Source organism: Saccoglossus kowalevskii, chromosome 14 (assembly GCF_978046115.1).
Source record: "Saccoglossus kowalevskii chromosome 14, keSacKowa6.1, whole genome shotgun sequence".
NCBI lineage: Eukaryota > Metazoa > Hemichordata > Enteropneusta > Harrimaniidae > Saccoglossus > Saccoglossus kowalevskii.
Genome location: NC_140654.1, coordinates 1,215,231 through 1,287,319, shown reverse-complemented (window position 1 = coordinate 1,287,319; position 72,089 = coordinate 1,215,231). Strand labels below are relative to the sequence as shown.

The 72,089-nt window shown below is 39.1% G+C and overlaps 1 protein-coding gene across 1 annotated transcript; it reads left to right on the top strand.

Moving 5' to 3' along the window:
* The first annotated feature begins 42,941 nt into the window (after window positions 1-42,941).
* On the top strand, window positions 42,942-65,642 carry LOC100370038 (2-aminomuconic semialdehyde dehydrogenase-like). The gene is made up of 9 exons (XM_085507760.1): window positions 42,942-43,166; window positions 43,722-43,922; window positions 52,922-53,133; window positions 54,323-54,489; window positions 60,674-60,849; window positions 62,036-62,210; window positions 63,246-63,359; window positions 63,814-63,909; window positions 64,382-65,642. Exons 1-9 carry the CDS (start codon window positions 42,979-42,981, stop codon window positions 64,526-64,528), a joined length of 1,476 nt encoding a protein of 491 aa, XP_085363886.1. The 5' UTR covers window positions 42,942-42,978; the 3' UTR covers window positions 64,529-65,642.
* The last annotated feature ends 6,447 nt before the right edge of the window (window positions 65,643-72,089 follow it).

Sequence of the window (72,089 nt, the reverse complement as noted above, 5' to 3'; positions counted from 1 at the left end):
TGCTCTCTTAGCATAATTAAATAAACTATGCGTTTGCCGGCAGCTTTAATTTAGTACTCAGTTCGCATCACCAAGCCAGCCACAGACGTCGTGTTTTTCTCTGCTTGCGTCTTCCTTCACCATCTGTACCCATATTTATCGCTAAATGTCAACCAACTACGTTGAATTCACAATCCGCAGTGTGTTCCCGATACCTATTACGTACCAGCCATCTAGAAACTACATTTGTCGGAATCGGATCCACTACTTGCCAGAGTACTTGACTGTAGCGTCGCATGCGGTGTTATTTATGTCAAATCACTGAGCCACGACCAGTACACGAAAACAACATACTCGACCAGTTTTACTCATCTACGAACAATTGATCAATATTACTAGCTATGGATGACTTGGCACAATCAGACATGTTCTCCAGGGACGTAGACCTTACACCACCGAGAACAATGGAAACCGAAGGCAACTCTGACGTAACTCCCGAAATACAACAATGGGCAGTGAACAACGACACCACCTCCTTCACTCTTGCAAAACTAGCCAGTGGTGGATTCACCAACTTGAAATCTGTCAGACTTATCGAGCTCGGCGATATTGATGTGATGGGAATTGAACCGCGGGCACAGCGTCACATCTTGATCAATGCCATTAAAAACATCAAACACGCACAGTGTGGTGCATTTCCTGTTAATCCGAGATGTCAACAAGCACAGACTTCGCAGATGAAAACAACATGGCTGCTCCTACAAGGACGAAATATTTCCTGTATCAACTACTTTCAGACTCCTCTGACCAAAATTCATGACCGCTACACCAACTGTTGAACACTCGACCCGGGACTCGACCACAGTCAACCCCTCAGATAAACAATTTAATGGCAGACCTCCAATTCTATCTTCCGAGAATAAGAAAATTATCAATGGTTTGGAGCTAATGTATGAGTTAGTCCAAGGGGGTTCTTTTCACTCAAATTCGTTGCTAAATTATATGGCATATACTGGCAAAATTTCCCAACTTGCACATCGGTTCACATGGAGCTCGGTGCTTTTATATGATCATCAGTATAGACAACTCCAGGCTATACATAACTTCCCTTGGGGTAGTGAAATCCCACATATTGCTACCGTCAGTTTAAAGGAAAAAGTGCTATTTGCCCCACATTCTAACAAAACTATGGACAATGTAAGTGGAAAATTCAAATCTGCTAATACTACTCACTCCAACTCTGTAAATCGTACACCAGCTCTAGTTGACAGTCAATCAGGTAGACCGATATGCCTGGGATTTAATTGAGGTAATTACAAATTTTGTACTTCATGCACGTACATATGCACATGTTTGCTTAGAAACTTCTTGTCGCAAGGCACATCACCAAACTACCCATGCCACACCTTCACTGGTTTTAAAAAACTAATTACGGAGTTGCCACCAACCCCTAAACCACCCCCACCAGATTTCGCCCTCAATTACAAAATATGCCAATATGAACTGCAAAATGACCCTGATGCTGAATTTCTCCTCGCAGGCATCAAAAATAGATTTCACATAACTACTGATCGCCCTGCATATACATAAAATTATCGCTCTGCTACAGGTGTAGCACGTCAGAAAGTAGAGTCCCAACTACTTTCAGAAATTGTGGAGGGTTACTACTTACCACCCCACTCAAACCAACTATAGTTAGCACACTAGGTGTTATCCCTGAACCTAACTCTGAAGATGTTAATCTGGTACATGACTGCAGTCAACCAATAGGCAGCACAGTCTATGATTATGCCTCTCATGAACATTATCGATACAAAACAATTGATGACGCAACAAGATTAAATTCACATGGCAATTATCTAGCTAAGGTTGACCTCAAGTCAGCCTATAGCTCCATGAAAATTCATCCCTTTAACTACCAAGCCACAGATACTGAATGGACGTTTGTGGGGGACAGCCAACCAACCTGCCTCTATGATAGACGTCTCCCATTTGGTGCAAAATCCATCTTCCATAAGCTAACCCAAAGTGAGTGACGTATGATGGTTCGCCATGGTTATGATGCCATGGTAGTCTATCTTGATACCTTTCTCATCATTGCTGAAAGCTATGTCACATGCAGAATGGCCCTGAACACACTCATCAGCCCACTTCGCCAATTAGGTTTCCACATTGCTTGGGGTAAGGTTATGGGACCCACTCTAAAGCTTACGTTTCTTGGTATTGAAATAAATACCACTACGCTAACATTTCGCCTGCGGGTGCAAAAACTAAATGAATTGCAAGAGCTGCTGCTCAAGTTTTTGAAGAGAAAACGCGCCAATCGCCGCCAGCTGGAGTCCCTTGCGGGTAAACTTGCATGGGCATGCAGAGTCATAAAAGGAGGTAGAACTTTCCTTCGCCGCATTTTAGACCATCTAAACAAATTGCACTGCCCTTTGCATAATGTCATTTTGTCTAATGAATTCGCTGCTGACATTCAATGGTGGTTAAACTGCCTCCCTCTTTTTAACGGCTCAACGTATTATAGCTATTCCATTCCTTTATTTTTTTGGTTTCCAATAGCCTTACTCATTTGGATGCCCCTACACATGGTAAAACAGAGCTTGATGGGAAAATAAATCGTTTGTGCAGATAAACAAGCTTGAAAATCTTTGCTCTGACTTCATCAACGTTTTCTAGGAATTTATGTTTTTCAAAATACAAGGTCTTTAACAAAAAATGAAGTATACTTATTGTCGTCGGATTAACACCAAATTCTCACAGCTTTAAGGTGACAGTGAGAGGAACTTGAATGTGTCCAGACAAACTATTTCATGGATTATTTACAAATGTGGTGTGGTTTGAGTCACCAACATACCTGCATTATTATTTTTTTTTACAAAAAAGTTATTTTTCACTTTTGATTAAGTAACACACCGTAGCATGCAGACACGGGCATGGCAAACACACCTTTGAAAAGCTTGAAGTCTTGCGATTCCAAAAATATATACTTTCCTGGATCTTTTTGTAGTCATTTAGTCACAATTAGAAGATGAAAATAAGTATGCAAATACTAGTCCCGCTACCTTAAGCATAACTGTGACTGATCGACACAAGAACACGTTACACTCTGCTATAGAAATGTGTCCGAATTCACGGGAAGAAACTTTTGATTAACAGATGGATTTAGTGACAATCTTATATACGAAGTTATTGATTGTGTATAGGCTTATTGTCAGGGAAATGTTGTAATTGATATCATTTATGAAATGTTTGACCAGGATGAATGTTTGGTCTACAAAGATCATGACACTGATGAGGAAACTGATTACTACTCATTTCAAGGCTCGTGAAACAAATTTGCGTTACCTGGTTTTGACGGACTATATATCTGAGGTTAGAAAGTGGAGGTACTTTTGCAGCCAGTCAAACATTATAAGGCTTAACAATTAAATCATTACAATTAAATCTACAACGAAGCGGCAGGCGTGCCAGGATAACGTATCCTTTTAAAGATGAGCTAAAATAAATTCTTGGAGGTAAAGATGCCATAAACCTTCCACTCAAAAGTTATTTTTGTGAACAACTGTGACATGTAAGTAAGGTAAAAGGTTTTCACATCACTTTTGTGTGAATCTCCAGTACAAGGAAACTCCACGAGTCATGCCCTTTGTTAGAGAATATGGACAAGTATTATCATTGTATGATATATTTTAATTTTCTGATTAGATATGACATGCACCTAATTTACATTGGTTTAGTAACTGACGACATTCATGATGACCAAATAAATGTTATGAGTTTGATAGATTACGGTTTATGTGTGTTTAATATAATGTAAATAATTTCTGGTCATAAATCATATGGCAATGTTCATTGGTTTATTATTGTACAAATATGAAGCTATAGTTCCATGTTAACATAAATAATGACCTTTAGTGTGTTACAGTATTGTATTTTATTTACTCAGAGCATTTTTTTCAAAAACGACGAAGGTACTTCAAGTGAAAAAGTTACCAGTATTTGTTAATACAATAGAAATAGGCCTGATAACTTTTTGGGTCAATTATTTTATTCCACATATTATTTATTTGTACAAATAACAGACGGAACCTATGTGAAGCGAAAGTACAGCAAAGTCTTTGTTCAAAACCTTACAACAAATGAGGATGAAACTTGATCCGATGAAGCAGAGATCAACTAACAAATCATTTTACTATGATGATAGATGAAATGAAAACTAACTGGCAAGTAGCAGCGCAGTCACACCACCTGTCCGTCCCACCTCGCCTTTCATCACTAAACAGGTTGTCGGTGGCAACTCCTGAATCACACAATTTTCCACAAGTAGTATATCTATTCGACGTGTTGCTACACTACGCCAAATCAACTTGAACGCTGTCAGCTGCACATCACGTATCCTCCACATTAGGTCAGCATCCCAGTACTTTACAAAGGCAAACAATATGTTTTGAATTCAAAAAAAAAAATCACCCAAAGTTTCATTGTTCTCTGAATCCTAATCCTAACCAATCAGTGAAAGTAATGTGAACTTAATGACACCACGGTGTGCCTGTTGATCAAGCATTGTGTTCTATGAATCCTAGTTAACCAATCAGTGAAAGTAACATGAACTTGATGGAACCAGTTTTATTATTTCAAATAGAACAGGTGCATTTGTAAGTCAGAATTTTCGGGGGGGGGTATTTCAACAAGGGACCTCATAGTCGAAATAGCGCTGCTATTATAATAATAGACGTAATAAACAAATTACACAGTATCAACAAATGTGAGATTTACAGTTACAATAATCAGAAAATATTTCTTGAAACGAACAAATCTGAAAGATTATGACCAGGTGCAAGATGCTTGCGAAGAAGACATTGAAAACAAATATCCCCCAAACAGTAAATCAGCTCGAATTACCTACGTAGTAAATTAGAAAGCTTTGGCAGTTGTGGCTCCCATGACAAATTGACATCTCATGATGTACACGTTAGCCGTTAGCCGACTGATTTAAACTGACTTGGACCCTAACAGTAGTTCATATAACTTTATTATTCTGCATGTTGTCATACAATAGAGCAATTCTGTCGTCAATTTAACGAAGGCAAAGCAAACTGACATAACTCAATACATCTGTTACTTTTGTTTGTGATTTTTTGGTGAAAGATTATAACCCAGATCTTGCGTAATGAAAACGAAAGACGAATTCGCGGCACTGCAACAGTATTCACGAAAGAACAACTTGGAACTTTCAGGCATGACCAAAGTCGATAACACATGTAGTGGAGGTCGTTGGTGTCACCATCCCATCCAGCGAAATAATATATCACGTCAACTAAACTGAAAAAGCACATCCGTCCACCGACCATAAGTCAAATGCATGAGGTGCAGAACAAGAAATCATATCTACAATTCCACAGGAAAAGGAAACTCGTGGCATTAGTTTTGAACAAGCAGCACCCAATGTACATCAACAAAAAACTAATCACGTAAATCCAAGGAGTGAAAGTTTATATGGTCAATAATTGGAAAAAAAGAACATTGAAGATCGTGCCGTTCATAACCAGACTAGTTGATGTCCAGTGTATAATGTAATCATGCATTTCATCATTCGATCTCTACTATGCTGAATTAATGTTTTTTTTTAAATATTACAAAATCCCCAAAATAAAAGGTTTTGTTACTGTAACAGAAACGTGGTTGCATTCTATTTAATTTTGTTTCCCTCTACAACATGTCATCATATAATATAGTTATAAGGATTGGCAACACTCACAGGGTGAAGGTATTGTATTATCTATAAACAGCTCTTTTTAACAGTTGTCGGCAAATATTGCATTCGTCTCTGCGATTTTAACATAGAACACATTTAATATAGTGCTGTGGCTATTCTGATATATGGGCTCAGAAAAGGGAGTAACCCCTCCCAAGGGTATACCAATTCACAACCAGAAACCTGCACTAAGGTACTAACATATTTGAAGACGTGCATATATCACTGCAAGTGGATAAGTCAACCAAGCTGATGGTGACATTGAAATTTATCGGGCGTACGATTTGGTCTTTGACTGCCTAAATGTATTGATAATATATTTTTGACATCCCATGCGGTAGGGGGGGAGGGTCAGAGAGAGAAAACGGGTGACAGAAACTGTATTCTTATGGTCTGGCGGTTATATGATGAAGTCACAGAGACATTTGTAGATCTCGCTTGCAGCCCATTTCAGTGATTTGAAGAAGATAATTATAATTTTCAGAAGCTTGAAAGACAGCCTTCTCACATATAGATTATATACACTAGAAAGGTTCATTTCTGTTTGAAAGGTTGGGGTTTGGATAAACTTCTTCCCACTCAGTTGAATTTAGCTTTATGTTAATATAGATACGGATATACCAAATGAATACATTACAGGATGTTTTACTTCAACATGTTCGGTGTACATTTTACCAGGCTGAAGACAGTCACAGCAAATTCTCCCTTCAACACCAGATCATGCAGGAAAGTAATCAAATGCTCCTGTAGGGGAGACACCTCTTTTCAAATACAATGAAGAGAAGAATTGTAGAGTAAAGAGTAAAGAGAAACTGTTCGATCTGTAAATATGGGTTGACTATGTCCACTTCGCAAATGCTCCTGTGAATATTTCAAAATGTTTTTGTAATAAATAATATAATGCATGTTTTATGTCTATTGTTTGGAAAGGTCATACAGTTGTCTGTGATAATATTATAATGTGAACATAATCAGGTCGTGCACTCTTTGACCTATATTTTGTCACCTATTGCACCCTTGTGTGATTATTAGAACTATAGTTCTGGTGCTAAATGCAGTGAGGTGGCCATTTTGATATTTGAAGTCGGTCATTTTGGAAATGGGATTTCCCGGAGGGCTCCTGATTGTCATGACATAAAAAAACACTCATGGAAAATATAGTGTGCTTTTATCTATCCTGTAACATTAATTATGTTAAGCCACCTGACTTCAAGACCACTTCAAGGCACAACCTAACCACACTTTCTCATATAGAAACACAAACATCAACGTAAACAAGAGTTTAATACGTAACAATTATAATAACCCTTAGTGTGTAACCCCAAGTAGCTAAAAGCTCGCCACAAAAAAACAACAACAAAAAACAGTTATGTTACAATACATTCCTGGTCAAACGCTGGCAGTGTTCTATGTAACTAATATTTAGAATAGCCCAGACAGTTTTACTTTCAAATATGTATAAATAAATAAATTAATGATGCATTGAGTAGGTATGCATCTAAAACACGGAGCAATGTCCACGTAATGTCGGAGGTCAAGTCACTTTTTACTCACAGTATATTGTAGATTGTATAATGGTTTTTAGTTAAACCTGGTCCTTGTTGTTGATTCTCTAATTACACAACTGTGAGACTTTCTGTAAACTTGAATATTTGGGCATCAAACACTATACATATGCAGGATCGCCTTCCCAAAGTCAACCTTGCACGTATTCGGAAATTCCTTTGGTCATTTCTCAATTGCGAAATCCTCGGTCTGCTAGGCTACTTGGCATGCAGGGTTATAATCTCCATTCGTTAATTTATCTTCTGACTCATCCAAAAGTGTAAAGAAATTCTACAGTCATGAAATTATGCAATAGCCCTGCACGTTTTTTTTTCAACTTCAATGTGTCACTGGTTAGGGGATATTTTCCAGGGCACGGTATGATTCTACTACTGGTTGCTTGGAAAAAGCACCCCAACAAAATGATAAAACTCAAGGTAAAAATGGTTGTAAATACTGACTGTATCCTGAAACTATAACTATTATATTCTGATCACTTGCCTTTATATTCTGATCAAACTTTATCATATTCTGATCAAATGTTATTATATTCTGATCAAACGTTATTATATTCTGATCAAACGTTATTATATTCTGATCAAACGTTATTATATTCTGATCAAACGTTATTATATTCTGATCAAATGTTATTATATTCTGATCACACGTTATTATGTGCTGATCAAACGTTATTATATTCTGATCAAATGTTATTATATTCTGATCAAACGTTATTGTATTCTGATCAAACGTTATTATGTGCTGATCAAATGTTATTATATTCTGATCAAATGTTATTATGTGCTGATTAAACATTCATTTTAAACTGTACAAAACAAATTATGATTATTCTTCTGAATTATATCCCAGAATGCATGCATGCATGTTATGTGTTAAGTGGACGTATTGGAAATCTAGAATCATGAATTCGGAAATGTCAACCGTTTTGGAACATCTGAACCTTAGAAATCTGAGTGAGTGTTTTGAAAGAGAAAGAATTTCTTCTGATTTAGTTTGTAAACTTACGACAGTGGATTTAGAAAAACTAGGAGTTCAGAGCAGAAGTGACATGATGTCCATACGCATGGCTTACATCACCCATGGTGGAACTGCACCAGTTAAAATTTATTCTGACAGCAGCAGAGTTCCTGAATTTTTCATCCCATATATAGTATTGGAAAGTTTTATTGATCAACGATTTACAGTTAAGGAAATATCATCAATTCTATCTGTTTCTGAGAGTACCATTTACAGGAGAATGCGTACGTATGGTCTAAGCAAAGTAGATTTTTCTGATATAACGAATGAAGATTTGGATGCACATGTACAAAAGCTAACAACTGATTTTTCTTATTAAGGGGGAAAATTGTTGAAAGAACTGTTATATGGAATGGAAATAAAAGTTCAGCGAACAAAATTACGCAATAGCATCCAACGGGTTGACTCTGAAGGTGTTAATGCAAGGAGAAGAGGGCGTTTACAAAGACGCATATACAATGCCATGGGCCCTAACCACTTGTGGCATGTTGACACAAACCACAAATTAATACGCTGGCACATGATCATATTTGGATGCATTGATGGTTTCAGTAGACTACCCATTACATTAGCATGCACAGACAACAACCAAGCTTCAACACTGTTTAAATGTTTCATGTCAGGTGTTGAAAACTATGGGCTGCCTAGCCGTGTCAGATCAGATATGGGCTTGGAAAATGTTCATATAGCTGATTACATGATTTCAAAAAGAGGGGAAAATCGTGGGAGCATGATAATTGGAAGGAGTGTTCACAACCAGCGTATTGAACGCCTGTGGGGGATGTGTATGAAGGAATGCTCAGCCTTTACTCTCAAATATTTTACTTCCTGGAAGAAAATAACCTCCTCGATCCACTTGATGAGCATCATATCGCTGCACTTCATTATGTTTACATGAAAAAAATAAACCAGAAGCTTGAATCTTGGAGAATGGCATGGAGTCGTCATAGAATGCGCACAACTCACTCTTCACCCTTTCGCATCTGGATGTCAGGACAATGGCAAAACCCTATAGGAATAGAAGTCACAGACCTTGAAGGATATGGTGTTGAAGGTGTTCTTGATGATATGGAAGATGGAGAATATGATCAAAGACCCATTATCACACGTGATATGTATGCACTCAGTCAACCATGCATCGATGAACTCTACATATAGCAAATGACTGGCATTCAGACAACTATGGGATTGATATTTATACTCAAGCAGCAGAAATAGTTAAGTCACATTCAGGGTAGTGCTTTTTTATTCTAAATCGGCAAACATCAATAAAACTACAGCTCAAATTTTAACAAAAATAGTTTTATGATTATGAAAGAATCTGCTTTGCAATATCAAAATACTGAATCAGTGAAGCTTTCTATTGTCAGGCAACCAATCGCTAGATATCAATGACTTTTCAAATAAATGATACAGTACAGAATTTGTTACCTGTTGTGCCATCTTGTTCTTCCCATATGAAAATGTGATGGCTATTGAAAATTAGTTGTCATATTACAGAATGGACCATTTACAGAATTTTAAATTCACATGAATCCAACATTCTGGAAAGCACATTAATTTGACTGCATACATTATCATGTTAGTATCATTTACTTTGATGTCATTTGCAGTGTATTTAGCAGATGAGATGCATTATATAGCACATAGTATAAAAGATAACATATGTAGTTTTTATTATAGGTGCACAGTGTATTAGTTTTTACCAGGTGCACAGAGTATCAGTTATTACCAGGTGCACAGTGTATTAGTTATTACCAGGTGCACAGAGTATCAGTTATTACCAGGTGCACAGTGTATCAGTTATTACCAGGTGCACAGTGTATCAGTTATTACCAGGTGCACAGTGTATCAGTTATTACCAGGTGCACATTGTATCAGTTATTACCAGGTGCCCAGTGTATCAGTTATTACCAGGTGCCCAGTGTATCAGTTATTACCAGGTGCACAGTGTATCAGTTATTACCAGGTGAACAGTGTATCAGTTATTACCAGGTGCCCAGTGTATCAGTTATTACCAGGTGCACAGTGTATCAGTTATTACCAGGTGAACAGTGTATCAGTTATTACCAGGTGCCCAGTGTATCAGTTATTACCAGGTGCACAGTGTAACAGTTATTACCAGGTGCCCAGTGTATCAGTTATTACCAGGTGCAGAGTATCAGTTATTACCAGGTGAACAGTGTATCAGTTATTACCATGTGCCCAGTGTATCAGTTATTACCAGGTGCACAGTGTATCAGTTATTACCATGTGCACAGTGTATCAGTTATTACCAGGTGCACAGTGTAACAGTTATTACCAGGTGCACAGTGTATCAGTTATTACCAGGTGCACAGAGTATCAGTTATTACCAGGTGAACAGTGTATCAGTCATTACCAGGTGCCCAGTGTATCAGTCATTACCAGGTGCCCAGTGTATCAGTTATTACCATGTGCCCAGTGTATCAGTTATTACCAAGTGCACAGAGTATCAGTTATTACCAGATGCACAGTGTATCAGTTATTACCATGTGCACAGTGTATCAGTTATTACCAGGTGCACAGTGTATCAGTTATTACCAGGTGCACAGTGTATTAGTTATTACCAGGTGCACAGAGTATCAGTTATTACCAGGTGCACAGTGTATCAGTTATTACCAGGTGCACAGTGTATCAGTTATTACCAGGTGCACAGTGTATCAGTTATTACCAGGTCCACATTGTATCAGTTATTACCAGGTGCCCAGTGTATCAGTTATTACCAGGTGCACAGTGTATCAGTTATTACCAGGTGAACAGTGTATCAGTTATTACCAGGTGCCCAGTGTATCAGTTATTACCAGGTGCACAGTGTATCAGTTATTACCAGGTGAACAGTGTATCAGTTATTACCAGGTGCCCAGTGTATCAGTTATTACCAGGTGCACAGTGTAACAGTTATTACCAGGTGCCCAGTGTATCAGTTATTACCAGGTGCAGAGTATCAGTTATTACCAGGTGAACAGTGTATCAGTTATTACCATGTGCCCAGTTATTACCAGGTGCACAGTGTATCAGTTATTACCATGTGCACAGTGTATCAGTTATTACCAGATGCACAGTGTAACAGTTATTACCAGGTGCACAGCGTATCAGTTATTACCAGGTGCACAGAGTATCAGTTATTACCAGGTGAACAGTGTATCAGTCATTACCAGGTGCCCAGTGTATCAGTCATTACCAAGTGCCCAGTGTATCAGTTATTACCATGTGCCCAGTGTATCAGTTATTACCAAGTGCACAGAGTATCAGTTATTACCAGGTGCACAGAGTATCAGTTATTACCAGGTGCACAGAGTATCAGTTATTACCAGGTGCACAGAGTATCAGTTATTACCAGGTGCACAGTGTATCAGTTATTACCAGGTGCCCAGTGTATCAGTTATTACCAGGTGCCCAGTGTATCAGTTATTACCATGTGCCCAGTGTATCAGTTATTAGCAGGTGCACAGAGTATCAGTTATTACCAGGTGCCCAGTGTATCAGTTATTACCAGGTGCCCAGTGTATCAGTTATTACCAGGTGCACAGAGTATCAGTTATTACCAGGTGCCCAGTGTATCAGTTATTACCAGGTGCACAGAGTATCAGTTATTACCAGGTGCACAGTGTATCAGTTATTACCAGGTGCACAGTGTATCAGTTATTACCAGGTGAACAGTGTATCAGTTATTACCAGGTGCCCAGTGTATCAGTTATTACCAGGTGCACAGTGTATCAGTTATTACCAGGTGCCCAGTGTATCAGTTATTACCAGGTGCCCAGTGTGTCAGTTATTACCAGGTGCAGAGTATCAGTTATTACCAGGTGAACAGTGTATCAGTTATTACCATGTGCCCAGTGTATTAGTTTTTACCAGGTGCCCAGTGTATCAGTTATTACCAGGTGCACAGTGTAACAGTTATTACCAGGTGCCCAGTGTGTCAGTTATTACCAGGTGCAGAGTATCAGTTATTACCAGGTGAACAGTGTATCAGTTATTACCATGTGCCCAGTGTATTAGTTTTTACCAGGTGCACAGAGTATCAGTTATTACCCAGGTGCACAGTGTATTAGTTATTACCAGGTGCACAGAGTATCAGTTATTACCAGGTGCACAGTGTATCAGTTATTACCAGGTGCACAGTGTATCAGTTATTACCAGGTGCACAGTGTATCAGTTATTACCAGGTGCACATTGTATCAGTTATTACCAGGTGCCCAGTGTATCAGTTATTACCAGGTGCCCAGTGTATCAGTTATTACCAGGTGCACAGTGTATCAGTTATTACCAGGTGAACAGTGTATCAGTTATTACCAGGTGCCCAGTGTATCAGTTATTACCAGGTGCCCAGTGTATCAGTTATTACCAGGTGCACAGTGTATCAGTTATTACCAGGTGAACAGTGTATCAGTTATTACCAGGTGCCCAGTGTATCAGTTATTACCAGGTGCACAGTGTAACAGTTATTACCAGGTGCCCAGTGTATCAGTTATTACCAGGTGCAGAGTATCAGTTATTACCAGGTGAACAGTGTATCAGTTATTACCATGTGCCCAGTGTATCAGTTATTACCAGGTGCACAGTGTATCAGTTATTACCATGTGCACAGTGTATCAGTTATTACCAGGTGCACAGTGTAACAGTTATTACCAGGTGCACAGTGTATCAGTTATTACCAGGTGCACAGAGTATCAGTTATTACCAGGTGAACAGTGTATCAGTCATTACCAGGTGCCCAGTGTATCAGTTATTACCATGTGCCCAGTGTATCAGTTATTACCAAGTGCACAGAGTATCAGTTATTACCAGGTGCACAGAGTATCAGTTATTACCAGGTGCACAGAGTATCAGTTATTACCAGGTGCACAGAGTATCAGTTATTACCAGGTGCACAGTGTATCAGTTATTACCAGGTGCCCAGTGTATCAGTTATTACCAGGTGCCCAGTGTATCAGTTATTACCATGTGCCCAGTGTATCAGTTATTAGCAGGTGCACAGAGTATCAGTTATTACCAGGGGCCCAGTGTATCAGTTATTACCAGGTGCCCAGTGTATCAGTTATTACCAGGTGCACAGAGTATCAGTTATTACCAGGTGCCCAGTGTATCAGTTATTACCAGGTGCACAGAGTATCAGTTATTACCAGGTGCACAGTGTATCAGTTATTACCAGGTGAACAGTGTATCAGTTATTACCAGGTGCCCAGTGTATCAGTTATTACCAGGTGCACAGTGTATCAGTTATTACCAGGTGCCCAGTGTATCAGTTATTACCAGGTGCACAGTGTAACAGTTATTACCAGGTGCCCAGTGTATCAGTTATTACCAGGTGCAGAGTATCAGTTATTACCAGGTGAACAGTGTATCAGTTATTACCATGTGCCCAGTGTATCAGTTATTACCAGGTGCACAGTGTATCAGTTATTACCATGTGCACAGTGTATCAGTTATTACCAGGTGCACAGTGTATCAGTTATTACCAGGTGCACAGAGTATCAGTTATTACCAGGTGAACAGTGTATCAGTTATTACCATGTGCCCAGTGTATCAGTTATTACCAGATGCACAGTGTATCAGTTATTACCATGTGCACAGTGTATCAGTTATTACCAGGTGCCCAGTGTATCAGTTATTACCAGGTGCACAGAGTATCAGTTATTACCATGTGCCCAGTGTATCAGTTATTACCAGATGCACAGTGTATCAGTTATTACCATGTGCACAGTGTATCAGTTATTACCAGGTGCACAGTGTATCAGTTATTACCAGGTGCCCAGTGTATCAGTTATTACCAGGTGCACAGAGTATCAGTTATTACCATGTGCCCAGTGTATCAGTTATTACCATGTGCCCAGTGTATCAGTTATTACCAGGTGCACAGAGTATCAGTTGTTACCAGGTGCCCAGTGTATCAGTTATTACCAGGTGCCCAGTGTATCAGTTATTACCAGGTGCACAGAGTATCAGTTATTACCAGGTGCACAGTGTATCAGTTATTACCATGTGCCCAGTGTATCAGTTATTACCAGGTGCCCAGTGTATCAGTTATTACCAGGTGCACAGTGTATCAGTTATTACCAGGTGCACAGTGTATCAGTTATTACCAGGTGAACAGTGTATCAGTTATTACCATGTGCACAGTGTATCAGTTATTACCAGGTGCCCCGTGTATCAGTTATTACCAGGTGCACAGAGTATCATTTATTACCATGTGCACAGTGTATCAGTTATTACCAGGTGCCCAGTGTATCAGTTATTACCATGTGCACAGTGTATCATTTATTACCATGTGCACAGAGTATCAGTTATTACCATGTGCACAGTGTATCAGTTATTACCAGGTGCCCAGTGTATCAGTTATTACCAGGTGCACAGTGTAACAGTTATTACCAGGTGCCCAGTGTATCAGTTATTACCAGGTGCACAGAGTATCAGTTATTACCATGTGCACAGTGTATCAGTTATTACCATGTGCACAGTGTATCAGTTATTACCAGGTGCACAGTGTATCAGTTATTACCAGGTGCACAGAGTATCAGTTATTACCAGGTGCCCAGTGTATCAGTTATTACCATGTGCACAGGGTATCAGTTATTACCATGTGCACAGTGTATCATTTATTACCATGTGCACAGTGTATCAGTTATTACCAGGTGCCCAGTGTATCAGTTATTACCAGGTGCACAGTGTATCAGTTATTACCATGTGCACAGTGTATCAGTTATTACCATGTGCACAGTGTATCAGTTATTACCAGGTGCACAGAGTATCAGTTATTACCAGGTGCCCAGTGTATCAGTTATTACCATGTGCCCAGTGTATCAGTTATTACCATGTGCCCAGTGTATCAGTTATTACCAGGTGCACAGTGTATCAGTTATTACCAGGTGCACATTGTATCAGTTATTACCAGGTGCCCAGTGTATCAGTTATTACCAGGTGCACAGTGTATCAGTTATTACCAGGTGCCCAGTGTATCAGTTATTGGCAGGTGCACAGAGTATCAGTTATTACCAGGTGCCCAGTGTATCAGTTATTACCAGGTGCCCAGTGTATCAGTTATTACCAGGTGCACAGAGTATCAGTTATTACCAGGTGCCCAGTGTATCAGTTATTACCAGGTGCACAGAGTATCAGTTATTACCAGGTGCACAGTGTATCAGTTATTACCAGGTGAACAGTGTATCAGTTATTACCAGGTGCCCAGTGTATCAGTTATTACCAGGTGCACAGTGTATCAGTTATTACCAGGTGCCCAGTGTATCAGTTATTACCAGGTGCCCAGTGTGTCAGTTATTACCAGGTGCAGAGTATCAGTTATTACCAGGTGAACAGTGTATCAGTTATTACCATGTGCCCAGTGTATTAGTTTTTACCAGGTGCCCAGTGTATCAGTTATTACCAGGTGCACAGTGTAACAGTTATTACCAGGTGCCCAGTGTGTCAGTTATTACCAGGTGCAGAGTATCAGTTATTACCAGGTGAACAGTGTATCAGTTATTACCATGTGCCCAGTGTATTAGTTTTTACCAGGTGCACAGAGTATCAGTTATTACCAGGTGCACAGTGTATTAGTTATTACCAGGTGCACAGAGTATCAGTTATTACCAGGTGCACAGTGTATCAGTTATTACCAGGTGCACAGTGTATCAGTTATTACCAGGTGCACAGTGTATCAGTTATTACCAGGTGCACATTGTATCAGTTATTACCAGGTGCCCAGTGTATCAGTTATTACCAGGTGCCCAGTGTATCAGTTATTACCAGGTGCACAGTGTATCAGTTATTACCAGGTGAACAGTGTATCAGTTATTACCAGGTGCCCAGTGTATCAGTTATTACCAGGTGCCCAGTGTATCAGTTATTACCAGGTGCACAGTGTATCAGTTATTACCAGGTGAACAGTGTATCAGTTATTACCAGGTGCCCAGTGTATCAGTTATTACCAGGTGCACAGTGTAACAGTTATTACCAGGTGCACAGAGTATCAGTTATTACCAGGTGCACAGAGTATCAGTTATTACCAGGTGCACAGTGTATCAGTTATTACCAGGTGCCCAGTGTATCAGTTATTACCAGGTGCCCAGTGTATCAGTTATTACCATGTGCCCAGTGTATCAGTTATTAGCAGGTGCACAGAGTATCAGTTATTACCAGGTGCCCAGTGTATCAGTTATTACCAGGTGCCCAGTGTATCAGTTATTACCAGGTGCACAGAGTATCAGTTATTACCAGGTGCCCAGTGTAACAGTTATTACCAGGTGCCCAGTGTGTCAGTTATTACCAGGTGCAGAGTATCAGTTATTACCAGGTGAACAGTGTATCAGTTATTACCATGTGCCCAGTGTATTAGTTTTTACCAGGTGCACAGAGTATCAGTTATTACCAGGTGCACAGTGTATTAGTTATTACCAGGTGCACAGAGTATCAGTTATTACCAGGTGCACAGTGTATCAGTTATTACCAGGTGCACAGTGTATCAGTTATTACCAGGTGCACAGTGTATCAGTTATTACCAGGTGCACATTGTATCAGTTATTACCAGGTGCCCAGTGTATCAGTTATTACCAGGTGCCCAGTGTATCAGTTATTACCAGGTGCACAGTGTATCAGTTATTACCAGGTGAACAGTGTATCAGTTATTACCAGGTGCCCAGTGTATCAGTTATTACCAGGTGCCCAGTGTATCAGTTATTACCAGGTGCACAGTGTATCAGTTATTACCAGGTGAACAGTGTATCAGTTATTACCAGGTGCCCAGTGTATCAGTTATTACCAGGTGCACAGTGTAACAGTTATTACCAGGTGCACAGAGTATCAGTTATTACCAGGTGCACAGAGTATCAGTTATTACCAGGTGCACAGTGTATCAGTTATTACCAGGTGCCCAGTGTATCAGTTATTACCAGGTGCCCAGTGTATCAGTTATTACCATGTGCCCAGTGTATCAGTTATTAGCAGGTGCACAGAGTATCAGTTATTACCAGGTGCCCAGTGTATCAGTTATTACCAGGTGCCCAGTGTATCAGTTATTACCAGGTGCACAGAGTATCAGTTATTACCAGGTGCCCAGTGTATCAGTTATTACCAGGTGCACAGAGTATCAGTTATTACCAGGTGCACAGTGTATCAGTTATTACCAGGTGAACAGTGTATCAGTTATTACCAGGTGCCCAGTGTATCAGTTATTACCAGGTGCACAGTGTATCAGTTATTACCAGGTGCCCAGTGTATCAGTTATTACCAGGTGCCCAGTGTATCAGTTATTACCAGGTGCACAGTGTAACAGTTATTACCAGGTGCCCAGTGTATCAGTTATTACCAGGTGCAGAGTATCAGTTATTACCAGGTGAACAGTGTATCAGTTATTACCATGTGCCCAGTGTATCAGTTATTACCAGGTGCCCAGTGTATCAGTTATTACCAGGTGCCCAGTGTATCAGTTATTACCAGGTGCACAGTGTATCAGTTATTACCAGGTGCACAGTGTATCAGTTATTACCATGTGCCCAGTGTATCAGTTATTACCATGTGGACAGAGTATCAGTTATTACCAGGTGCACAGTGTATCATTTATTACCATGTGCACAGGGTATCAGTTATTACCAGGTGCACAGAGTATCATTTATTACCATGTGCACAGTGTATCAGTTATTACCAGGTGCCCAGTGTATCAGTTATTACCAGGTGCACAGTGTATCAGTTATTACCAGGTGCACAGTGTATCAGTTATTACCATGTGCACAGTGTATCAGTTATTACCAGGTGCCCCGTGTATCAGTTATTACCAGGTGCACAGAGTATCATTTATTACCATGTGCACAGTGTATCAGTTATTACCAGGTGCCCAGTGTATCAGTTATTACCATGTGCACAGTGTATCATTTATTACCATGTGCACAGAGTATCAGTTATTACCATGTGCACAGTGTATCAGTTATTACCAGGTGCCCAGTGTATCAGTTATTACCAGGTGCACAGTGTAACAGTTATTACCAGGTGCCCAGTGTATCAGTTATTACCAGGTGCACAGAGTATCAGTTATTACCATGTGCACAGTGTATCAGTTATTACCATGTGCACAGTGTATCAGTTATTACCAGGTGCACAGTGTATCAGTTATTACCAGGTGCACAGAGTATCAGTTATTACCAGGTGCCCAGTGTATCAGTTATTACCATGTGCACAGGGTATCAGTTATTACCATGTGCACAGTGTATCATTTATTACCATGTGCACAGTGTATCAGTTATTACCAGGTGCCCAGTGTATCAGTTATTACCAGGTGCACAGTGTATCAGTTATTACCATGTGCACAGTGTATCAGTTATTACCATGTGCACAGTGTATCAGTTATTACCAGGTGCACAGAGTATCAGTTATTACCAGGTGCCCAGTGTATCAGTTATTACCATGTGCCCAGTGTATCAGTTATTACCATGTGCCCAGTGTATCAGTTATTACCAGGTGCACAGTGTATCAGTTATTACCAGGTGCACATTGTATCAGTTATTACCAGGTGCCCAGTGTATCAGTTATTACCAGGTGCACAGTGTATCAGTTATTACCAGGTGCCCAGTGTATCAGTTATTACCATGTGCCCAGTGTATCAGTTATTACCATGTGCCCAGTGTATCAGTTATTACCAGGTGCACAGTGTATCAGTTATTACCAGGTGCACATTGTATCAGTTATTACCAGGTGCCCAGTGTATCAGTTATTACCAGGTGCACAGTGTATCAGTTATTACCAGGTGCCCAGTGTATCAGTTATTACCAGGTGCCCAGTGTATCAGTTATTACCAGGTGCACAGAGTATCAGTTATTACCAGGTGCCCAGTGTATCAGTTATTACCAGGTGCACAGAGTATCAGTTATTACCAGGTGCACAGTGTATCAGTTATTACCAGGTGAACAGTGTATCAGTTATTACCAGGTGCCCAGTGTATCAGTTATTACCAGGTACACAGTGTATCAGTTATTACCAGGTGCCCAGTGTATCAGTTATTACCAGGTGCCCAGTGTGTCAGTTATTACCAGGTGCAGAGTATCAGTTATTACCAGGTGAACAGTGTATCAGTTATTACCATGTGCCCAGTGTATTAGTTTTTACCAGGTGCCCAGTGTATCAGTTATTACCAGGTGCACAGTGTAACAGTTATTACCAGGTGCCCAGTGTGTCAGTTATTACCAGGTGCAGAGTATCAGTTATTACCAGGTGAACAGTGTATCAGTTATTACCATGTGCCCAGTGTATTAGTTTTTACCAGGTGCACAGAGTATCAGTTATTACCAGGTGCACAGTGTATTAGTTATTACCAGGTGCACAGAGTATCAGTTATTACCAGGTGCACAGTGTATCAGTTATTACCAGGTGCACAGTGTATCAGTTATTACCAGGTGCACAGTGTATCAGTTATTACCAGGTGCACATTGTATCAGTTATTACCAGGTGCCCAGTGTATCAGTTATTACCAGGTGCCCAGTGTATCAGTTATTACCAGGTGCACAGTGTATCAGTTATTACCAGGTGAACAGTGTATCAGTTATTACCAGGTGCCCAGTGTATCAGTTATTACCAGGTGCCCAGTGTATCAGTTATTACCAGGTGCACAGTGTATCAGTTATTACCAGGTGAACAGTGTATCAGTTATTACCAGGTGCCCAGTGTATCAGTTATTACCAGGTGCACAGTGTAACAGTTATTACCAGGTGCACAGAGTATCAGTTATTACCAGGTGCACAGAGTATCAGTTATTACCAGGTGCACAGTGTATCAGTTATTACCAGGTGCCCAGTGTATCAGTTATTACCAGGTGCCCAGTGTATCAGTTATTACCATGTGCCCAGTGTATCAGTTATTAGCAGGTGCACAGAGTATCAGTTATTACCAGGTGCCCAGTGTATCAGTTATTACCAGGTGCCCAGTGTATCAGTTATTACCAGGTGCACAGAGTATCAGTTATTACCAGGTGCCCAGTGTAACAGTTATTACCAGGTGCCCAGTGTGTCAGTTATTACCAGGTGCAGAGTATCAGTTATTACCAGGTGAACAGTGTATCAGTTATTACCATGTGCCCAGTGTATTAGTTTTTACCAGGTGCACAGAGTATCAGTTATTACCAGGTGCACAGTGTATTAGTTATTACCAGGTGCACAGAGTATCAGTTATTACCAGGTGCACAGTGTATCAGTTATTACCAGGTGCACAGTGTATCAGTTATTACCAGGTGCACAGTGTATCAGTTATTACCAGGTGCACATTGTATCAGTTATTACCAGGTGCCCAGTGTATCAGTTATTACCAGGTGCCCAGTGTATCAGTTATTACCAGGTGCACAGTGTATCAGTTATTACCAGGTGAACAGTGTATCAGTTATTACCAGGTGCCCAGTGTATCAGTTATTACCAGGTGCCCAGTGTATCAGTTATTACCAGGTGCACAGTGTATCAGTTATTACCAGGTGAACAGTGTATCAGTTATTACCAGGTGCCCAGTGTATCAGTTATTACCAGGTGCACAGTGTAACAGTTATTACCAGGTGCACAGAGTATCAGTTATTACCAGGTGCACAGAGTATCAGTTATTACCAGGTGCACAGTGTATCAGTTATTACCAGGTGCCCAGTGTATCAGTTATTACCAGGTGCCCAGTGTATCAGTTATTACCATGTGCCCAGTGTATCAGTTATTAGCAGGTGCACAGAGTATCAGTTATTACCAGGTGCCCAGTGTATCAGTTATTACCAGGTGCCCAGTGTATCAGTTATTACCAGGTGCACAGAGTATCAGTTATTACCAGGTGCCCAGTGTATCAGTTATTACCAGGTGCACAGAGTATCAGTTATTACCAGGTGCACAGTGTATCAGTTATTACCAGGTGAACAGTGTATCAGTTATTACCAGGTGCCCAGTGTATCAGTTATTACCAGGTGCACAGTGTATCAGTTATTACCAGGTGCCCAGTGTATCAGTTATTACCAGGTGCCCAGTGTATCAGTTATTACCAGGTGCACAGTGTAACAGTTATTACCAGGTGCCCAGTGTATCAGTTATTACCAGGTGCAGAGTATCAGTTATTACCAGGTGAACAGTGTATCAGTTATTACCATGTGCCCAGTGTATCAGTTATTACCAGGTGCACAGTGTATCAGTTATTACCATGTGCACAGTGTATCAGTTATTACCAGGTGCACAGTGTATCAGTTATTACCAGGTGCACAGAGTATCAGTTATTACCAGGTGAACAGTGTATCAGTTATTACCATGTGCCCAGTGTATCAGTTATTACCAGATGCACAGTGTATCAGTTATTACCATGTGCACAGTGTATCAGTTATTACCAGGTGCCCAGTGTATCAGTTATTACCAGGTGCACAGAGTATCAGTTATTACCATGTGCCCAGTGTATCAGTTATTACCAGATGCACAGTGTATCAGTTATTACCATGTGCACAGTGTATCAGTTATTACCAGGTGCACAGTGTATCAGTTATTACCAGGTGCCCAGTGTATCAGTTATTACCAGGTGCACAGAGTATCAGTTATTACCATGTGCCCAGTGTATCAGTTATTACCATGTGCCCAGTGTATCAGTTATTACCAGGTGCACAGAGTATCAGTTGTTACCAGGTGCCCAGTGTATCAGTTATTACCAGGTGCCCAGTGTATCAGTTATTACCAGGTGCACAGAGTATCAGTTATTACCAGGTGCACAGTGTATCAGTTATTACCATGTGCCCAGTGTATCAGTTATTACCAGGTGCCCAGTGTATCAGTTATTACCAGGTGCACAGTGTATCAGTTATTACCAGGTGCACAGTGTATCAGTTATTACCAGGTGCACAGTGTATCAGTTATTACCATGTGCCCAGTGTATCAGTTATTACCATGTGCACAGAGTATCAGTTATTACCAGGTGCACAGTGTATCATTTATTACCATGTGCACAGGGTATCAGTTATTACCAGGTGCACAGAGTATCATTTATTACCATGTGCACAGTGTATCAGTTATTACCAGGTGCCCAGTGTATCAGTTATTACCAGGTGCACAGTGTATCAGTTATTACCAGGTGCACAGTGTATCAGTTATTACCATGTGCACAGTGTATCAGTTATTACCAGGTGCCCCGTGTATCAGTTATTACCAGGTGCACAGAGTATCATTTATTACCATGTGCACAGTGTATCAGTTATTACCAGGTGCCCAGTGTATCAGTTATTACCATGTGCACAGTGTATCATTTATTACCATGTGCACAGAGTATCAGTTATTACCATGTGCAGTGTATCAGTTATTACCAGGTGCCCAGTGTATCAGTTATTACCAGGTGCACAGTGTAACAGTTATTACCAGGTGCCCAGTGTATCAGTTATTACCAGGTGCACAGAGTATCAGTTATTACCATGTGCACAGTGTATCAGTTATTACCATGTGCACAGTGTATCAGTTATTACCAGGTGCACAGTGTATCAGTTATTACCAGGTGCACAGAGTATCAGTTATTACCAGGTGCCCAGTGTATCAGTTATTACCATGTGCACAGGGTATCAGTTATTACCATGTGCACAGTGTATCATTTATTACCATGTGCACAGTGTATCAGTTATTACCAGGTGCCCAGTGTATCAGTTATTACCAGGTGCATAGTGTATCAGTTATTACCATGTGCACAGTGTATCAGTTATTACCATGTGCACAGTGTATCAGTTATTACCAGGTGCACAGAGTATCAGTTATTACCAGGTGCCCAGTGTATCAGTTATTACCAGGTGCACAGTGTATCAGTTATTACCAGGTGCACAGTGTATCAGTTATTACCATGTGCACAGTGTATCAGTTATTACCAGGTGCACAGTGTATCAGTTATTACCATGTGCACAGTGTATCAGTTATTACCAGGTGCCCAGTGTATCAGTTATTACCAGGTGCACAGAGTATCATTTATTACCATGTGCAGTGTATCAGTTATTACCAGGTGCCCAGTGTATCAGTTATTACCATGTGCACAGTGTATCATTTATTACCATGTGCACAGAGTATCAGTTATTACCATGTGCACAGTGTATCAGTTATTACCAGGTGCCCAGTGTATCAGTTATTACCAGGTGCACAGTGTAACAGTTATTACCAGGTGCCCAGTGTATCAGTTATTACCAGGTGCACAGAGTATCAGTTATTACCATGTGCACAGTGTATCAGTTATTACCAGGTGCACAGAGTATCAGTTATTACCAGGTGCCCAGTGTATCAGTTATTACCAGGTGCACAGTGTATCAGTTATTACCATGTGCCCAGTGTATCAGTTATTAGCAGGTGCACAGAGTATCAGTTATTACCAGGTGCCCAGTGTATCAGTTATTACCAGGTGCCCAGTGTATCAGTTATTACCAGGTGCACAGAGTATCAGTTATTACCAGGTGCCCAGTGTGTCAGTTATTACCAGGTGCAGAGTATCAGTTATTACCAGGTGAACAGTGTATCAGTTATTACCATGTGCCCAGTGTATTAGTTTTTACCAGGTGCACAGAGTATCAGTTATTACCAGGTGCACAGTGTATTAGTTATTACCAGGTGCACAGAGTATCAGTTATTACCAGGTGCACAGTGTATCAGTTATTACCAGGTGCACAGTGTATCAGTTATTACCAGGTGCACAGTGTATCAGTTATTACCAGGTGCACATTGTATCAGTTATTACCAGGTGCCCAGTGTATCAGTTATTACCAGGTGCCCAGTGTATCAGTTATTACCAGGTGCACAGTGTATCAGTTATTACCAGGTGAACAGTGTATCAGTTATTACCAGGTGCCCAGTGTATCAGTTATTACCAGGTGCCCAGTGTATCAGTTATTACCAGGTGCACAGTGTATCAGTTATTACCAGGTGAACAGTGTATCAGTTATTACCAGGTGCCCAGTGTATCAGTTATTACCAGGTGCACAGTGTAACAGTTATTACCAGGTGCACAGAGTATCAGTTATTACCAGGTGCACAGAGTATCAGTTATTACCAGGTGCACAGTGTATCAGTTATTACCAGGTGCCCAGTGTATCAGTTATTACCAGGTGCCCAGTGTATCAGTTATTACCATGTGCCCAGTGTATCAGTTATTAGCAGGTGCACAGAGTATCAGTTATTACCAGGTGCCCAGTGTATCAGTTATTACCAGGTGCCCAGTGTATCAGTTATTACCAGGTGCACAGAGTATCAGTTATTACCAGGTGCCCAGTGTATCAGTTATTACCAGGTGCACAGAGTATCAGTTATTACCAGGTGCACAGTGTATCAGTTATTACCAGGTGAACAGTGTATCAGTTATTACCAGGTGCCCAGTGTATCAGTTATTACCAGGTGCACAGTGTATCAGTTATTACCAGGTGCCCAGTGTATCAGTTATTACCAGGTGCCCAGTGTATCAGTTATTACCAGGTGCACAGTGTAACAGTTATTACCAGGTGCCCAGTGTATCAGTTATTACCAGGTGCAGAGTATCAGTTATTACCAGGTGAACAGTGTATCAGTTATTACCATGTGCCCAGTGTATCAGTTATTACCAGGTGCACAGTGTATCAGTTATTACCATGTGCACAGTGTATCAGTTATTACCAGGTGCACAGTGTATCAGTTATTACCAGGTGCACAGAGTATCAGTTATTACCAGGTGAACAGTGTATCAGTTATTACCATGTGCCCAGTGTATCAGTTATTACCAGATGCACAGTGTATCAGTTATTACCATGTGCACAGTGTATCAGTTATTACCAGGTGCCCAGTGTATCAGTTATTACCAGGTGCACAGAGTATCAGTTATTACCATGTGCCCAGTGTATCAGTTATTACCAGATGCACAGTGTATCAGTTATTACCATGTGCACAGTGTATCAGTTATTACCAGGTGCACAGTGTATCAGTTATTACCAGGTGCCCAGTGTATCAGTTATTACCAGGTGCACAGAGTATCAGTTATTACCATGTGCCCAGTGTATCAGTTATTACCATGTGCCCAGTGTATCAGTTATTACCAGGTGCACAGAGTATCAGTTGTTACCAGGTGCCCAGTGTATCAGTTATTACCAGGTGCCCAGTGTATCAGTTATTACCAGGTGCACAGAGTATCAGTTATTACCAGGTGCACAGTGTATCAGTTATTACCATGTGCCCACTGTATCAGTTATTACCAGGTGCCCAGTGTATCAGTTATTACCAGGTGCACAGTGTATCAGTTATTACCAGGTGCACAGTGTATCAGTTATTACCAGGTGCACAGTGTATCAGTTATTACCATGTGCCCAGTGTATCAGTTATTACCATGTGCACAGAGTATCAGTTATTACCAGGTGCACAGTGTATCATTTATTACCATGTGCACAGGGTATCAGTTATTACCAGGTGCACAGAGTATCATTTATTACCATGTGCACAGTGTATCAGTTATTACCAGGTGCCCAGTGTATCAGTTATTACCAGGTGCACAGTGTATCAGTTATTACCAGGTGCACAGTGTATCAGTTATTACCATGTGCACAGTGTATCAGTTATTACCAGGTGCCCCGTGTATCAGTTATTACCAGGTGCACAGAGTATCATTTATTACCATGTGCACAGTGTATCAGTTATTACCAGGTGCCCAGTGTATCAGTTATTACCATGTGCACAGTGTATCATTTATTACCATGTGCACAGAGTATCAGTTATTACCATGTGCAGTGTATCAGTTATTACCAGGTGCCCAGTGTATCAGTTATTACCAGGTGCACAGTGTAACAGTTATTACCAGGTGCCCAGTGTATCAGTTATTACCAGGTGCACAGAGTATCAGTTATTACCATGTGCACAGTGTATCAGTTATTACCATGTGCACAGTGTATCAGTTATTACCAGGTGCACAGTGTATCAGTTATTACCAGGTGCACAGAGTATCAGTTATTACCAGGTGCCCAGTGTATCAGTTATTACCATGTGCACAGGGTATCAGTTATTACCATGTGCACAGTGTATCATTTATTACCATGTGCACAGTGTATCAGTTATTACCAGGTGCCCAGTGTATCAGTTATTACCAGGTGCATAGTGTATCAGTTATTACCATGTGCACAGTGTATCAGTTATTACCATGTGCACAGTGTATCAGTTATTACCAGGTGCACAGAGTATCAGTTATTACCAGGTGCCCAGTGTATCAGTTATTACCAGGTGCACAGTGTATCAGTTATTACCAGGTGCACAGTGTATCAGTTATTACCATGTGCACAGTGTATCAGTTATTACCAGGTGCACAGTGTATCAGTTATTACCATGTGCACAGTGTATCAGTTATTACCAGGTGCCCAGTGTATCAGTTATTACCAGGTGCACAGAGTATCATTTATTACCATGTGCAGTGTATCAGTTATTACCAGGTGCCCAGTGTATCAGTTATTACCATGTGCACAGTGTATCATTTATTACCATGTGCACAGAGTATCAGTTATTACCATGTGCACAGTGTATCAGTTATTACCAGGTGCCCAGTGTATCAGTTATTACCAGGTGCACAGTGTAACAGTTATTACCAGGTGCCCAGTGTATCAGTTATTACCAGGTGCACAGAGTATCAGTTATTACCATGTGCACAGTGTATCAGTTATTACCAGGTGCACAGAGTATCAGTTATTACCAGGTGCCCAGTGTATCAGTTATTACCAGGTGCACAGTGTATCAGTTATTACCATGTGCCCAGTGTATCAGTTATTAGCAGGTGCACAGAGTATCAGTTATTACCAGGTGCCCAGTGTATCAGTTATTACCAGGTGCCCAGTGTATCAGTTATTACCAGGTGCACAGAGTATCAGTTATTACCAGGTGCCCAGTGTATCAGTTATTACCAGGTGCACAGAGTATCAGTTATTACCAGGTGCACAGTGTATCAGTTATTACCAGGTGAACAGTGTATCAGTTATTACCAGGTGCCCAGTGTATCAGTTATTACCAGGTGCACAGTGTATCAGTTATTACCAGGTGCCCAGTGTATCAGTTATTACCAGGTGCCCAGTGTGTCAGTTATTACCAGGTGCAGAGTATCAGTTATTACCAGGTGAACAGTGTATCAGTTATTACCATGTGCCCAGTGTATTAGTTTTTACCAGGTGCCCAGTGTATCAGTTATTACCAGGTGCACAGTGTAACAGTTATTACCAGGTGCCCAGTGTGTCAGTTATTACCAGGTGCAGAGTATCAGTTATTACCAGGTGAACAGTGTATCAGTTATTACCATGTGCCCAGTGTATTAGTTTTTACCAGGTGCACAGAGTATCAGTTATTACCAGGTGCACAGTGTATTAGTTATTACCAGGTGCACAGAGTATCAGTTATTACCAGGTGCACAGTGTATCAGTTATTACCAGGTGCACAGTGTATCAGTTATTACCAGGTGCACAGTGTATCAGTTATTACCAGGTGCACATTGTATCAGTTATTACCAGGTGCCCAGTGTATCAGTTATTACCAGGTGCCCAGTGTATCAGTTATTACCAGGTGCACAGTGTATCAGTTATTACCAGGTGAACAGTGTATCAGTTATTACCAGGTGCCCAGTGTATCAGTTATTACCAGGTGCCCAGTGTATCAGTTATTACCAGGTGCACAGTGTATCAGTTATTACCAGGTGAACAGTGTATCAGTTATTACCAGGTGCCCAGTGTATCAGTTATTACCAGGTGCACAGTGTAACAGTTATTACCAGGTGCACAGAGTATCAGTTATTACCAGGTGCACAGAGTATCAGTTATTACCAGGTGCACAGTGTATCAGTTATTACCAGGTGCCCAGTGTATCAGTTATTACCAGGTGCCCAGTGTATCAGTTATTACCATGTGCCCAGTGTATCAGTTATTAGCAGGTGCACAGAGTATCAGTTATTACCAGGTGCCCAGTGTATCAGTTATTACCAGGTGCCCAGTGTATCAGTTATTACCAGGTGCACAGAGTATCAGTTATTACCAGGTGCCCAGTGTAACAGTTATTACCAGGTGCCCAGTGTGTCAGTTATTACCAGGTGCAGAGTATCAGTTATTACCAGGTGAACAGTGTATCAGTTATTACCATGTGCCCAGTGTATTAGTTTTTACCAGGTGCACAGAGTATCAGTTATTACCAGGTGCACAGTGTATTAGTTATTACCAGGTGCACAGAGTATCAGTTATTACCAGGTGCACAGTGTATCAGTTATTACCAGGTGCACAGTGTATCAGTTATTACCAGGTGCACAGTGTATCAGTTATTACCAGGTGCACATTGTATCAGTTATTACCAGGTGCCCAGTGTATCAGTTATTACCAGGTGCCCAGTGTATCAGTTATTACCAGGTGCACAGTGTATCAGTTATTACCAGGTGAACAGTGTATCAGTTATTACCAGGTGCCCAGTGTATCAGTTATTACCAGGTGCCCAGTGTATCAGTTATTACCAGGTGCCCAGTGTATCAGTTATTACCAGGTGCACAGTGTATCAGTTATTACCAGGTGCCCAGTGTATCAGTTATTACCAGGTGCACAGTGTAACAGTTATTACCAGGTGCACAGTGTAACAGTTATTACCAGGTGCACAGAGTATCAGTTATTACCAGGTGCACAGAGTATCAGTTATTACCAGGTGCACAGTGTATCAGTTATTACCAGGTGCCCAGTGTATCAGTTATTACCAGGTGCCCAGTGTATCAGTTATTACCATGTGCCCAGTGTATCAGTTATTAGCAGGTGCACAGAGTATCAGTTATTACCAGGTGCCCAGTGTATCAGTTATTACCAGGTGCCCAGTGTATCAGTTATTACCAGGTGCACAGAGTATCAGTTATTACCAGGTGCCCAGTGTATCAGTTATTACCAGGTGCACAGAGTATCAGTTATTACCATGTGCACAGAGTATCAGTTATTACCAGGTGCACAGTGTATCATTTATTACCATGTGCACAGGGTATCAGTTATTACCAGGTGCACAGAGTATCATTTATTACCATGTGCACAGTGTATCAGTTATTACCAGGTGCCCAGTGTATCAGTTATTACCAGGTGCACAGTGTATCAGTTATTACCAGGTGCACAGTGTATCAGTTATTACCATGTGCACAGTGTATCAGTTATTACCAGGTGCCCCGTGTATCAGTTATTACCAGGTGCACAGAGTATCATTTATTACCATGTGCACAGTGTATCAGTTATTACCAGGTGCCCAGTGTATCAGTTATTACCATGTGCACAGTGTATCATTTATTACCATGTGCACAGAGTATCAGTTATTACCATGTGCACAGTGTATCAGTTATTACCAGGTGCCCAGTGTATCAGTTATTACCAGGTGCACAGTGTAACAGTTATTACCAGGTGCCCAGTGTGTCAGTTATTACCAGGTGCAGAGTATCAGTTATTACCAGGTGAACAGTGTATCAGTTATTACCATGTGCCCAGTGTATTAGTTTTTACCAGGTGCACAGAGTATCAGTTATTACCAGGTGCACAGTGTATTAGTTATTACCAGGTGCACAGAGTATCAGTTATTACCAGGTGCACAGTGTATCAGTTATTACCAGGTGCACAGTGTATCAGTTATTACCAGGTGCACAGTGTATCAGTTATTACCAGGTGCACATTGTATCAGTTATTACCAGGTGCCCAGTGTATCAGTTATTACCAGGTGCCCAGTGTATCAGTTATTACCAGGTGCACAGTGTATCAGTTATTACCAGGTGAACAGTGTATCAGTTATTACCAGGTGCCCAGTGTATCAGTTATTACCAGGTGCCCAGTGTATCAGTTATTACCAGGTGCACAGTGTATCAGTTATTACCAGGTGAACAGTGTATCAGTTATTACCAGGTGCCCAGTGTATCAGTTATTACCAGGTGCACAGTGTAACAGTTATTACCAGGTGCACAGAGTATCAGTTATTACCAGGTGCACAGAGTATCAGTTATTACCAGGTGCACAGTGTATCAGTTATTACCAGGTGCCCAGTGTATCAGTTATTACCAGGTGCCCAGTGTATCAGTTATTACCATGTGCCCAGTGTATCAGTTATTAGCAGGTGCACAGAGTATCAGTTATTACCAGGTGCCCAGTGTATCAGTTATTACCAGGTGCCCAGTGTATCAGTTATTACCAGGTGCACAGAGTATCAGTTATTACCAGGTGCCCAGTGTAACAGTTATTACCAGGTGCCCAGTGTGTCAGTTATTACCAGGTGCAGAGTATCAGTTATTACCAGGTGAACAGTGTATCAGTTATTACCATGTGCCCAGTGTATTAGTTTTTACCAGGTGCACAGAGTATCAGTTATTACCAGGTGCACAGTGTATTAGTTATTACCAGGTGCACAGAGTATCAGTTATTACCAGGTGCACAGTGTATCAGTTATTACCAGGTGCACAGTGTATCAGTTATTACCAGGTGCACAGTGTATCAGTTATTACCAGGTGCACATTGTATCAGTTATTACCAGGTGCCCAGTGTATCAGTTATTACCAGGTGCCCAGTGTATCAGTTATTACCAGGTGCACAGTGTATCAGTTATTACCAGGTGAACAGTGTATCAGTTATTACCAGGTGCCCAGTGTATCAGTTATTACCAGGTGCCCAGTGTATCAGTTATTACCAGGTGCCCAGTGTATCAGTTATTACCAGGTGCACAGTGTATCAGTTATTACCAGGTGCCCAGTGTATCAGTTATTACCAGGTGCACAGTGTAACAGTTATTACCAGGTGCACAGTGTAACAGTTATTACCAGGTGCACAGAGTATCAGTTATTACCAGGTGCACAGAGTATCAGTTATTACCAGGTGCACAGTGTATCAGTTATTACCAGGTGCCCAGTGTATCAGTTATTACCAGGTGCCCAGTGTATCAGTTATTACCATGTGCCCAGTGTATCAGTTATTAGCAGGTGCACAGAGTATCAGTTATTACCAGGTGCCCAGTGTATCAGTTATTACCAGGTGCCCAGTGTATCAGTTATTACCAGGTGCACAGAGTATCAGTTATTACCAGGTGCCCAGTGTATCAGTTATTACCAGGTGCACAGAGTATCAGTTATTACCATGTGCACAGAGTATCAGTTATTACCAGGTGCACAGTGTATCATTTATTACCATGTGCACAGGGTATCAGTTATTACCAGGTGCACAGAGTATCATTTATTACCATGTGCACAGTGTATCAGTTATTACCAGGTGCCCAGTGTATCAGTTATTACCAGGTGCACAGTGTATCAGTTATTACCAGGTGCACAGTGTATCAGTTATTACCATGTGCACAGTGTATCAGTTATTACCAGGTGCCCCGTGTATCAGTTATTACCAGGTGCACAGAGTATCATTTATTACCATGTGCACAGTGTATCAGTTATTACCAGGTGCCCAGTGTATCAGTTATTACCATGTGCACAGTGTATCATTTATTACCATGTGCACAGAGTATCAGTTATTACCATGTGCACAGTGTATCAGTTATTACCAGGTGCCCAGTGTATCAGTTATTACCAGGTGCACAGTGTAACAGTTATTACCAGGTGCCCAGTGTATCAGTTATTACCAGGTGCACAGAGTATCAGTTATTACCATGTGCACAGTGTATCAGTTATTACCATGTGCACAGTGTATCAGTTATTACCAGGTGCACAGTGTATCAGTTATTACCAGGTGCACAGAGTATCAGTTATTACCAGGTGCCCAGTGTATCAGTTATTACCATGTGCACAGGGTATCAGTTATTACCATGTGCACAGTGTATCATTTATTACCATGTGCACAGTGTATCAGTTATTACCAGGTGCCCAGTGTATCAGTTATTACCAGGTGCACAGTGTATCAGTTATTACCATGTGCACAGTGTATCAGTTATTACCATGTGCACAGTGTATCAGTTATTACCAGGTGCACAGAGTATCAGTTATTACCAGGTGCCCAGTGTATCAGTTATTACCAGGTGCACAGTGTATCAGTTATTACCAGGTGCACAGTGTATCAGTTATTACCATGTGCACAGTGTATCAGTTATTACCAGGTGCACAGTGTATCAGTTATTACCATGTGCACAGTGTATCAGTTATTACCAGGTGCCCAGTGTATCAGTTATTACCAGGTGCACAGAGTATCATTTATTACCATGTGCAGTGTATCAGTTATTACCAGGTGCCCAGTGTATCAGTTATTACCATGTGCACAGTGTATCATTTATTACCATGTGCACAGAGTATCAGTTATTACCATGTGCACAGTGTATCAGTTATTACCAGGTGCCCAGTGTATCAGTTATTACCAGGTGCACAGTGTAACAGTTATTACCAGGTGCCCAGTGTATCAGTTATTACCAGGTGCACAGAGTATCAGTTATTACCATGTGCACAGTGTATCAGTTATTACCATGTGCACAGTGTATCAGTTATTACCAGGTGCACAGTGTATCAGTTATTACCAGGTGCACAGAGTATCAGTTATTACCAGGTGCCCAGTGTATCAGTTATTACCATGTGCACAGGGTATCAGTTATTACCATGTGCACAGTGTATCATTTATTACCATGTGCACAGTGTATCAGTTATTACCAGGTGCCCAGTGTATCAGTTATTACCAGGTGCACAGTGTATCAGTTATTACCATGTGCACAGTGTATCAGTTATTACCATGTGCACAGTGTATCAGTTATTACCAGGTGCACAGAGTATCAGTTATTACCAGGTGCCCAGTGTATCAGTTATTACCAGGTGCACAGTGTATCAGTTATTACCAGGTGCACAGTGTATCAGTTATTACCATGTGCACAGGGTATCAGTTATTACCATGTGCCCAGTGTATCAGTTATTACCAGATGCACAGTGTAACAGTTATTACCAGGTGCACAGTGTATCAGTTATTACCATGTGCCCAGTGTATCAGTTATTACCAGGTGCACAGTGTATCAGTTATTACCAGGTGCACAGTGTATCAGTTATTACCATGTGCACAGGGTATCAGTTATTACCAGGTGCACAGTGTATCAGTTATTACCAGGTGCACAGTGTATCATTTATTACCAGGTGCAGAGTATCAGTTATTATTGTAATCACTACTGAACTAAAATGACAGTATCGGGTATTGTTTTGTTTTTTGTCTAACAAGTTAAGATTGATTGTCTAATTCATGGAAAAATGTTACACGCCTTTGATAAACGAGCTGAAGATAAATCATTATTATCTATTTGTACTACACATGCAAACTTGTATATTTCCAAAATACATGTTACAAAAAGCAAAATCAGACAAATATTTTAAATATTTTGTAAGAATATTAAAATAACTACTCGTTTAAGTAAATACAATATCAGAAGTCACCTTTTGGATATCAACAATAAACTGTATTGTTAATCACCAAAGTTTTTCAAAGACTCTAGATTTATATTTAGAGAAAGATAATTAAAGCTAAAACATGCAGCAGCAAGGACTTAATGCTTAATAGACAATGTGGTAATACTTTCTGGCATAATTCGAACAGAAAACTGGTGAAACATTTATATTTTAAAACACTCTTAACATCAAAGAAAACATTAAAACAAAATATAAATGATTTCTGCTGTATGCATGGCACAATTTAAACAATACCAAAGTATTTATGCTTGAATGCTAAGTCATACAAATCATATAACTCTTCAGGTGGTGGCAAAGGCCTCTGAAAAATTGGTCTTGGTAGGATTAGCCGATTGCAGCATGTATTACTCATGGGGATGAAGGTACTTGTAACTTCAATAAACTCTATGGTTGGCTGTAGTCCAAACCCCAAGATAGGTTCTTCTTCCGCTCCTGTTATGAATTGCAATATATCTGTCAGTGAAACACATCTTCTGCCACCTAAAAAAATGGTAAAACAACATTTAATTACACTAAAGGTATACATGACTACACTAACAGTTAAACCACTTGAAATCAGCATGGGTAGATAACTATTATATCAAACAAGTCATGACATCACAGTCTAAGTGTCCCTTGATATATATTATACAAGCTGTATTATACAATTCTGTGCCTCATTTGCATGAAATGGTTAAAATGGTATTCGAAATGGTTGAAGTGCTTGAATTTTATGCATTTTAAAAAAACATGCTTGCCTGATTGGTACTAGCACATGTGTGTTATTTTTTGTGCAAAATTGGTTAAAGACTCGGATATACAGGTGTTCTGGAAGGATACATGGTAAAGGTTTTGGGAAAAAACCAATGGAAATATTATATGACACATCAGTATTACCCATGGTACATCGGTACCACCCACAACACATTAATATTACCCATTATACATCAATATTACCCATGGTACATCAGTATTGCAAATGCATCTAATAGCAGGCCATCATCCTGTAACAACAGCCATAAGCGGTCGGGGTATATGTGAATAGACCAGAACGTAGACAACCAATTTGGGCTTGTAGCAGGCCATATGGCCAGCGGCCGACTCTGATTTCCCATAATACATCATAATAAGTATTATAGATATGTGGTATTTATCCATTTAGGTAATACCAAAAATGTTGTATGTTACGCTTGACAAGGCCCACAAAAATTGTATGGTTTCTATAATTTTACCCTATACCCTATTTTTTACTACTGAACATAAGCTTTTTTTGGCCACAAATAGTGGCTTTTAACATGATTTTCTTGGAATTAAAAACTTTGCAAAACTGGGTATGTGAACTTTTACATGACACTCACATCTTCAAATACAGTTCTTATGTGAAAGAAAAAAATGAAACACAGTTGTAACAACGAAAAGAAAAAAAATATAATAATACTACTCCCTTTTTTTACGCATAGGAACCACTTAACTTATTTTTATTTGGTCGAACACATTTCCAGATATACATACAGACAGACAGACAGACCTCATCTCCATTAACAGTCTCATGAGATTCAACTTCAGGATGAATATCTGCATTGGGCGTAATCTGTTAACAAAAATTAATATATTCTGTATAAACACTAGAAATTACATAATACATAATTTTTTAGTTAGTAGCAGATAAAATTTAGCCATGCACGTGTTATAATAATTAGTATATGCCTGGTTGACTGAAAAATGTTGGCAAAGAGTGGGTAATTCCACCTTAAAATATCATAACCGTATTGGTATGTTTTGATGTAAACATGTTAAGCTGATTTATCACTTCTGTGTTGACTGGTAACAATAAACAGCTCACTTAAGCTGGTGCTACTAATCTGGTCTTTCATGATTTAGTAATTTAACTAATAACTATGTCCAAACCTTAATTATAAACCTTGACATCCTTCATATTTGTTTGATGTAGTGGAGTGTCATTTATAACAATCATTGTTATTATTTATTTACTTATTTTTATTAATATTTCATCGTCTTCATCATTGCAGTACATTCATATAGGTGTGCATGTAGCTAACATACTAGCACTTTCTTTTAACTTTCTTTCATCTACTCTTCCACATTACTGAAAAACTGTTTTTTTTCGCACCTTACCCAGCAGCGTGCGAAATATTACGTTCAGTGGGTTCAATTTTTATCTGCCAAAAAAATAAAATTACCTGTTCTTGCATGCTTTTGTTTTTTCATTGGAGCCTTATCAGATTGGTGTTAGTGAACTTGATCTTGACAAACAACATTCAAGAACAACTTCTGAAACTTATGTGGATTGATTTTGTTATTTTCAACTACACACACTCTGAAGCAAGTTAGCCAAAATCTAATAGCTTTTCTACAGACATAAATTCAGCATGGTACCTTTTGGTATTATCTTTTGTTTGACAGGTTGATGGATTTTAATAATCCAATCTTGTAACATTTACAAACATACAACTCACCAGCATTTGTTCAGGGATTTGGTTATTTCCAGGTTGTTCACTAGCAGGAACCTTGAATTAAATAAAAACTATATGAATTACCATTGTCCAAATCAAATTGATATCTGAATATCCACTAGAAATAAGTAACATTAAATCAGTCAAACAGCCTTAATTATTAAACTTGTACATGCATTAATTAGAAATAGGTTAAATAACAGTTGACAGTGTTGAATTTTCAGTACCAAAATGGCAAAAGAGTCAAAGAATCAAAAGGGTAATAATCATAAAATATTTTCAGTTTATATTTGCTACCTCAAGGTGACACAAAAAATCAGAAATCAAATCATAAATTTGGAATTTTAAAACAGCAAAAATTTGGGCCGTGGAAGTTGGCTAAGAATTTAAATATGACAAATATATAAAATGAATGTGCCTGAATATATAAGTACATAAAAATCTGATACGATAAATATTATACAAAATACTAAATAGGTATTGAATGTAATATTGAATATAATTCTTACCTTATATGATTACACCAATGCACAATGTTACTGATGTATGGTAACTTAAACATTACTACAATTCTCACCTCGTTTGATTCCTGAGTGACTTCATTAGTTTCCATATTGTTAGATTCTGTATTGACCTCCAAGTCAGAGTCATAAGCTGGCATACATGTCCACATATGACCTCGCAATTGACGAATATCAATTTCGCTGTTACAACCGCTACATTTTTCTTTTATAACAGGCCCAGTGCTTATTGTAGGGAGTGGACTCGTTGCTAAACTCTTCTGTATTGGTCTTAGGTAAATCCAACTCTGAGACCCAACATTTGCCTTCAAATATTTAACACAGGGGCACTCTAAAACAGACAATTGTCTGGAATTTCTTTGGCAGTGTAGAAATTCAAAACCGCCACAGTTCTTAAGCTGCGGAAACCCAACAACAGAATTCGAAGCAGACGACGATGCAACATCCTCCAGAACGTCATCAGAGGTTAACCTCTCGATCAAACCGATCAAACCGCGTTCGTCACAATCGCTTTCTACTTGGATTTTTTTAAAACCAAGTCCAGCTTTGTTTTTTCTGTTGTTGACGGAACCTTTGTACTGCACCTGTCCGGTTAGCAAATGAAGTGGCCAGTCCAAGTACGTTTCTTGCTCGTTAGATTTCCTCGGCTACGACCTCGTCCCCTTGATCGCGATGCTCGCCCGGGCATGAACAATGCATTTTTCTCTGAAGAAATACTTCGAGCAAGACTTGACGCAGAAGCCCGCCCCGACCCACGCGGGTCATCGTGATCACGCTCATGTTCACCATGTTCCTGACACAGTTGTCGTAGGCGAACTCGATCACCCATTGTGGTTATCCCTAGTCTTGTTAACTCTCCTTCAGTCATGCACTGTACGATTGGCGGCTCTATTCTCTCATCCCTGAAACGTTGAATCAGGTTGCCAAGTTCCAATTTTCTCAAAATAGCTTCCATACTCAAATATATTCAACAGGCTCGTCCCGCCGAGAATCAACATGCGTGCGCATCCGTGCGCATAACGGATGTGTCCAAGCGCGCCCTCTCTCGACAACAAATGGCCAGACAATATAATAACAACTGAGCTCATAACGTTTGATCAGCACATAATAACATTTGATCAGAATATAATAACGTTTGATCAGAATATAATAACGTTTGATCAGAATATAATAACGTTTGATCAGAATATAATAACGTTTGATCAGAATATAATAACGTTTGATCAGAATATAATAACGTTTGATCAGAATATAATAACATTTGATCAGAATATAATAACGTTTGATCAGAATATAATAACATTTGATCAGAATATAATAACGTTTGATCAGAATATAATAACATTTGATCAGAATATAATAATGTTTGATTAGAATATAATAACGTTTGATCAGCATATAATAACATTTGATCAGAATATAATAAAGTTTTATTAGAATATAATAACATTTGATCAGAATATAATAACGTTTGATTAGAATATAATAACGTTTGATCAGCATATAATAACATTTGATCAGAATATAATAACGTTTGATCAGAATATAATAACATTTGATCAGAATATAATGACGTTTGATCAGAATATAATAAAGTTTTATCAGAATATAAAGGCAAGTGATCAGAATACAATAGTTATAGTGCATCTAAGACAGTTACGGTTTTCCATAGAATTCAGGACTCTGCAACTCGTGCATCCCTGATTTTGAAGAAACTATATACTAACTCACTGTTATGTTCTAGCTTTCTTTTGCCAGTCCAATTATTCATCTTTTTGTTTTTTTTTAAATGCAACCGTGTCCGATTTAACTTTTTTTCCAATTTGTTCAAGACACCGCACAAAATAATAATAAACTATGTATAATTACAACAAATACTAGAAATCAACAAGTACATTAAACAATGTCAAAAAATAATGATAACATTAATGATTTAAAACACTTCAATTGGCAAAGGATTCCTTCGATCAGGCATCCCTGTCCAAGGTTACGGTCAAGATTGTAGACCTTGGAGGTGGCAGCAGCCTGAATGTGGCTACTAAAAAGTGAATGGATGTCAGAATGATATCCGTGGCCCAAAACTGAGGGAATGGATGTAGGGAGAAGGGTGAGATAAGTTTAAGGATACTCTGACCCAAGTGGCATATGAAATATGCACAGTTTGGGAGATTGGGTTCTTGGGTGGCATGTGCTTATGTGTGGTTCAGGTGGAGAAAGTAGGTAAAAGAGTACTGCAGCCTAAGTGGCATACAAAGTATGAGTGGCTTGGGCGAGTGGGTTCCTGGATACATGCAAGCATACTTGATGAAAGTGGGTACATGAGTGAAACTGTAAATACCAAACAGATAAATTATAGAAAGTAAGCATTGGATAAATATGTCTCAGAATGTAAAGAAAAACGGTACCAATTGAATTTGTGGCAAAAAACTCAAGGTAAAATTGGTTGTAAATACTGACTGTCCTGAAATGCAAATAAGTTAAACTAACAAATGTGAATAAAGGTTCAAGACAAATCAATTGTAAACAGGCTGTAAACATCTTTTCAAATGTGCAGTCTACAAATTGTTAAAATAATGCCAGAATTGTGCATTCGCCATTTATTGGAAGGCATGGTGTAGGAGGCTCTTTAGTGTCCTGATATATGTGCGGTAAAAATTACTAGACCATGAGTCAAATGTTTGGATAAGTTGGTCTGGAATGTGAACACTGGCTGCAGTGGCCTGGCCTGGGGTCTAGCCTGCAAATGGTACAACTTCTTGGAGGCACTGGACCTGAAATCTAGCAAGAGAGTCGGCGATTGAGTTATGTTTTCTTGGGATATGCTAGGGTTGAAACATAAAACTGTTGGATTCTGCTTTGAGATACCAGTCGTCTCATTAGTTACATAATCGCGAATGACTTGGAGCAGCCTTTATTAATAATGTGCACTGTTGCCATATTGTCACAGTTGAACATGTTCCTATAAAATAGTCGCTACCACAATTGCAGGGTACAGTTCTTGGAATGCGATTGACAATGATGGGTAAGATCCTGGCGCCACCATTCATAAAACTTCACTGGCACGAAAGTAGCCACAATGCCCAATGCCATTAGCATCTGTGAAAAGCTGCTTGTCCAATACTAGGGTTGCTTTGACCTCACAAAACATTGAAACACCATTCCAGTACAAAAGGAATTTGTACCACACCAATAGGTCCTGCTTACTTCCAGGTGATAATGCAATTTCGTAGCATGATATTGGTTTAGCAGAGCCGTGCTCCTCTAGCCATCGACTGGATTTCTGATACTGCATCATCAATTTTGACGTAGGAGAGCGAAAATGTGTCATAAGTCTATGATGATAAGTCTACAGTTAGGTGTTTCTTGCCAGAATACCTCTTTTCCACAATACCAATTGGACTGCTGCATGAGCGGTGAAAGGAGATGAAGCGAAAGGTCCAATAAGATATGCTATATAAAGTTCTGACTTGATTTGTTCAGAAACAAGTTCAGAGATAAAGGCTGTGTCTGGGTGATTAGAAAGTTGTTGGCTAGGAATGTCAATGTTACTTCAGGTGGAGGCTTTGCTTGGCAGTCAGGCTGTTTTTGACTGGTTGTTAGAAGTACATTTTGCTTGACATTTATGGCACATATGCAAATTAACTTGTCTTTTGGCTGCAAGAAAAAAAATGTGTTTACCTTATTGCAGATCTCCTTCTCTTGGTAGTGAGTACGTGTTCTGCCACTTTTGTCATGAGTTGCAGTGCTGGAAAAGGTACCTGAACCTTAGATGTAACTAGGCCTTTTTCTAGATGTAGCGAGTTGAGGACAGATTTCAGTGGCATAGGCCACATTGCTACACAGATTATATGTATCACATTACATTGGCATATCGACAATGTCGCGTTCACATGTGTCTAATTCCTTATGACGGCTTGGGTACACATCACACATAACATTTTTGAACATAGAGAAAGCAAGAATTCCTGTATTGTAAGCAAGCAAGCTTTCCTGTCAAGCAAGGATGTCACGTCGTAAAGACGGGGAGACCAACTCATCGTGTGGCGAATGTTCGGAAGGAGTTTCCAAAAATGTAATAAATTATTCCTAACAGGAACTTCCTTTGGAATTTTCAGGGGTTTTTTGCGTGCATGTTTTATTATTCACCTGTTTGGGCTTAGTTTTGATTAATTTCGAATTTCCTTACAGTCAAGTACTTTTAACCATTGTAAAATGTGTTTTCCTCTTTGATTAAGGTCAATTTGCAGTTTAGCATTTTAAATCCTTAATATATATGTAAATAATCTATTTTACAAATTTGCTGGTTAATTCACTTTTGTATAATTTCATAAATTAAACTCTATCTAAATATAGTGTCAAATGAATTGGTTGGGTCAACAAATTACATTCACTTTACCTTCTTACAAATTCCAGTGTGTTCATTAAAGTTGTTTTTATCGGCTTAGTTGAAATCGTTTGAACTTTGAGTAACTTCAAAGCCGTTAACTTATAATCTACTGATTGATACTAGACACATCAGTTATTTATTGTCTTTACTACAGTAAATCCTGTCATGCATCGCTGGTGGAATTTGTAATGTTTAAAGTTCGCTCTGACGCTGTGATAAAATAGTCGTTATATAAATTCAAGAAGAAGTTCCATATTGGCTATTCGGAAAACAATTGAAAAGATCGGATTAGTTCTAATAAAAAAAGCTTTACATCAAATATTGATTTTTGTTTAGCCTATCTTCAATTGTCAAATGTCTGGTTCCCATCCACATTATTTTCTTCTTTCCGCAAAATGTATCAGTGAATTTTCCCCTCTTTCCAGAAATGTGTAGTATTTCCTTATCCAAATTTCTCCCTCCCTTCGTATACTTAGAGTTTACCTTGATAGTAATAATAATTGTTGATATATCATATACATCATATACAATAAACTATGATTAGAAGTAAATAGATAAAATAGCTATTTTGAATAGAACAACTATTATCATATAAGATATATTATCAGAGGTACCTCTGCTATTATATACATAAAACTATGACAAAATGATGTGTCCTCGAAAAAAACTAGAAAGACACTCAATAAAGTTTTTACAAAAAATATCAAAACTTAGAAACCTGCAAAACTTTCCCTACCTAGAAGCAATAGAAAAATCGTTCCCTGCCCTCAAAAAAGTTCTTTTTCGATAAACTATAGAATGAAATTATCGGAAACCACACACTCCTCGAATGTGAAGAAAATTAAAAACAAACAAAAAATTGTACGAGGCAATTTCATGACGTGTACAGCCTCTAGGATCCATAAACAGGGGTGCACAAATCGATAAAGAAAAAAAATGAACGCCATACCTGAACGGAAAGCCTGATATTAAAGTAGCGTAACTTTCACAATGCGTTATCAAACAGTACTTTTTTGTTTGTATAGTCATCTTCAATGTGTATTGTGTGTAGCAATTAAGTTATGAAATGTAAGTATTTTCTACATGAACGTACGTGCCTTAGTTTCGTGCCATTGATGAGAATATTAATATTCCGCGAAATAACTACTTCCTTTGATTTTGTATTTTTGACAGTTCACATATTACATGTAAAAGGCTTCATACTCATTTTTCCGACAATACAACTTTCAGTGGGTTCAGTTTGTACACATTTCAAGGTAGTTCTAGTATTCTCCCACACGAGTGGAGAAATTACGTTCGATATCTCAGAAATATTACACGATTGTACGTGAGGGCGAATCAATGCTTAGTTAACTATATTAATTTTCTGGGAATTTATTTGAAAAATTACCGACAATCAAAATTCCAATATACTGTCTTAATGTGAGTATATTTATTCATCTTGTTGAAGAATAACACTGAATGCATTTATCTAAAACAACATTCCTGTACAGGGAGGGCGCCCAGTGCTAATATTATTATATCTAGTCCGCGGCAGAGTAGAAGTAGACGCCTTAAAACAACCACAGGGGTAGTATGCGAATTCATGAACTATACAAATAATTACTGAAGTGGAGTTCAATATTCAGTTTTTTAATGCGCAGAGACGTTCGAACATAACGATAAAACAGCGTTTTTAAATGTATGGACTAAAGTTAGCTTAGTTCAAAAATAAAGTGTTTTCTCTAAAATAAGGATGTTATGATTTTTCCAAAAGTCCGTATTTTATCGAAAACATTTTATTTAAAAATCAGTGTGTCAGAGCCCCGGTCAGAGTCAACAATATTTTACTCTGAGAGGGCACTCAGCGTTCCGATCTCTCGACCTTTGACCCATTCCTGACCTTTACCGCTGGGCGTGCTTGTGTTGTCAGTCCGCATGCAGACCAAACGACGAAAGATGGAGCACTTGTACCTGGAAAACTTTATCAACGGTGAATTTGTGGCTACCGAACAACATCTGGATAGCTACGATCCATCAACAGGAGAAGTGTGGGCGAAAATTCCGGACAGTGGCGAGAAAGAAGTCGGATTGGCAGTAGACGCCGCGAAACGAGCGTTCGAATTGTGAGTTACCTGTTCATGCAGTTTGATGTCGGGGTATAACATATAGTGTAACCGCAGACATTTTGTCTATTTTGTAGGGAGTCGATGTAGGCTGGCTGCAGACCATTTTAATTGTAAAAAACTCCAAAATTTTTACATTTTCTGAACTATAGATCTCGGGCATGCGGTCTTGGATAACTTTTTATTGGAATTATACTATTAACTTTGACCTGTTGACCTCAAAATCTAAAATGGTCTTTTGTTGGGCATATTTTTTTCTTCTGTATGCATATGTATGTCTGTTCCATTGATATCTAAAGAACCGCTGGTCAGATTTCAATGTACATAGATGCTCCAGGATGATGTACAGACCTAATTAATTTTGGGTTAAAATCTGTGCATATTCGTTACCTAATTTGCATAATAAAAGGCTACTATGAACAATTTTTTGAGTTAGATTTTTTTTAATTATTTTTTTTCTGTGTGTCTTTTTTACATTTTCATAAATATACTTTTCTTTACTGTGAATTTCAATGTAGAATTTTCAATCAAGATTACATTTTATTTGTGTTCCAGATGGTCTTGCACGCCAGTAGCAGAACGGTCTAAGATCATGAATAAAATCGCTGACATTCTTGAATCTCAGTTGGAAGAGTTTGCAAAGATGGAGTCGCGTGATCAAGGAAAACCAGTTTCATTGGCCATGATGGTTGACATTCCTAGAGCTGTTTATAACTTTCGTGTGTTTGCTTCCTCCATCCTCAACATTGTTACAGAGTGAGTATCTTTATATTCAATATTTTATATAGCATTTCTTCATCTCCTAAGAAAAATCAGTTCTGAAATTAAAGTCACCAGAAATGCACCTAAAATGCATAAGAATTGTATTTATTGGTGCATTCAACTCCCGCACAATTTTTGGTGCATTTGAAGTCAAATTGAGGTGCACTTGAAGTACACATCTTGAAAGATGTGAGGTTGGGACAAACGTCAAATGGCACCTCTTGAAGCATTGTGGTGCATTTGTGGTGCTCATGGTGTGAGTGCGTATGAGGTGCGTTTCTGGTTCACTCAGGGTATTTAACTCAGTTAATTTTGGAATGCCTTATATATATACATACACGATGTAGCCAGGTAGCTATTTATTTCACTCATAATATTTTAAAATTTGTAATCAGTACTGATTAAATTTTAAAAACTTGAATATAATCATATTTATCACTCAAGTACTTGTACTTGTGTTTTAGATTGGTTGTTTCTCAGTGTCATACTCATGCAGTCTAAACTTCCTATAATAATATTTATTGCATCTTTAGAAATATAGTATTTCTATCAGTACAGTAGCAATAAAAGTATAACAAAGTATAATAATAATATTGAAATAATAAAGAAAGAGAAAATATTATAATGTTAGATATAAAAGTAAAATGTAATTTGTTAAAATATTTTTTTACTAATACTAATAAATTTAATACTTAAATAAAACTTAACTAATAATAAAATTCAAAACTATCAACTAGCTTTCTTGAAAGGCTTTGTAAATAAACTGAAACTTTTTCTATAATTTCACATTCATCTTGACTGAGCAATCGAATTGTGTGAATATTGTGGTTGAAAATTAAATTCAGACAAAAGTTGTTTGCGCAAGTTTCCATATTTTGGACAAATCATGAGAAAGTGGAATTCATCCTCAATCACATTAATGTTGCACAGTTTACACCTTCTTTCATTTGGTGGTGTTTTAGGGTGTGTGTACCTGACCTTTTCAATTTCAAGTTTGTGTGTGCTTGTTCTCAATTTTATTAATAGTAATGCATTTCTATGGTTAATGTTTTGTAGTGTCAAATATGGCTCAACAGAGTATTTAAGTTTTATTTTTGCAAATGTTCTAAGTTTACTGTTGTCTTTTGAGATTTGTGACTTCCACTGGTTTACATATTTTTGTTTTATATTTGCTTCAATGTTATTTATAATCTTATGAATGTTTCTTTTTGGAATACCTGTTGTAAAATTTATTAATAATGTGTAATAATTATCTTTTAATATTTTATTTACTGATGATAACCATGTATGTTGCTGTGATTTTCGTTGTTCATAGTATGCTTGTTTTGTAACGTTATCCTCTGGCATATCTTTTAGTTTTTTATTGGCATTAATTTAATTTCTATTAATAGTGGTAATTCCGCTATTTTGCTCATACAATGCTGCGTTGTATATCTGTTTAAACAAAGTGTTCTCTTACAAAATTTTTTCTCCAATTTTCCAAAATCCAAAATATCTGTTCCCCAGACATGTGCACCATAGAGTAAGATGAGTTTAATATTTGAATGAAATAATTTCAAGAAGAGTTTGATGTCAGTGTTCCCTTCCAATATTTTGTTCAGTATAAACATAGCTTTGCATGCTTTCTCTGCTAATGTTTTCTTTGCTTCTACAAAATGTCCAGATGATGAGATTATTACCCCAAGATAAGTATAACTTGTCACACAGCTAATAATTGTATTTCTGTAATAGAAGTATTCAGATGTTTTTAATGATTTATTCCTAAAAATTAAAATTTTGTTTTAGATAAATTAATTTATAGATTCCATTCAGAACAATATGTCTCCAAAATATTTATTAAATTTTGCAAACCGGGTGTTGTTTGAGATATAAAAACTAAATCATCTGCATATAATAATGATACAGTTTTATCATTCAGTATGGCTGGATTTAGTTGTTCATGACTGGAAATGAATGATGTACTTAAATCATTATGAAAAGATTGAAAAGCCTTGGACTCATCACACAGCCCTGTTTTACTCCTTTTTAAGTTCAAACATACAAGTGATTTTGTGCCCTGATTTAAAGGCTGCGTGTGTCTGGAGATACATGTTTTTTATAACTAAATATAGTTTACCATTAAGGTAGAGATGCAGGTTCATGGGCACTTTGGAGTGAAATTTGAAACTGTAACAGCCATTTTAATTATGAGCATTAGCAAACTTCTTACTGAGTGAATTGTTATGCAAATTAGCAATTATCTCAGCTTCTTTTTAGTGCACATTCCAGAAGTTTGAAAAAAAATAGCTCCAAGACACTTTGACCTTTTGTTTTGAAATTTTCACAAATGATTGACAATGTGTTTATCTTCAAAACGCTGTCGGGGCATTGTTTTTAGTTGAATAGTGTTACAACAATCGTTCAGACAACTAGCCTGGGTGTTAAATATTAATTTATGCATAAACTTGAAGTAGTAAAATTTGAGCTGCTGCCCTACAAAATTGACAACTGGTAGACAGTTTTCAAGACGGCGCTTTCTTCATAGTAAACAGATGTACCCATAAACCAATTTTGATAGGAAACAGAAGCATGGTTTAGTATGGGGTGAGAATACCGCCAAAATTAGCTTGGTGTCATTATTTGAACATTGTTTAGTTGTTTGATCTTTATTTAGAAACGTGTTTGGTTATTATTTGGTCATTATTCGGTTATTTGGTCTTTATTTAAACATTATTTTGTGCTTATTCCATTAGTGTGTTATTACTGCAGCATCGTATTGCCATTGTTTCATTATTCCAACTTTATTTCATAATTATTTCATTATTGTGTAATTGTTACAATATTATTTTGTCATTGTTTCATTCTATTACATACGATTCGGGTATTTTCACGTCCAAATGTTGACATTCGGTTCGCTTGACTTGCGATTACCTCAACATTCGGTTCGCTTGACTTGCGATTACCTCAACATTCGGTTCGCTTGACTTGCGATTACCTCAACATTCGATTACCTGACCTACATTAGCTGACCCCGCTATACATGTAATATTCAATCCATAGTCCCGGGCCGCCTCCGATAAAGCGTTGCTCATGATGGCAATGTAGCCTTTGTAAAAGTTAGCGGGAATTTCTGAATGATGGCCGTTTCATCAACATCCAGGGAACTGACTGAGGTCGTCAGAGCCTGTCGTGACGAAATATCAAATGCCGCAAAACTTGTTGTTGACACGACGCGCTCCTAGCGAAATTCGCGAGAGATGATCCGACTTGATCATTATATGATGACCTGAATGTGCTAAGAACGGTTCACAAGACTCGTTACCATGTCGTGAACTTGCGAAATTTGAAAGAGCAACTAATATTCTTCAAGCTGGTATTTTTATAGATTTTATTTTTCATTCTTTTCGCCTATTTTTCCAGTTTAAAAATGTGAGGAGGCTGGAGCCTTTATCCCTTGTCTATTTCTAATACACCAGATACCAGCCGATAACGCCCCCTCCCCTCGCTCATAGGTATTGCATACAATTTATTATAGTTACTGGGCTCCCTGTGGTCTAAGCTGTGAAAAGTGAAATTAACAATTCGTTTCTGGTGACGAGGCAGCTCGTTGGAACTGGCGCCGGCATTACTAATGTATCACAATCATGCAGGACTGTGTTACAATCAGGTGCAGTCAATGGAGCTGTTCATCGGAAAAGCTGGTCCAAGGGATTTTTGTTGAGGGCAGGGGATTTTTTCTATTTTTTGTAGGGGGTGGGAAATATCAGTAAACCCCCCCCCCCCAGTGGGCAGGGCAGATTTCTTAAAAAAAATGGAAGATAATGGTGGCTCTGAAAAGGACCGTTTAGTTTAGTTTCGTTAGAAAACGATATGAATTTACTCCAATCTATGACCCACGTATGTGTGTGTGTGTGTGTGTGTGGGGGGGGGGGGGTCGATCCTCTTAACAGTGAAACTAAAACGGGCACGTAAAAATTACAACTCAACCTTGATTTATTCTTCAATAACATACATACACAGTGGCAGCGGCAGCGGTCGCCCCACGAAGAAAATGTTAGGGGCGTCGCCCCTCCAAAATCAAGCGGAAACCCTTTGTGTCAGCAAACCCCCCCTCCTCCTAATGCAGGAAATAGTGTTTTAGATTGTCTAGATCTCGCCCCGATGTAAAATTTCGTGCCCCCCATCTGAATTTTAGATGTGCCAAAAATGTACAACGTTGCCATAGATCTCGTCGAGTAACAATTTTTAGGGCGGAGGCGTTCTCATTGACCTAATATAAATACGATGTTTACTCCGATGTTCGAACAAATATTGGCCAAATTAATGCTCGGTGTGCTTACTTGTAGTTTCCTGTAGGATTACATGCATAAAATGAAATACGGAGAAAACATATGGTTATGAAGTGATGATTCTAAGAAGTATACTGTCAATAAATGTGATATGAATAAACACAAACATACATTATACTATAAACCGTCAAAGGTTATATATAAAGATCCATAAAACGAATGAATCCCACCCACACATACTGATATTTCTGGAAATTACGTAAATACATTGTGTGGTGATACTGAACAGCAAATGTTTATAACCACAGTGTCATCTATTGAGAACCTTGTGCAGCAAGCGAAATTTCACAGTTACAACTGCAACCCAGTTTATTTAGTTCATTGCGCAACTTATGAAAACCCATTGCAACCGGGGCATGCATTTCGATGGAATTCAGCTCCCCGTCTACAAAATAGCAAATTACTAGTCAACTACAGAATTGGGTTTTGTCAACCGTCGGAATAAGCTACTTTGGCCAGTAATATATGGGGGAATTTGACGGAAGAGATATTCACAGCAATCAAAACAAAATTAAAACTGTGAAACTGCTTTGCAAGCGGAAGTCGACATTTACAAAAATCTCGAATACAGCATGATTACTGTAGATGCGAGGCATGGCTGGCGAAAAACTGTCGTGACACTGACGTGATTGCTATTGGCAATGAAACCCACAAATTCATTGCCAATGCACTTGTTACCAACGAAGACATTCGATTTCATAGCGCCATGAAATGAATGGCGCGCTACAAATCAGCCGTACAAGTATATCGGCATCTTGACAATAACGGAGTGAACGTAAAAAAAATCACTCTCATAACAGGAATATGTCTGTCAATAAGTACCTGAGATAAGAGAGGCCGGGGAATGAGAATCAGAATGATACATGGTTCAACTTTTACTAAAAAAAAAAAAGAACCGTGATGGCACTACCAAGTCCACTGAAAGGCTGGTTATTGACCGTGTCAGCCGTGTCACGATCAACTGTGTAATAATTCCTCCTCACTTCAGTCATCGCATTTGGAGAAGTAATATTCTCTAACCAACAGACTCTGACGACCTCAGTTAGTTCCCTGGATGTTGGCGAAATGACCATTATTTAGAAATTCCCGCTAACTTTTACAAAGGCCGCATTGCCATCTTGAGCAATGCTTTATCGGAGGTGGCCCGGGACTATGGAATGAATACTACATGTATAGCGAGGTCAGCTAATGTAGGTCAGGTAATCGAATGTTGAAGTAATCGCAAGTCAAGCGAACCGAATGTCGAGGTAATCGCAAGTTAAGCGAACCGAATATCAAGACATTTGGACGTGAAAATAATCGAATTTTGTAACAATTGAATGTCAAGATAATGTCTAAATAACAACACAATTGTAACATTATGAAACAACGACAAAATAATATTGTAGCAATTACACAATAATGAAATAATTAAGAAATAAAGTTGGAATAATGAAACAATAGCAATACGATGCTGCAGTAATAACACAATAATAGAATAAGCGCAAAATAATGTTTAAATAAAGACCAAATAACCGAATAATGACCAAATAATAACCAAACAAGTTTCAAAATAAAGATAAAACAACTAAACAATGTTCAAATAATGACACCAAGCTAATTTTGGCGGTATTCTCACCCCATAGGTTTAGAAGCTAATTTTTTTTAAATCACTTTTGACCAAAAAAGCACATTTTTGTGCATATTTCAAACTACAGTGTTCATAAAAATAAAATACTAGCAACACTTTAAAATTCATACAATAAGCTTTCCGAAAATATATAGTTTTGTGCACAAGGGAGGTCATCTTGGTTTCCTAATTAACTAATTAAAATACCTGTCAGGTAAACTGCATCTCTACCTTAATATCAGCCTTTAAAAGTTTATAATATAGCCCATTTCTTTTTTTCTTTTTTTATTGATATGCTTACAAAACAAAGATTCAACACACAAATACAATACAGATTACTACACAAATACAAACTTATGCTTCAAAATAATCAATGAATTCTCTCCACTTTTTACTGTGACTTCCCTGTCTGTTTTCTATAATTGCGACTTTCTTCTCTGTATGGTAAATTAATTTGATATATGATCTAAAACCACCAATGTCTGGTTTTGTCCCAACAATTTTACATTTAAATATATAATAACGTGTCAATAATAACATGTATTATGTAATGGTCTAGCATTGTATACATCCCCCAAAATACATGTGACTGCACTTAACGTCAAGGTATCACCTGTAATGAAAGAAAACCATTCATTGACTGATGTCCAAAATACAAATACATATCTACAGTCCCAAAATAAATGAAAATAGTCTTCCTCAACTTCTCCACAAAAAGAACACAGGGGGGAATCAATTAAGCCCCACATGCACAACAACCTGTTTGAAGGCAATATTTTCATATTAATTTTATATTGAAAATAGTGTAATTTGGCATTGGTAGTAATAGAAAATGGAGCAAGATAAATATTTTTCCAAGGTAAAGGGGTGTTCAAAATGTCCAGCCAATATTGCTATATAACTGAGGGGGTTAAATCAGGAAACTCCTCATGGCAATACCAAAGATAAATATTTTTATTAACCTTAGTTCCTGACAGCCAGATATTGTTATGCATATTTGGCATAGAGACCATTAGTTTTGACATGTTAGATTCAACAATACTGCGCTCCCAAATAGATGGAATTGCTGATAATAACTGTCGATATTCAAATTGAGTACATATATTCTCGTAGTTTGATACCAAATCATGAAACGTGTAAAATGTACAGTCTGCATTCAAAAGATCATTATTAAATATTATACCAAATAAATGGAATTGCTGATAATAACTCTCAATATTCAAATTGAGTACATATATTCCTGTAGTTTGATACCAAATCTTGAAATGTGTAAAATGTACAGTCTGCATTCAAAAGATCATTAATAAATATTATACCGTGTTGTATAAAACATTTCCAAGCAATAAGAATATTAGAATTATTTCATATTAGTTCTTAAAGTATATTTTCTATGTTACTTGCACTCGTATAACTATACTGCAACCATGCTGAAATTATATCTTTTAAAAAACTTGATTGATAGTCCATTTCCTCATACATTATCAAAAGCTTTTTGAAAATCTACAAGCAACAATAGAGTTTGTTATTCTTTTTAAGATGTTTTTCAATTATTGTTTTTAAGTACAAATATTTGGTCTGTTGTGCGATGATTTTTTCTGAATCCTGCTTGATTATTGTTGATAATTTTGTTGTCCTCTAAGTATTGTGTAAGTCTTGAGTTTATGATGGCACAAAATGCTTTGCCGATACTGCTGGAGACTGAAATTCCCCTGTAGTTATTTGGATCATGACTGTCACCTTTCTTATATACATTGTAGGTGTGTTATGATGCTGGTATTCCACATGTCTGGAAATATACCTGTATCTAGTATTAAATTGAATAATTTTGTTAGTGACTTAGTTAAATAATTTGAGCCATATTTCAATAATTTGAGACATATACCATCATAACAGTGGATTTTTTAGATTTAAGACAGTTTATTGAAAGTTGGTTTCTTCTGTTTTGTTGTTGATTTATATTGAGGTCATGTGAGAGATTTTTTCTAGATTTGATATTTTAGTTTACAGTACAGTTTGATTGAGAAAGTAGTAAGACAATGTATGCTGCATAAGTTGAAAAGCAATGTTTTGAAGTCTTTGATTGATTTACGATTTGGTTGGGTTGTAACTGTCAAATCTGAGTTTGGGTTGTCATTGTGTGTTAAGGGGTGCCCTGATGTTTGAAATAATGTTGTCTGGGTGGAATTTGGAACTTACTACGAATTGCAAGGACATTGAGCATTGAACTTTCGATGGTGCTGGTGGAGCATTGATCTTGACTTTCCCTGTACAGTGTTCTTGTTCTGCATGGGTTGAATAGCTGGTTTACTGTGTGTAAATGTGTTGTTGTTGAGCAACTGGCTAGTTGGCCGATAATTGGTTGGTTTGCCGTTTGCTTGTTTGACAGGTCATCATTTTTATTGACAAGTTGGTTATTAGTTTTCGTGACTGTATATTGCTTTTTGGTCGCAGTATGTGGTGGATGTTGGTCTTGGGGGAACCATACCGGAGTTATCTCTGATTAAGTTGGTCTTCCACATTTCTTCAGTGCTGGCATGATGAATGACGATGGTCAATGTAAAAAGTTTGCAAGGAGAAAATTAGTTTGACCGCAAGCAATGAAGCAAGTGTCAGATGACGGTTGAGTGGATGCTTGGTCTAGACAAAGACGCTGAGAATTGATTGGTCGAAGATGGGGGATTTATGAGATATATAAACTATAATTGGTTAATAAAGATGCAGATTACGAAATATATACTTAATAACAAATTTGAAAGCATGGCAACGAAAGAAAGGACTGAATGTTTAGTGCAGAAAGAGGATTATTATAAGTCTGAGGGTGATAAATAAATGAACAATGAACAAAAAACTTGCAACTAGATGAGACAAAATAACCCCATAGTCAGGTGTAAAGTAAAAACTATGATTGTGAAAACATGATATGCAGGTAGTAGACAGGTGTGGTCATCCCAGCAGTATTAACCTCAGATTATTATGCAATCAGTCAAATAATGTATTGTACATGTATGCATTACATAGTCCATCTCCACATTATAAAATATATGATCTTATTTCAGTTGTACAATTTTGGATGACAGAGGATGTCTAAATTACTCGCTCCGATCTCCTGTTGGTGTTGCCGGTCTGATCAGTCCATGGAATCTACCGTTGTATCTGTTAACGTTTAAAATTGCTCCGTGTATCGCTACAGGCAATACTTGTGTTTGTAAACCGAGTGAGATGACCTCTGTAACGGCATGGATGTTGGGAAAGGTTTTAAATGAAGCAGGTGAGTCAGTGAACTTAAATGTTGTCATTCATTTGAGTGCCTGACGTCAGTCAGACAATGAAATGAATGGCATTTCTTAATGCAAGTGAGACAAATTGCCCAATAAACTTACTGTTCCTGGTGAAACTAGTAGTTATCTCTGAGGCAATCTTTGTGGACACATCGTCCAATGGAGTACTAAACAACTATACATTGATAGCTCAGTGAAACAATCTATATTCATTACATTATAAAATGATTCAATGAATTTCATTGATTAAATTAACATGGCAGATCTGAAATCCATTCTTATATAAATTAATTAGTGATTTACAGGATCAAATATAATTGGTGGATCAATGAATAATAATGAATAATTTACATTTAATAAAATTTCAATGAAATTAACATTTAATGGTAAAGTTCTAAAGCTTACAGTATATTGTTGTTGTTTTTTTGTTTTTTTTATTTCAACTATATAAAACATTACAAGACTCAAAAGAAAAAAAACACACGGTACATAGTTATTTGACGTCAGATAAAGAGAAGTAACCAATAACTTCGTATAAGCATATTTAATATCCTCTTAAGAGGTATGCACTGTAGATTTTTGAGTTTCAATTTTAATCAACAAAAATTTGCATACTTAATTTCGATTTTCAAATGATACCAAAGTTATTCTCAACCATAACTTATGAAATTTGCACTATGTAATAAAGTTTGTTTTAACTATATAAACAATACAAAACACTAGGTCAAAAGAATGAAGTACATACCTTATTGGCAGATAAAGAAAAATTACATTTAAGAAAATAATCAGATTTCTTTAAATTTAAATTAGTGTGCGATTTTAAAATACAATAAAGCTTTCTTCCATTTACATTTGTATCTATAAACTCTCTATATTGTTGGTTTGTTTTTGCCATATGTTTCTCCAGGTCTATTATTTGTTTTATACTCTCAATATAAGTATTACAATTTGGTTTGAGATTGTTAAATCTTACTCTGTACAATTCATATTTTCCAAGAGGTATTAAGTGCTTCCACAAGGCCTTTGATTGAATTCCTTCTATAGTATTGAAAATAATATCTTTCTTTCCAAGTGCAGTGTTTATAAACATGATTTTTGTCCATTACGTTTTGAACGAGTCCCAAAATACGGGATATTGTTTACTCAATGAGACTAACATTGAATCATTTCATATTTCAGGTCTTCCTCCAGGTGTAGTCAATATAGTGTTTGGTACTGGTCCTAAAGCTGGCAGTGTATTGGTGTCACACCCTGATGTGCCATTGATTTCATTCACTGGGAGTACACTGACTGCAGAGAAAATCAGGAAGGACAGTGCTCCATTTTGCAAGAAGTTATCTCTGGAGGTGAATTGGTTTATTATGCTATTGATCACACTTAGTGTCAGCAGTTAGGGTGCAGTGTCTGCATCTAGGGGTCACCGGTAAGAGTGCAGTGTCTGTCTCTATGGGTCACCGGTAAGAGTGCAGTGTCTGTCTCTAAGGGTCACCAGTAAGAGTGCAGTGTCTGTCTCTAAGGGTCACCAGTAAGAGTGCAGTGTCTGCCACTAGGGGTCACCAGTAAGGGTGCAGTGTCTGTCTCTAAGGGTCACCAGTAAGGGTGCAGTGTCTGTCTCTAAGGGTCACCAGTAAGGGTGCAGTGTCTGCGTCTAGGGGTCACCAGTAAGGATGCAGTGTCTGTCTCTAAGGGTCACCAGTAAGGGTGCAGTGTCTGTCTCTAAGGGTCACCAGTAAGGGTGCAGTGTCTGCCTCTACGGGTCACCAGTAAGGGTGCAGTGTCTGTCTCTAAGGGTCACCAGTAAGGGTGCAGTGTCTGTCTCTAAGGGTCACCAGTAAGGATGCAGTGTCTGTCTCTAAGGGTCACCAGTAAGGGTGCAGTGTCTGTCTCTAAGGGTCACCAGTAAGGATGCAGTGTCTGTCTCTAAGGGTCACCAGTAAGGGTGCAGTGTCTGTCTCTAAGGGTCACCGGTAAGGGTGCAGTGTCTGTCTCTAAGGGTCACCAGTAAGGGTGCAGTGTCTGCCTCTAGGGGTCACCAGTAAGGGTGCAGTGTCTGCCTCTAAGGGTCACCAGTAAGGGTGCAGTGTCTGCCTCTAGGGGTCACCAGTAAGGGTGCAGTGTCTGCCTCTAAGGGTCACCAGTAAGGGTGCAGTGTCTGTCTCTAAGGGTCACCGGTAAGAGTGCAGTGTCTGTCTCTAGGGGTCACCAGTAAGGGTGCAGTGTCTGTCTCTAAGGGTCACCAGTAAGGGTGCAGTGTCTGCCTCTAATTGTCACCGGTAAGAGTGCAGTGTCTGTCTCTAAGGGTCACCAGTAAGGGTGCAGTGTCTGCCTCTAGGGGTCACCAGTAAGGGTGCAGTGTCTGCCTCTAATTGTCACCGGTAAGAGTGCAGTGTCTGTCTCTAAGGGTCACCAGTAAGGGTGCAGTGTCTGCCTCTAGGGGTCACCAGTAAGGGTGCAGTGTCTGTCTCTAAGGGTCACCGGTAAGAGTGCAGTGTCTGTCTCTAAGGGTCACCAGTAACAGTGCAGTGTCTGTCTCTAGGGGTCACCAGTAATGGTGCAGTGTCTGTCTCTAAGGGTCACCAGTGAGGGTGCAGTGTCTGCCTCTAGGGGTCACCAGTAACAGTGCAGTGTCTGTCTCTAGGGGTCACCAGTAACAGTGCAGTGTCTGTCTCTAAGGGTCACCAGTGAGGGTGCAGTGTCTGCCTCTAGGGGTCACCAGTAAGGGTGCAGTGTCTGCCTCTAGGGGTCACCAGTAAGGGTGCAGTGTCTGCCTCTAGGGGTCACCAGTAAGGGTGCAGTGTCTGCCTCTAGGGGTCACCAGTAAGAGTGCAGTGTCTGCGTCTAGGGGTCACCAGTAAGGGTGCAGTGTCTGCCACTAGTGGTCACCAGTAAGGGTGCAGTGTCTGCCTCTAGGGGTCACCAGTAAGAGTGCAGTGTCTGTCTCTAAGGGTCACCAGTAAGGGTGCAGTGTCTGCCTCTAGGGGTCACCAGTAAGGGTGCAGTGTCTGCCTCTAGGGGTCACCAGTAAGGGTGCAGTGTCTGCCTCTAGGGGTCACCAGTAAGGGTGCAGTGTCTGCCTCTAGGGGTCACCAGTAAGAGTGCAGTGTCTGCGTCTAGGGGTCACCAGTAAGGGTGCAGTGTCTGCCACTAGTGGTCACCAGTAAGGGTGCAGTGTCTGCCTCTAGGGGTCACCAGTAAGAGTGCAGTGTCTGTCTCTAAGGGTCACCAGTAAGGGTGCAGTGTCTGCCTCTAGGGGTCACCAGTAACAGTGCAGTGTCTGTCTCTAAGGGTCACCAGTAAGGGTGCAGTGTCTGCCTCTAGGGGTCACCAGTAAGGGTGCAGTGTCTGCCTCTAGGGGTCACCAGTATGGGTGCAGTGTCTGCCTCTAGGGGTCACCAGTAAGAGTGCAGTGTCTGCGTCTAGGGGTCACCAGTAAGGGTGCAGTGTCTGCCACTAGTGGTCACCAGTAAGGGTGCAGTGTCTGCCACTAGGGGTCACCAGTAAGGGTGCAGTGTCTGAGTCTAGGGGTCACCAGTAACAGTGCAGTGTCTGTCTCTAGGGGTCACCAGTAATGGTGCAGTGTCTGTCTATAAGGGTCACCAGTAAGGGTGCAGTGTCTGCCTCTAGGGGTCACCAGTAAGGGTGCAGTGTCTGCCTCTAGGGGTCACCAGTAACAGTGCAGTGTCTGTCTCTAGGGGTCACCAGTAATGGTGCAGTGTCTGTCTCTAAGGGTCACCAGTAAGGGTGCAGTGTCTGCCTCTAGGGGTCACCAGTAACAGTGCAGTGTCTGTCTCTAGGGGTCACCAGTAATGGTGCAGTGTCTGTCTCTAAGGGTCACCAGTAAGGGTGCAGTGTCTGCCACTAGTGGTCACCAGTAAGGGTGCAGTGTCTGCCACTACATGTAGGGGTCACCAGTAAGGGTGCAGTGTCTGCCTCTAGGGGTCACCAGTAAGGGTGCAGTGTCTGCCTCTAAGGGTCACCAGTAAGGGTGCAGTGTCTGCCTCTAGGGGTCACCAGTAAGGGTGCAGTGTCTGCCTCTAAGGGTCACCAGTAAGGGTGCAGTGTCTGTCTCTAAGGGTCACCGGTAAGAGTGCAGTGTCTGTCTCTAGGGGTCACCAGTAAGGGTGCAGTGTCTGTCTCTAAGGGTCACCAGTAAGGGTGCAGTGTCTGCCTCTAATTGTCACCGGTAAGAGTGCAGTGTCTGTCTCTAAGGGTCACCAGTAAGGGTGCAGTGTCTGCCTCTAGGGGTCACCAGTAAGGGTGCAGTGTCTGTCTCTAAGGGTCACCAGTAAGGGTGCAGTGTCTGTCTCTAAGGGTCACCAGTAAGGGTGCAGTGTCTGCCTCTAAGGGTCACCGGTAAGAGTGCAGTGTCTGTCTCTAAGGGTCACCAGTAAGGGTGCAGTGTCTGCCTCTAGGGGTCACCAGTAAGGGTGCAGTGTCTGTCTCTAAGGGTCACCGGTAAGAGTGCAGTGTCTGTCTCTAAGGGTCACCAGTAACAGTGCAGTGTCTGTCTCTAGGGGTCACCAGTAATGGTGCAGTGTCTGTCTCTAAGGGTCACCAGTGAGGGTGCAGTGTCTGCCTCTAGGGGTCACCAGTAACAGTGCAGTGTCTGTCTCTAGGGGTCACCAGTAACAGTGCAGTGTCTGTCTCTAAGGGTCACCAGTGAGGGTGCAGTGTCTGCCTCTAGGGGTCACCAGTAAGGGTGCAGTGTCTGCCTCTAGGGGTCACCAGTAAGGGTGCAGTGTCTGCCTCTAGGGGTCACCAGTAAGGGTGCAGTGTCTGCCTCTAGGGGTCACCAGTAAGAGTGCAGTGTCTGCGTCTAGGGGTCACCAGTAAGAGTGCAGTGTCTGCGTCTAGGGGTCACCAGTAAGGGTGCAGTGTCTGCCACTAGTGGTCACCAGTAAGGGTGCAGTGTCTGCCTCTAGGGGTCACCAGTAAGAGTGCAGTGTCTGTCTCTACGGGTCACCAGTAAGGGTGCAGTGTCTGCCTCTAGGGGTCACCAGTAAGGGTGCAGTGTCTGCCTCTAGGGGTCACCAGTAAGGGTGCAGTGTCTGCCTCTAGGGGTCACCAGTAAGGGTGCAGTGTCTGCCTCTCGGGGTCACCAGTAAGAGTGCAGTGTCTGCGTCTAGGGGTCACCAGTAAGGGTGCAGTGTCTGCCACTAGTGGTCACCAGTAAGGGTGCAGTGTCTGCCTCTAGGGGTCACCAGTAAGGGTGCAGTGTCTGCCTCTAGGGGTCACCAGTAAGAGTGCAGTGTCTGTCTCTAAGGGTCACCAGTAAGGGTGCAGTGTCTGCCTCTAGGGGTCACCAGTAACAGTGCAGTGTCTGTCTCTAAGGGTCACCAGTAAGGGTGCAGTGTCTGCCTCTAGGGGTCACCAGTAAGGGTGCAGTGTCTGCCTCTAGGGGTCACCAGTATGGGTGCAGTGTCTGCCTCTAGGGGTCACCAGTAAGAGTGCAGTGTCTGCGTCTAGGGGTCACCAGTAAGGGTGCAGTGTCTGCCACTAGTGGTCACCAGTAAGGGTGCAGTGTCTGCCACTAGGGGTCACCAGTAAGGGTGCAGTGTCTGAGTCTAGGGGTCACCAGTAACAGTGCAGTGTCTGTCTCTAGGGGTCACCAGTAATGGTGCAGTGTCTGTCTATAAGGGTCACCAGTAAGGGTGCAGTGTCTGCCTCTAGGGGTCACCAGTAAGGGTGCAGTGTCTGCCTCTAGGGGTCACCAGTAACAGTGCAGTGTCTGTCTCTAGGGGTCACCAGTAATGGTGCAGTGTCTGTCTCTAAGGGTCACCAGTAAGGGTGCAGTGTCTGCCTCTAGGGGTCACCAGTAACAGTGCAGTGTCTGTCTCTAGGGGTCACCAGTAATGGTGCAGTGTCTGTCTCTAAGGGTCACCAGTAAGGGTGCAGTGTCTGCCACTAGTGGTCACCAGTAAGGGTGCAGTGTCTGCCACTACATGTAGGGGTCACCAGTAAGGGTGCAGTGTCTGCCTCTAGGGGTCACCAGTAACAGTGCAGTGTCTGCCTCTAGGGGTCACCAGTAACAGTGCAGTGTCTGTCTCTAGGGGTCACCAGTAATGGTGCAGTGTCTGTCTCTAAGGGTCACCAGTAAGGGTGCAGTGTCTGCCACTAGTGGTCACCAGTAAGGGTGCAGTGTCTGCCACTAGGGGTCACCAGTAAGGGTGCAGTGTCTGCCACTAGGGGTCACCAGTAAGGGTGCAGTGTCTGCCTCTAGGGGTCACCAGTAAGGGTGCAGTGTCTGCCTCTAGGGGTCACCAGTAAGAGTGCAGTGTCTGCCTCTAGGGGTCACCAGTAAGAGTGCAGTGTCTGCCATTAGGGGTCACCAGTAAGAGTGCAGTGTCTGCCATTAGGGGTCACCAGTAAGAGTGCAGTGTCTGCCATTAGGGGTCACCAGTAAGGGTGCAGTGTCTGCCATTAGGGGTCACCAGTAAGAGTGCAGTGTCTGTCACTAGGGGTCACCAGTAAGAGTGCAGTGTCTGCCATTAGGGGTCACCAGTAAGAGTGCAGTGTCTGCGTCTAGAGGTCACCAGTAAGGGTGCAGTGTCTGTCACTAGGGATCACCAGTAAGAGTGCAGTGTCTGCCTCTAGGGGTCACCAGTAAGGGTGCAGTGTCTGCCATTAGGGGTCACCAGTAAGAGTGCAGTGTTTGTCACTAGGGGTCACCAGTAAGAGTGCAGTGTCTGCCTCTAGGGGTCACCAGTAAGAGTGCAGTGTCTGCCTCTAGGGGTCACCAGTAAGAGTGCAGTGTCTGCCATTAGGGGTCGCCAGTAAGAGTGCAGTGTCTGCGTCTAGAGGTCACCAGTAAGGGTGCAGTGTCTGTCACTAGGGATCACCAGTAAGAGTGCAGTGTCTGCCTCTAGGGGTCACCAGTAAGGGTGCAGTGTCTGCCATTAGGGGTCACCAGTAAGAGTGCAGTGTTTGTCACTAGGGGTCACCAGTAAGAGTGCAGTGTCTGCGTCTAGGGGTCACCAGTAAGGGTGCAGTGTCTGCCATTAGGGGTCACCAGTAAGAGTGCAGTGTTTGTCACTAGGGGTCACCAGTAAGAGTGCAGTGTCTGCGTCTAGGGGTCACCAGTAAGGGTGCAGTGTCTGCCACTAGGGGTTACCAGTAAGAGTGCAGTGTCTGCCATTAGAGGTCACCAGTAAGGGTGCAGTGTCTGTCACTAGGGGTCACCAGTAAGGGTGCAGTGTCTGTCACTAGGGGTCACCAGTAAGTGTGCAGTGTCTGCCACTAGGGGTTACTTATAAGGGTGCAGTGTTCGCCACCAGAAAGAATGAAAGAATGTTTTCAATTGATTTCTATACAAACTGGAGCGGAATAATTATGTATAACATCTATAAATACATAACTCTGAATTATTCATTAAACTGGGACAAATCATAGATCAATAAATATATAGAAATTAACAACATCAAAACACACCTTATGACATTTATGACTTAGAATATAGCACAGTACATGATTTGAACCACACACAATGACAATGAGTCGATCAATGAGCAGCTTTGAACTCTTTCATTTCAGCTTGGTGGGAAGAATCCATGTGTTGTTTTTGATGATGCCAACCTAGAGGAGTGCATACCTATGTCAGTCAAATCAAGTTTTGCTAACCAAGGAGAGATATGCCTTTGTAACAGTAGAATATTTGTACAAAGTGCAATTTATGATAAATTCCTGAAAAAGTTTATTGAACTTGCCAGGTAAGCAGCTACTTAACAAATTATGGTAACAAGGTATGATTAGATAATTCTCTAACTATGATCATTATGATAAGATATTTATTTTTAACAAAATCATTAATGTATAAAATACATTGTACTATCATTTTCTTTCAAATTATAGTGTTTATGAATTTCATAAATGAACTTTCTAGGCAATCATTGACTACAAACAAACATTTTTTGTTTTAAAATATTTTTAAATGGACTGTATTAAAATATTATATTAATAATTCACTAACCCATTGAATAATGCCAACTAAATAAAGAACAACAACAGAACTCATTGATTGATTGATTCTTTGACAAACCCATTGAATAATGCCAACTAAATAAAGAACAACAATAGAACTCATTGATTGATTCTTTGACAAACCCATTGAATAATGCCAACTAAATAAAGAACAACAACAGAACTCATTGATTGATTCTTTGACAAACCCATTGAATAATGCCAACTAAATAAAGAGCAACAACAGAACTCATTGATTGATTCTTTGACAAACCCATTGAATAATGCCAACTAAATAAAGAACAACAATAGAACTCATTGATTGATTCTTTGACAAACCCATTGAATAATGCCAACTAAATAAAGAACAACAACAGAACTCATTGATTGATTCTTTGACAAACCCATTGAATAATGCCAACTAAATAAAGAACAACAACAGAACTCATTGATTGATTCTTTGACAAACCCATTGAATAATGCCAACTAAATAAAGAACAACAACAGAACTCATTGATTGATTCTTTGACAAACCCATTGAATAATGCCAACTAAATAAAGAACAACAACAGAACTCATTGATTGATTCTTTGACAAACCCATTGAATAATGCCAACTAAATAAAGAACAACAACAGAACTCATTGATTGATTCTTTGACAAACCCATTGAATAATGCCAACTAAATAAAGAACAACAACAGAACTCATTGATTGATTCTTTGACAAACCCATTGAATAATGCCAACTAAATAAAGAACAACAACAGAACTCATTGATTGATTCCTTGACAAACCCATTGAATAATGCTCAAAATATCAAAATAGTGAAAATATATATATATATATATGAAAATATGGATATAATGACTACAATTGAATCAATAATGACATTTGGCAATACAGGTAATAGGGACTTTAATATGTACTTTATAATAGGAATATCAAAGTGGGTCCACCATATGAGGAGGCAACAAACATGGGTGCACTAATCAGCAAAGAACACCTTGCTAAGGTCAAAGGTTATGTAGACATAGCCAGAAAAGCAGGTGGAACAGTCCATTGTGGTGAAGGGGTGGACAATGTGCCTGATATGCCAGAAAAACATAAGCAGGTATTTGTTACTGTTTGATATATCAAAGGTTGCTGGGATTGAAGGCATAAAATGGTTTTCTGTTGGGGTGTTGAAGTTGAAATAAACAAATCAATTTCAGGAAATTTCATTTTCAAAAAAGTTGTTTATTATATTATTTGTATGGTCTGATAGTATCAATTCCATTGCCATAGATACAGACACATATATGTGCATTAATTTGGCAGGAAAACAATTCACCAAATCATTTTTGATTATATTTTATTTGGCTATAATGTTTTGAAATATAATATTACATGGAATTGCAAGAATCTTAATTCAGACATTTTGTACGCTAGGTCATGTAATCAGAATATCTGAGATGAGACTATATTTATTTGATTTGCCTTGGTTACCAGAATAATTTATTGTAAACTTTATCATAAACTATTCAGTAAACATGCCTCTCTGCATGCTGCAATAGGACTATGGTACAGATTTCCTCTACCATTATCTCAAGAACCCACACCACGAAGAACATCAAAACTTGTATTTCAATTAGTGCCACTAATCGTTTTGCTAAAGTATGCCTGAAAAATATCATGAAATATTTACTGGTCTGGAACTAGTAAATTAATGTCATGAACTGTGTTCATGTTCAATATTTGCACTATACATGTGGAACTATGTCTACAGTAAAAATGCATATAAACAAAAATACTGTTAACAGTATTTATTGTATACTGCATTATTGAAACATCATTTAATGGCCTTATACATATACATACCTGTCATTTACATACATTACGAAACAAATTGGTATTAATATTATGTTTTTTTATTTCAAAATCAAAATTTCATGTTTGTATGCAGTAATTTTTGAAGTACACATTTTTCAGCATGAAATTGATTGTTTTAACATGATAATTATCTGTTGAAGACTAATTATACCTGTCTATTTGAAAAGCACTTTTGCATTTTTACTGGTCAATAATTCTGCTAGCTCAGTAGTCTTGGGCCCTGTTATCTTATTTTCCACACTGATGCCACTATATTTGCTGTTGACTTTGTTTTCAGGGCTACTTCATGCGACCAACTGTTGTCACTGGATTGGCAGATAACTCTAGATGTATGCAAGAAGAAATATTTGGACCAGTCGTTTGCATCACAAAGTTTGATACAGAGGAAGAGGTAGTTATAGATTTAAACATTTTCTTACATTTTTACTGAAGTGTATCAAATGTTTCATAGTGTATTTTTCATGTACAAAATTGTTTTAATCCACATACTGAGCCAATATTAATTAAGTGGTAAATTAATAAATTAAATTACATAGTGATATTTGTGTTAATAATATGCAGATAGCTAGACTAAAAATTAATTTTCAGCTGTCTACCTGGCATGTACTGTTTTCTAGCATAACCACTCAAACATTTACCCCATGTGTGTTCATTTGGTAGCCATATTGACACAGTAGTATGTGGGTTGAAAAATAGAAAGAAAAATGACACAAAAACATAACTTTAAAGGGACATACTCAGTTAAGTTGAATCCACCCATGATTCCATGGTATTGTACTTTGGATTGATTTCCTTCCCTTTAAACAAATTGTAATTGAATGCAATAACCAAGGTTGTATTTGTAGGTAATCAAAAGAGCTAATGATGTGAAGTATGGACTGTCATCCTCCGTTTGGTCACAGGATGTTGGACGAATACATAGAGTTGCTGCTAAATTACAGGTATAGTTTGTCGCCCTCTAGAGTTTAAGAGTAGTTACTTTTGTTTTTTGTTAAAAGTTTTTTTTCCTAATTTATGTGAAAGATTGTTTAGATTACTACATCAACCAAGTCATGTTTCAATCTCCAAATTGCTGGGTAAACGCATTTTATATTGGTACTTCCTAAAAAGTCTTTATCTTTGAATTCCATGTATGACTAATATCTTGATGAGTTAGACTGTACAAAAATTTATTTTGTAAGATTGGGTTGAAAAATTTAATAATTTTTTTTTATTAAAATGGTTAACACTGTCATTGTCTTGAATTGCTAGAAAATTTATAGTTATTCAGCACTTTCTTCTGTGACTGCCCTCTAGTGTTGAGAAATAGATATTTTTCTTCATAATGTCTAGGTGAAAAAATGTGACTAAAATAATCGGTTAGTTCATAGTATAGATGTGAAATGTGATTTATTAATTAATTTGTTTCTTTAGGCTGGCACTGTCTGGGCTAATTGTTGGTTTGTGCGTGATCTAAGGATGCCATTTGGGGGAGTAAAATCCTCTGGAGTTGGAAGAGAAGGCGCCAAACATTCCATTGACTTCTACACAGAAGAGAAATGTGTTTGTATCAAAACTTAATCACTAATATCTGAAATAAATACTGGATTGGGTTTAGATTTTTTTTTTGTATACCTCTTTTTATGGAGGGTGAGAATTAAAAAAAAAAAGTAGTACATAGAAACAATTGTATGTATAAACATTCTCCACTCAATTTAGATAAATTTCAACAGCTATAGAATAAAGTATACGATAAAATCAAAGTGTGAGGGGTTTCCTGGGATATACAAAAGTCAGACTCAGAATGAGATGATGAGATTGCAGGACAGACCGAGTATGAGGGCTTATATCTGACTTAAACATCCATCTATGAATTTGTATTTTGGGGGAAATTCTCATACTTTTAAAATCTTTAAGTTAGTCCCTTTGACAATTTTGCATGAAACTCATAATGGGAAAGACCCCCATTTTCAAATGGAATATGCCATAAGGTCTGAGAACATTTTGCGTTGACCTTTCAGAATTTGTAGTTATTGTTCTCCTTCAATTTGCAGTTTGTAGCAAGTAAAACCAATACACAGGATTTGCATATTTTTCAACTTATTAATAACAAATCATTTGGCCTAAAAGTCAATCACCGACATGGTGTTACAGACACAAAAAATGTAGCTCAATGGGCAGTGTGTCTATCTCATTGACAATTTGTTAGTGTTTCATCTATTACAACGTACGTCTTAGGAAAATTTATGAGAGCACTTGATAAAACAAGTCAAAAACAGAAATAGGACATTTTTGGCTAGTTTATTGTATTGTCAATATGCGTGTATAGTATAGTGCTAATTTTTTGCACTTGAGAACTTTCTAGCACGATATTGCAGAAATATCCTGGAATGAAAATTTTAATTCTGTCAGGAGAAAGATTGTGAGTGGATTCTGGAGAGTTTCAAATTTATAAGTCTTCCAAAAGATTGTCAGTATGTACTTATTATTTGAGATGATCTTAATAATATGACTTGCATGGACAATTTATTTTTCTGTGTTCTTACACAGTTCGGTGTGCCAGGATTTGTTTTTACATCACCGCATGGCATTATAATAATGCTGCATCCACACAGTAAGTGTAAAGCTGAATGATTGTATAGTGTACTAAATGTGTTTTGACAGACTGGAAGAGCTAGTGCTTCTGAAAATATAATATTGTTACGATCGTCTTCTTTCTATGGCACTGATGTCAGTTGCATCCCTTCCAAATAGTTGTTACTCATACAATGTATCCCATAATGGTAGAGCGTTAATGTCATAGTAACTAGAAATCCTACTGTCCCTTCTTGGATCAAGAGAAATTTGCATGGTTTATTGACTGATTCCACATTGGATTAACACTGTTTGATGAAGATCAAAATAACACACATAGTAGTTGTATCAGTGCTTGATTTTATACATTACATTTATCTTTGTATGTTTAATACACTCAAAATGAATGGTATACATATATCACCCATTTTGATATATCTACACTGAAAACACAGACTAGATTAACTAAGCAATCATATTTGCTAATTCATTGATTGTCATAATATTATTAATATATGTCTAAAATATTGATTCTCAGCCGTTTTGTAGTAGGGTACAAATTTTTAGAGAACATCTATTTTATGACTTTGTGCTGCTTCATGCTGCCTTCATAAGGTAGAAAAACAAATTGCCAAAAAACTGCCCATGATTGTTAAACATCTAAACGCTCAAAGGGGTAAAGGGTGTCACGTGAAACGTTATGTCGATTGTTTCTGCCTCATGCCTGGTGGCCACCACTTGTCGCGCTTTCTACTGGTTAGTTAAATGCATCCATGCAACAAAATTATTTTAACCCTATTTTTATATGTCATATGAACAAATAGAGCGTACTCGGGTTTACATTGATATAATCCAGAACACTGAAAGGATAAAATGTGTTTAAATATTATCGATCCGTCATCCGTCTAAGTAAAGAAAATAAAGATAAAACAACGATTGTAGCCTTTAGTATCAACACAATCAATTCGGATCACAAGGTATTCTGGTATTTAACATAACAATATTACTTGAGGGTGCGACTGACTGACGTGTGGCATGACGTGAATTTCGTATCTGATGTGTACTCCGTTTTGATTCCTAAGATCTGGGTGGAAAGCAAATGGGTAACCGTACCTTGAAAATTATTTTTATACCCTATATCGCGTTTCCCTGAAAGTAAATTGTATGACGTATTCAGTGCGTGCTTGAATTAAATCACTTTACAAATATTGTGATTTTTTCTATGCAATGCAATGCAGCAACTACAAATTTTAACCCAACGTGTTTCCAATAGGGTAGTGGCATAGTTACCGTGGTAGGTGTGACGTCACAAATAATACAATAACACCCATTATTGTTAATGTAGGGCACCTTAAATGTGTCTGTTGGTAACATATATACGTATCTTTATCCACATTGCATTACACATACTGAACAGATACAGTCAACGTCAACCAACATATGTGTCCAGTTATATAATATATTTGGGACAATGTAATGTAGGAAAGGTTACACCATACATATACTTTGTGCCTCAGTAAAATGCTGTAATTATGTGGCATTGGATATGCCCAGAAGAGGGCCCACTATGCTCATTCACATAACGTTTACAGCTAGTGTTTATCGAAATTAAAGGGAATGACATAAAACATCTTTTACACGTGGCGGGGTATCCTAGATTTCATGATATAAATTACAGTTTTGGGAAGAATGAGCGATATTATGAGCGTTGCTTGTTGAATTGTGACGTATCATTCATGCGAGAACGGTTTTTGGCTGCGTTGGCTCCCGTACGCAGGGAGTTCTTTCTAAACATAAAAGTAGTTTTTTTAGCCTCCCATTTCAAAATCCTTTTTTAAAAAAACAATTGTCACTACTACAGGCAAAGCTTTGAAAATTACAGCTAAACTTTAAATCTAAATTGCTTACTGCTAATTAATTCATTGAAATAACGCCACAAACCAAATATTAATAGTTTTTGGAAAACTTAGGTTAGCCATGGACCAATTTATTATTTGCTGATGTATTATAACTGTGTATTAGTGTCTTTATCATTTTATTATTTGCATACGTGCATATATTCATTACGATTTTTGATTTATTTACTTGTGTTGAATTCTTCTGGAACATCGACTAATTAGCGAGATGGGAACAGCGCCTCCAACTGCCAATTCAAAGTATCCTTTCAAAAATGGCTGACCGCTCACCTTTTTGATTTTCTGCCCAATTTTGGTTCGTTTGTGACTCATTTGGCTCATTTTTGGTACGTTTGGCTCGTTTTTGGCTAGTTTGAAGTTATTTGGCTCGTTTTGTCAATCGAAATGGCGGTCATGTCTTGTTATAGTTACTCGTATCATGGAAGGTATTTATTTATTGAGCTGTCATGTTTAATAGTTACTCGTATTTATTGAGCTGCAAACTAAATCTTCTCGAGAAATTCATTTCTATGACGTGGCGATTTTCAATGTCGTTAAAAAATTTGATATAGTATTATTTCGTTTCGTTTCGTGGAAAAGACTAAGCCAAACAGCTACGGAAAGACGAAATATGTCTCAATTGCATACAGCGGCTCCATGCGTCCAGCCGTGACTTTTCTATGGTTAATTGACAAACTCACATTAAAAAGGACAAGACACAAAGACATGTTATATTCTGTAAATCAAGTGCTGACTGTGCCAGAGTGCATCATGCATTTTTTAAAACGAAATACAACAATGGGCAGTGAACAACGACACCACCTCCTTCACTCTTGCAAAACTAGCCAGTGGTGGATTCACCAACTTGAAATCTGTCAGACTTATCGAGCTCGATATTGATGTGATGGGAATTGAACTGCGGGCACAGCATTACATCTTGATCAACGCCATTAAAAACATCAAACACGCACAGTGTGGTGCATTTCCTGTTAATCCGAGATGTCAACAAGCACAGACTTCGCAGATGAAAACAACATTGCTGCTCCCACAAGGACGGAAGATTTCCTGTATCAACTACTTTCAGACTCCTCTGACCAAAATTCATGACCGCTACACCAACTGTTGAACACTCGACCCGGGACTCAACCACAGTCAACCCCTCAGATAAACAATTCTGCAAACAATTTAATGGCAGACCTCCAACCATTTGTGTACATGCAAACTCGTAACAAAGGTGAGAAACGTAAATACTTGGACATCTGTGATAAATACGAACAACATCCCGACCAACAAGTACTTAGCACGGGTGAGAATGGCACACAATTAATTCTATCTTCCGAGAATAAGAAAATTATCAATGGTTTGGAGCTAATGTATGAGTTAGTCCAAGGGGGTTCTTTTCACTCAAATTCGTTGCTAAATTATATGGCATATACTGACAAAATTTCCCAACTTGCACATCGGTTCATATGGAGCTCGGTGCTTTTATATGATCGTCAGTATAGACAACTCCTGGCTATACATAACTTCTCTTGGAGTAGTGAAATCCCACATATTGCTACCGTCAGTTTAAAGGAAAAAGTGCCATTTGCCCCACATTCTAACAAAACTATGGACAATGTAAGTGGAAAATTCAAATCTGCTAATACTACTCACTCCAACTCTGTAAATCGTACACCAGCTCCGGTTGACAGTCAATCAGGTAGACTGATATGCCTGGGATTTAATAGAGGTAATTACAAATTTGGTACTTCATGCACCTATGCAAATGTGCGCTTAAAAACTTCTTGTCGCAAGGCACATCCCAAAACTACCCATGCCACACCTTCCCTGGTTTTAAAAAACTAATTACGGAGTTGCCACCCACCCCTAAACCACCCCGACCAGATTTCGCCCTCAATTACAAAATATGGCAAGATGAACTGCAAAATGACCCTGATGCTGAATTTCTCCTCGCAGGCATCAAAAATGGGTTTCACATAACTACTGATCGCCCTGCATATACATAAAATTATCGCTCTGCTACAGGAGTAGCACGTCGGAAAGTAGAGTCCCAACTACTTTCAGAAATTGCGGAGGGTTACTACTTACCACCCCACTCAAACCAACTATAGTTAGCACACTAGGTGTTATCCCTGAACCTAACTCTGAAGATGTTAATCTGGTACATGACTGCAGTCAACCAATAGGCTGCACAGTCTATGATTATGCCTCTCATGAACATTATCGATACCAAACAATTGATGACGCAACAAGATTAAATTCACATGGCAACTATCTAGCTAAGGTTGACCTCAAGTCAGCCTATAGCTCCATGAAAATTCATCCCTTTAACTACCAAGCCACAGATATTGAATGGACGTTTGCGAGGGACAGCCAACCAACCTGCCTCTATGATAGACGTCTCCCATTTGGTGCAAAATCCATCTTCCATAAGCTAACCCAAAGTGAGTGACGTATGATGGTTCGCCATGGTTATGACGCCATGGTAGTCTATCTTGATAACTTTCTCATCATTGCTGAAAGCTATGTCACATGCAGAATGGCCCCGAACACACTCATCAGCCCACTTCGCCAATTAGGTTTCTACATTGCTTGGGGTAAGGTTATGGGACCCACTCTAAAGCTTACGTTTGTTGGTATTGAAAAATAGATACCACTACGCTAACATTTCGCCTGCGGGTGCAAAAACTAAATGAATTGCAAGAGCTGCTGCTCAAGTTTTCGAAGAGAAAACGCGCCAATCGCCGCCAGCTGGAGTCCCTTGTGGGTAAACTTGCATGGGCATGCAGAGTCATAAAAGGAGGTAGAACTTTAGACCATGTAAACAAATTGCGCTGCCCTTTGCATGAGGTCATTTTGTCGAATGAATTCGCTGCTGACATTCTTTTTAACGGCTTCAACGTATTATAGCTATTCCATTCCTTTATTTTTTTGGTTTCCAATAGCCTTACTCATTTGGATGCCCCTACACATGTTAAAACAGACCTTGATGGGAAAACAAATCGTTTGTGCAGATAAACAAGCTTGAAAATCTTTGCTCTGACTTTATCGACGTTTTCTAGGAATTTATGTTTTTCAAAATACAAGGTTTTTAACAAAAAATGAAGTATACTTATTGTCGTCGGATTAACACCAAATTCTCACAGCTTTAAGGTGACAGTGAGAGGAACTTGAATGTGTCCAGACAAAATATTTCATGGATTATTTACAAATGTGGTGTGGTTTGAGTCACCAACATACCTGCATTATTATTTTTTTTTACAAAAAAGTTATTTTTCACTTTTGATTAAGTAACACACCGTAGAATGCAGACACGGGCATGACAAACACACCTTTGAAAAGCTTGAAGTCTTGCGATTCCAAAAATATATACTTTCCTGGATCTTTTTGTAGTCATTTAGTCACAATTAGAAGATGAAAACAAGTATGCAAATACTAGTCCCGCTACCTTAAGCATAACTGTGACTGATCGACACAAGAACACGTTACACTCTGCTATAGAAATGTGTCCGAATTCACGGGGAGTAACTCTTGATTAACAGATGGATTTAGTGACAATCTTATACACGAAGTTATTGATTGTGTATAGGCTTATTGTCAGGGAAATGTTGTAATTGATATCATTTATAAAGTGTTTGACCAGGATGAATGTTTGGTCTACAAAGATCACAACACTGATGAGGAAACTGATTACTACTCATTTCAAGGCTCGTGTTTTTCTATTTGTACCATGTTCAGTATAATTAAAGTAACATTTCGATACCATGGAAACATAGTAGAAAAAAGTTAATATGTTGTTTCTCAACCCTGGTGGATTAGTAAATTATAAATACCACAACCTTACCTATGCACGTTTGTTTTTGTATTCAGTTCCTACTACCTCACCACACCTATGTACATATCAGAGTGGATTTGTTATTAATGAAACAAATTTGCGTTACCTGGTTTTGACGGACTATATATTTGAGGTTAGGAAGTGGAGGTACTCTTGCAGCCAGTCAAACAGTATAAGGCTTAACAATTAAATCATTACAATTAAATCTACAACGAAGCGGCAGGCGTGCCAGGATAACGTATCCTTTTAAAGATGAGCTAAAATAAATTCTTGGAGGTAAAGATGCCATAAACCTTCAACTCAAAAGTTATTTTTGTGAACAACTGTGACATGTAGGTAAAGTAAAAGGTTTTCACATCACTTTTGTGCGAATCTACTGTACAAGGAAACTGCACGAGTCATGCCCTTTGTTAGAGAATATGGACAAGTACATGTATTATCATTGTATGATATATTTTAATTTTCTGATTAGATATGACATGCACCTAATTTACACTGGTTTAGTAACTGACGACATTCATGATGACCAAATAAATGTTATGAGTTTGATAGGTTACGGTTTATGTGCGTTTAATATAATGTAAATAATTTCTGGTCATAAATCATATGGCAATGTTCATTGGTTTATTATTGTACAAATATGAAGCTATAGTTCCATGTTAACATAAATAATGACCTTTAGTGTGTTACAGTATGGTATTTTATTTACTCAGAGCATTTTTTTTCAAAAACGACGAAGGTACTTCAAGTGAAAAAGTTACCAGTATTTGTTAATACAATAGAAATATTTTACTCCACATATTATTTATTTGTACAAATAACAGACGGAACCAAT

Bases quoted from the DNA above. Each gene is read 5' to 3' on its own strand.
- LOC100370038 (XM_085507760.1), top strand. From the start codon at position 42,979: ATGCAGACCAAACGACGAAAGATGGAGCACTTGTACCTGGAAAACTTT. The intron at 43,167-43,721 runs GTGAGTTACCTG...TTTGTGTTCCAG, and splicing joins GCGAAACGAGCGTTCGAATT to ATGGTCTTGCACGCCAGTAG. The intron at 62,211-63,245 runs GTATTTGTTACT...CTTTGTTTTCAG, and splicing joins TGCCAGAAAAACATAAGCAG to GGCTACTTCATGCGACCAAC.